Raw genomic sequence first — 72,089 nt, 5'->3', positions numbered from 1 at the left:
TACTTCCCTCCCCTGAAGCTAATGAGAAAACAACTGTGATTGGTTGCTGTGTTACACATTGCATATGCTGCTGTTTTTACTTTGTAAGTGTGTTATGCAAATAAAAACATCTTTTGCTTAAAAAAAATATACTCTCCTATAGCCATCTGGCCCGACCCTGTCACAGAAGATACAAAATAGACTAATCTTGAGGAAAATAATGGAAAGTCCCAAGATATTTTGCTATGGTTAAAACATGCTTTGACATTCAAAAGGGCAAAAATATGGACAGCTTATCCTTTTGTTTGTGTGCATTCCAATTATTTGAACTGGGGCCAGCTGCTACTTTATATCAGATCAGAATAAGCAATTATAATAATTATAATATCTAGATAGAATCATTTCATATCCTCTCAATGTCTCTCTACATTCTCAGCATGAAAATGAAATGGATTATGGCCCCCCACCCCCCACCCCTTAAGGCTCTGTTTTATTGCTTTCACTCTAACTCTGATAAAAATACTGTATGTTAACTTTTTTGTTGCTGCTAGAACCTGCAGGTAGGGATGTAATATCATAATATAAATGTAAATTAATTCTGTGTGTATGTTATGCACCACAGACATTTTATTTATTTAATCTTGCTAATATTGTAAAAATAAGCCTTGTCTCACCTTTTAGCAAAACTTGAAATATTTTGCAACCAGAGATGTTGGAGCAGGATCTAATCTCAGTTACATGGCTGCACATCCAGAGAAACTGCTTTGAAGTCAATGGAGTGTGATGCATGCAGCCTTTGGCATCACCTGATTTGAGAGTTTAAGCACAAACAGAGTCTTTCTCTCTCTTAAGAGGGATTTTTAAAAGGACTTTTACAGAGCATGTGCATCTAATGTAATGGTTATATGTCCAATTACAATGAAACAAAAGAACCCCAAAACAACAAAATATTAAAAAAATAAAGCAAACACCTCCAGAAAATAATCCTGGCACTCAACAGAGGGAGAGTAACCTTTAACCATACCCCTTTAGTATGTTTGTTCTGCTATTCATATAGGTCATGTTTCATAAGTAGTTATCACACACCATGGTGTCTGAGGTAACTGCAGTAGCTTACCTAACACCATATTTTCATAAATACTGAAGGAAAAATCCTGCCCTTATTGAAGTTAGTGGGAGATTCACTGATCTCCCTCACTGCCCTCCCCCATAATGCCAGGGGGAAAAACAATGAATACCCCCCCACACACATACACACAAAGGCAACTCATGCAGATGCTCTTCTGCCCCAACTACACTGCTCTCTTATATAGGCTGCCACCATACAATATAGTCTTTGACCCCAAAGAGCCACAGACATGGGCTCTAGACAAACTGAGGAAGGGAATGTAAAAAAGAAGACAACCTGGAGAGAAGGTAAGGAATGGGAAAGTAGTGGAAAGAACTCAATGGGGGAAGACTCCTTTTGCATATTACCTTCCTTTATCAATGTCCACCTATTTTTCTCTGCTTGTTTTCTGTTCTGTCTTTTCGTGTATATAACTTGTGATTAGCATCAATTAAATAATTGATGTTTTATTGTGCCGACAAACTGAAAAATCAGAAAAAATATTTTGTTTAATTCCAAATATATTCTTAATTTGTCAAAAAATCAGAAAAGTCTGTTTGAATCTCCACTCTGGAGAAGGGACTTGAACTCAGATCCCCATGTGAGCATACTGACCACAAGGCTAAGCTTAATCTGGGGTAGGTTGCTTTCAATCTTTCCTGTTGAAGCTGTTCCACTTTGCATAAAAACTTAAATATTCATTGGACCAAAGAAAGAGAGAGTGAAAATTACTTTATAGCCTCACGATTAAGGCTCTTATCTGGGAAGTAAAAGATGTGGATTCCAAGCTTCTCTCTTTCCGATTCAGAGGGTAGATTTCAGTCCACATCTCCTATCCTCCAGTAGAGTGTCTGAATCATAGAATCACAGAATTGAAAGGGACTGCAAGGGTCATCCAGTCTAACCCCCTACCAAGATGCAGGATTTGTGTCTAAACCATCCAAGAGAGATGGCTTTCCAGCCTCCTTTTGAAAGCCCCCAGTGAAGGAGCTTCCACAACCTCCCTTGGCAGTCTGTTCCATTGCTCTGCTGTTCTTACAGTGAGGAAGTTTTCCCTGAGATTTAATCTAAATCTGTTATGCTGCAGTTTGAATCCATTGTCTCTTGTCCTGACATCTGTGGCAAGAGAGAACAGCTTTTCACCATCTTTTTATGGCAGACTTTCAAGTATTTGAATACTGCTATCATGCCCCCTCCCCATTTAACCTCCTTTTTTCCAAACTAAACATACCCAGTTCCTTCAGCATTTGCTCATATGCCTTGTGTTCTATCCCACTGATCATCTTTGTTCCTCACCTTTGTCTGGATCCTTTCCAGTTTCTCTACATCCTTTCTATACATTTGTGACCAAAATTGGACACCGTATGCCAGCTGAGGCCTAACTGGAGCCAAGAAGAGTAGTACTATCACCTCCTGTGACTTGCATGCTCTGGATCTGTTAATGCAACCAAAAATTGCATTTGCTTTTTTCACAACAACATCACATTGCTGACTCATGTTGAGGTTATGATCCACCACAACTTCCAGATCCTTCTCAGCAGTGCTGCTGCCAAGCCAGTTATCCCCCATTCTGTATTCATGCATTTGGTTGTTCTTCCCTATGTGTATCCACTTAATGGTTGTTCCACAAAGCCCACATTTCTCCAGCTTACTTATCAGAATGTCATGTGAGATTGTGTCAAAAGCCTTGCTGAAGTTCAGGTATATTATGCCCACTGCATTCCGCCTATTCACCAAATCAGTTACCCTGTCAAAGAAGGAAATCAAGCTGGTTTGGCATGATTTGTTCTTCGTAAACCCATGCTGGCTGCCAGAGATTACCCTTCCTTCTCCAGGTATTCCTAAATAGAATGTTTTATATATTGCTTTAGTAGCTTCCCAGGTATCAAAGTCAGGCTGACTGGGTCTATATTTCCCTGGCTCCTCCTTTTCCCCCTTTCCTTAAGATGGGTGCTATGTTAGCCCTTCTCCAGTCTTTCAAGGCCTCTCCTGGCATCCACGAGTTTGCAAGTATTATTGTCTGTAGCTCTGAGATTTCTTCAGCTAATTCCTTCAGTACCCTTGGGTCAATAGCATCTGGCACCACTGATTTTAAGTCATTCAAATTGGTAAGAAGATCTCTACATATTCTTTACTTATACTGATCTATGGCAACTTCACTAGTTATTGGGCATATGTTATTTTTCGTGAGAAGACTGAAGCAAAGTAGGCACTGAGCAGCTCTGCCTTCCTATCATCTTCTGTAACCAGCTAACCTTCTCTATTGAACAGTGGACCCACACTATCCTTGATCTTTCTTTTCTGTCTAACATATTTGAAGAACACCTTCTTCTATTTCCATGTATACTTTCTTGGTGACATGTCCTGCGTTCCATTTCCTGTATGTATCCCTTTTGGTTTTTTAGGTAGCTAGAAGATAATCACAAGACTATGGAGTAATTCTCTTTCACTCTGTCTTTGGTCTAATGAATATTTATGTTTTTGTTCAAAGTGAAATAGCTTCAACTAGAGAGAATGAAAGTAGAAGATCCTGTAGCCTGGTGGTTAGTCTACTAACCTGGGATAGAGAGTTCCTTTTCTAAAGTGGGGATAGAAACCTGGATCTCCCACATCCCAGACAAATACCCTAACCACTGGGCTCAAGGTTATGAAGGATGCATACATGCACTATGTTTTTCATCTAAACATTATAAAGCACTGTCACTCTCTAACTTTTCTGTAGCTGGCTCCAAAAACTTTTTTGCCCAGTCAAAATTAGTTGGACCAAATTAATGAATAGTTTTGGGTTGACTGAAACTATTTTTCAGTAAATACACTATGGAGCCAAAAAAATTCACCCAGCCCTAATTTGATAGTGTGTGATAGGTAAAATTACACATCCTCAATTAAAAAGAAAGAAAAAGTGGGAGGAAACATAAGTGGTATTTCTTAGCTGAAGAAAACAAAGATACAGCCAGCAGCTATCAATTACAAAATGGCTAGTTAGTTTACAGGTACAGCTGTTCTGCATTGCCAAATTTAAAGCACAGACACTAGAATGGCTTGCTGGAGAGAATAATCAGTATAAAAAAGAAACCCTTTTCTAGTGAGGGTTAATAGGGAAACTGAAGTTTTGTTTGGGCAGTGGGTGCTTTTGTGTTAACTTAGAGGCTGCTCATATATACTGGGCTTGACAGTTTGACCCAAACTACTTGGTCTGTGGTCTACTTAGGAGACATTGTGGAGTAAAGAAAGAAGACTATAAAACATCACAAATACACACACAAATACGTCATATGTCAGGCATAGTGGAAAAATAAATTCAGAGAGTCCTTGATCAAAAAGAGGGAAAGAAAGTGGAGCGGGGTGGTTACCCCACTCCTGTCTTGAAGGGCTTAAAACAGCCCTGGGAGAGGGCTGTGGCAGGGGAAAAGCTGAGCTGATTGGGGGAAGCAACCACAACTATAGCCAGGGCAATCAGGGCCCAGCTGGCACTTATAAGAGGTCAGTGGGGCAGGAGCAGAGAGACTCTCTCTCTCTCCGCCTGTGCGTGCCTTTAGAAGGAGAGGGGCCTGGCCGCTGGGGAGTGTACCTGGGTAACTAAGGCGAAGTAGAGATGGGGGAAGGCCAGAAGAGCTGAGGAGCTCTGGCCTGGAAACCCCCCAGGCTGCAGGGCTAGGGGAAGGCTAAAGAACGGTATTGGGGTTGCAGAGGGCAGCCCAAGGGTAGGCAGAGGCAGCAGATCCAAATCCCCCTTGCCAGTGATGAGTGGCTTATGTACTGCAGTCTGCCCCAGTGAATGGGGGCTAGATGGTGACTAGCAGTAGCCCAAAGACCGAGGCAAGGTGGGGATAGAGGGTGGAGGTTCCCCTGTAAGGGGAAGATCCAGAGTGTGGAAGTTACTACAGGGGGCAGCACCCCAAGAGAAAGGGGCACCAGGAGCTAGCGGCAGCGAGACACTGGCCTGCAGAGGGTGATCCGGAGGCTGGAACCCTAATTCCCTGGACAACCAGCAGGAGGTGCTGCAGGGGGTGAGTCTCGCCCAGTCACAGACAAAGAGAGGAAAATAGCAAAATAGATATAGAGTTCAATAAATGATCTCCCCTCCTGCCAGTCTTGTTTTTGGGATGTTATGTTCTTAATATATAGTAAATTGTTTCTTTTAACCAAAATATACCTTAGCTGAATGCTTTATGTTAAAATAAGGATGGAAGTTAGTTGCTGGAAAAAAAATTCACAAAATTAAGCAATTTTTACCAACACTGTGAACCCTGCAAAATAGTTATCAGTTTTCAAAATATTGAACTTCATGAGATCCACAGCTTTGATGCTTGTCTCTCCTTACTATTAAACTGTGTGAGATTAAAAGAGGTGTTCGGAAGATGGATTACTGTGAAGACAGTTGGTTAATACCTCCTATCCTCACTGCAAAGATAATTACTATAATCTAAATCATCTGAAGAAAAAGAGTAGCCTGGTGTTATCAATTTGTCCATGAATCTGAAAATGTCAGCCCTAGTTATTAATAAAAAATTTACAGTAACAGAGTCCAGTTTCACAAAGGGATCTGAACTATTTCAACTACTAGAACATTTTTTTTTAAAGCACAGATTAAATTAGACGTTCAGAGTCAGATGAAGAAAGGAAGGGGCAGGCTGTGCAAGTAAGAGACTGTTTGTGAAAGGAAAACATTATTCTTGGATACACAGAAACTCGTTTTTACCAATTCCAGATTATACCCCTTTTTGTTGCAGGGATTCACAGTAGAACAGAATACATTCTATAATAAATTTCACTGGCATTTGATGTTGATAGAGATTTAAAGAATGTGCTGTCAAATCTGTGTTATTACCCACCTCTGTTTCTTGGGCAATAAGGAATAAAGTGAAGAAAGGATGGTCATGACACCATGAAAATATGTGTAAATGATGAAAACATATTGCATTTAGTATTTCTCCTTAAATGGGAGAGTAATTTTAGAAGGCATCTGCAATAAGCTTCCAGCCTCTCTGGAGCATATGGCTAAGATATGTTCCAATTTAAAGAATAAGACATTTGAAGTTGTAATTCCCCATGAAAAAAGAAACTTGAAAAAAAAGTTGGTCAAGAAGAAGCAGCAAGGGATGGAATAAGTGTATTCAAGACCAGATGAAGGTATATTGCAAAACTTAAATAATGCCTGTGTAGTCTAGGTTAAGACTCTCTTTTATAACCAGGTCATATTCTATGTTTGGGGAAAAAAAGCCATTTAAAAAATAAGCATGCTGTGTCTATTTAAATGCCTAATTGTGGGTTTAGTCATTCAAGTTTCTAGGTGCTCATGTTTTAAAACTATATGAAAGACAAATAAAATGAAAATAAATTATACAGGAGGTTAGATTACATAATCTTCTGCCCCAAACACCTATGAATCTGAAAAAAAGTTGGAAAATAAACTGGAAACAAACAGACAGCCCACGGACTACCAATCATTCCATTATTTCAGATCCCCTTCTTCCGTTCAATCAGTGAGAAAAGATCAACAAAGGAACAGATTTCCTGCAATTCAGTTATGATAGATGCTCAAAAAATGAGGGACATCATGACACTCTTGGGAATAGAAGAGATACACAGATAGTGGGTTCTGGCCTTCTTTTAGATACTCTTAACCAGGAAACACACAAGAAGTGGGAAAACATAGATTAGGTTATTTTGTGTCTTTGCTAATTGTCAGGTACCACATGTGAATCTTTTTAGCCCTTCATTATCTAAATCACCAGACAAAGAGAGGGCTTGTCTATTTCCAGGTCTCACTATGTCAGTTGTGGTCATCTTGCACTCTACATTTAATAGAGTCCTGCTATAGACTTATCAATAGCAGGCTAAAAACTCTTCAACGTTCTCTCAAAGGAAAGGGTCCATAGACATACCACTTTGTGCTGTGCTCTTGTCAGACCTAAGCAATATCAGAATTTGACTAGAAGACCAGAAGTAAATAGCTAGCTGCTGCATTAAATGGGGGTGTTGATCCTTTTGGTGGTGCTTCTCCTCTGGTTTAATATAATGTCACAGCATGATGTGCCAGCATACCATGCATCTAGTTCTGCTATGTGAGCAGGACTTTGGACTTCAAACTTGTGGAATAGGGAGGAGAGTTTGCCAAAAGTGATAGAAAAGGCTTGAGAGGAAAAAAAAAACAGACAATATCTATGAGCAAATTTGCATAAATAGATTCACTAATAAGTAAACAGAGTTTGATTTTTACAGCTTCACTCCCAGTAGCTAGAGGAGTTCTTTGCTATTCAGAAAGAAAGTTACCGTCAAAGTTCATTTCTTCATGTGCATCTAATCCATGGAGCAAATTGTAGTATGGGGGATTCTCGAGGCAGTAATGCTATTTCCTATGTAGTAAATTGATGTACCTCCTATTGGCTGCACACAGTGCTTTATCGAAATAGTAGAACAAGCTTGCTCAAAATGTGTGAAATATTTTTGCAGCTCCTGACTTGCAGGGGCTCGGTTTGTGTCTCACATACACTTGCTTTTTAAAATGTGCTTGGAGTATTTATTTTTTCTTGGAGAATTTTTGAGAGGCAGTTTATATTAGCATTCAGGGAGTCTTCTATCTATTTTTAATGAGTCACTCACAGGAACAGAACAGCTTGCATGAATTTTATTGCAAACATTGGTTGGTTTTCAATCAACAGAATTATAGATATTTTATATGAGAATACAGAATAGCCAAAGCCTTCCTAACTAAAGCATAAAATATTTTCTATAAAAAAAAGAAATAAACACATATTCGTTATAAAAATGGAGCCCATAGAATATAGAACTTTTTTGGACTACTTGAAGATGAATCATGCTTCCTACATAAGATAGTGTTAGGCAATAGAGGCTGGTAAAAAGAACTTGGGTGTGGGGGAAGAAAATACAAACACAAGAGAGATGAAAATGGGAATACAAATTTGCTGTAATTTAATTTTGAGGTTTAAAACAGCAAGTTAACATTGAGAAAATTCAGTTGCTTCTGAATGATTCTGAAATTTTCAGTTGAACCATATATATAAATTTAAAAATTCCCCTTGAGGTTTACTGATTTCCTTCATACCTTGTGAGAGACAGATGATCTATAGGCAAGATCCTCAGCTGCTGTAAATTTGACATAGCTCCATCCAATGTAGATCCAGTTGAGAATCTTGCTTTTTATGTTCAAGTCACCTTTTTTGGTACAGGGAGGGGAAAGAAATGTTAGCAGAACTGCAGAGTCCTGAGTACAAATGCAGTTGAGCAAATTCAAATACAAATGTGGGTTTTTTAATCACTTCGGTCAGATGGATGCAATGACACTGCTGACTGAAATGACATTGGTGAAGACATATTTTTAGGTTTGCATTTGTACTACAAAAAATGTTTGTAAAAGTAGTGTAATGTCCATTCAAGTAGCTTAGTGGAATAAGCAAAGCTTGCAATATATTAACTCTACTAATTCTTTATTGCAATGTAGCCACTTCATACTTATGTACAGAAGGGATTACAGCACACGCTTCCCAAATTAAACTTCCTTCCATTTTACAGTCTCTCACACAACCTAGTTATGTATCAATGAACTCTAAAGGAGCCAACATAATTCACCTGGCTACTTGATCCCAAAGGATCATCCGGAAACAGCAGATAAGGCACTATGTGGCTAAAGATTAAACACATACACCATAGTAAAGATGAAGAGACACGTAGACAATGTCTCAGTAGCTTCTCTAGCCCCCTTAACCGCTCAATCTATGGTCTTTTTGGAACTCCACCCCTGAGCCTCAGTCTACAGTGTCCCATAGGGCAGCTGGGCATCTTTATGACTTCTGTAATCATCATATCCTCTGTAACACCAGTTGAATGCAGAGAGAGGGTTGGGGATAAGCACAGACAAGATTAGGTAGAAAACATACGGAAATGAATTGCTCCCCATCTAAACAACCACCCCATACCAACTACACACAACTATCCACTTCCCTTGCACATCCAAATCAACTCCCCTTGGGATCTGTTGGCTCAGTGCGCAGTCAGTTTACAATTCCTGATGGAATTGGCTCATAGTATGGAAATGTATGATATTTTAGCTTTTTACGGTTAGTTCAATTTGGGGGGATAGTCAAACGGCACATATCAATATTGACAAAATCCACCATTTCTTGAGTTAGTTTGCTAAGGTCCATTTCAGAGTGTATAAACTTCCTAAAATAGGAGCTGATATATGATATCTGTCTTTATTAAGCTGCCTGCTAACAATATGAAGGAAAGGAGGGGGGAGAAATCTTGTCATTTATACTGACATATACAAGATATAATGGATCTTACTGACAAGCAGTGTTTGCAATTTTTATTTTTATTTTGCTGACAGTTGCCAGTAACAATACAGCTCTCAATGTCAGTATGACAAGGCCAATCAGATTACTGTGTTGGTTAGAATGAAGCAACATAAACTCTTGACAGGAGTAACATAACTTTAACGCATTCAATTTAGATCCCAAAATAAGTCAGTTCTATATTGTGTGGATAGATAGCTTTCATACACTATTTAGGTAATACACTAAATATTAGAGAAAGAGTAAGGCAATTTGGAATCTGACTGAAAACCCAAAGAAGTCACTGGAAAGGGTCTTATTCATTTCAATGGCCTTTGAATCAGGCTCTGGGTTTATATCTCTGTCAATTTCCTTACCTTTCCATTGTATTATTTATTTTGTTCTCCATCATACCATATCTTTTTTTCAACTTGAGACAAGATATGGGAAATAAAATAAACAGTTATGTTTCTGAAATGTATCCATCTTAGAGCAGCGTTAAAGACAATATCCAAATGCATCCAAAGTGTTGACAATGCAGGGTCAAATATAGGGAGTATTGGGTTTTGCTCTCTCCAAATTGTAAAACAAACCAAAGGAACCCACCTCTTTTCTTTGTATAAGACATATCTCATATCTGTATTCCTTGCACTGAAAGACAACACATTTACAGAAACTTGAATATTGCTGTTCCAAAGCCCCACTGCCAACCTTTTTAACCAGGATCTTGGACTTCTCCTCTTTCCTTTCAAGCCTCTCTTGCTTTTGGAAAATCTACCATCCTCCCTTTTCTACAATCTTGCAACGTTGGTGCCATTTTGAGTCTCTTCTGTCTTTTATACCACACTGTGAATACCACTGAATTCATCTATGTATTTTCCCCCCTCAATAACAGCTCCAAAATCCATCTTTTCCTCTCCATCTCCACTGATCTAACCCTTTGATCCCCACTTTCCTTGACTGCTTCTGCCTTCTGCTCTTGGACTCTTCTTGGCTCTCATCCTGTTCGTCTTCAACGTATCTGTCATAAATATAAAGGGAAGGGTAAGCACCTTTAAAATCCCTCCTGGCCAGAGGAAAAACCCTTTCACCTGTAAAGGGTTAAGAAGCTAGGATAGGTACTCGCTGGCACCTGACCAAAATGATCAATAAGGAGACAAGATACTTTCAAAGCTGGAGGGGGGGAGAAACAAAGGTTCTCTCTGTCTGTGTGATGTTTTTGCAGGGAACAGAAAAGGAATGGAGTCTTAGAACTTAGTAAGTAATCTAGCTAGATATGCGTTAGATTCTGTTTTATTTAAATGGCTGATAATATAAGCTGTGCTGAATGGAATGTATATTCCTGTTTTTGTGTCTTTTTGTAACTTAAGGTTTTGCCTAGAGGGATTCTCTATGTTTTGAATCTAATTACCCTGTAAGGTATTTGCCATCCTGATTTTACAGAGCTGATTCTTTTCCTTTTTTTCTTCAATTAAAATTCTTCTTTTAAGAACCTGATTGCTTTTTCATTGTTCTTAAGATCCAAGGGTTTGGGTCTGTGTTCACCTATGCAAATTAGTGAGGATTTTTATCAAGCCTTCCCCAGGAAAGGGGGTGTAGGGTTTGGGGAGGATTTTTGGGGAAAAGATGTTTCCAAGCGGGCTCTTTCCCTGTTATATATTGGTTAGACACTTGGTGGTGGCAGCAATAAAGACCAAGAGTAAAAGGTAAAATAGTCTGTACCTTGGGGAAGTTTTAACCTAATCTGGTAAAAATAAGCTTAGGGGGGTTTCATGCAGGTCCCCACATCTGTACCCTAGAGTTCAGAGTGGGGAAGGAACCATGATACAACTACTAAAATAATATACCATGCCTATCCTCTTTAAATCCATCATCACCTTCTGTCTTTAAGCTTCCTATCTCTTGCATTCAAGATCCTGCATAATTTTGTCCCTGCTTCCTCCATACTTTTCTCTTCTTGTTGCCCAATCACTGCCTTTGTTCCACCCATGCAAGACTAGCTACTGTGTCTTTTTCATGTTATTGTCTGTGTCTTTAACCATGCATCCCCTCCTCAGTCTGGAACCCCTTCCTTGTGTTGGTCTACCATACCTTCACCTAGAAACCCCTCCTTAAAACATACTTCCAGGAAGCCTAATACTAGCCCTCATCTCAAAATTGTTTTAACATCTAAAATGCAAGATTTTTTGTGTTTAAAAAAACTGGAATTACAGGAATACAATGGGCAATTAAATATTACTACTCAATGATTTTCTCAATCCTCCAACTATTTGTTGCTCTTCAGGGCAAGTTGTATCTTGGAATCTTCTTATGTTTCTGTAAAGTTCCTAGTAAACTTTGCATGGCATATAAATGTAAACAAATAAAATGAATAAGAAGATACAATAAATAATAAAGAAATGAAGGAATGTCAGTAGGAATTGGTGCATACAGAAGTGACATGAGATGGTTGTCCTCCTGCAACAAACAATCCTCCAAAAGAGAACAGCTCAAAAATTTAATGTTTTCTGACAGATGTTACCTCATTCTCTATTTAGTTTCAGTGCTAAATGAAAAAATAGAGCACACAGATTTTGGTTATGTTCAGCATCTTTAACACCATAACCAAGGACATCAAAGTAACTTTGTGAAGCTGGTAACCCTGTAATATACTCACCCTTATTTTCTGGAAGTCATTGGAACAGATGCTAAACTATAGGATACACAGCAATCACAGGAAGAAATGTGTAAGAAAAGCAACAAGACCATTATTATTTTCATTCAAAACTATTTGAAAAGACGTGCTTGTAAAATCTGAAGTAGAGAACATTGTGGTATTTTGTATCTCTGAAAACAGTAGTGCTTCAATATGTGAAAGCAGGTTTTCTATCCACTGTGTATTTTTTTTCATTAGGTCTCCTAAAGCATTAACGCGTGCGTGCGTGTGCGCACACACAAAGAGTATATTTCCTGAACTCTTTTGCATAACTGCCACAGAGGACAGCCAAAAGCAGAGTCATTGTAATTGTCTGTAATACAATCAGACATCTCCATTTCTGATTAAACAGCAATTTTAATGGACATTGGTAACAAGAATAAGCTTTTATTCAAACAAAGGTCAATTGTAATGACTGTGAATTATATGTCCAAAATCTCTTATTTGGTCTGATGAGTAGATCTCAGGGTGGGGGGTGGGGGAAAGTGCTATAACGGTTCCCCTTCTTGTTTCACATGATTACCCTGAAGAAACCTCAATAAATTCCATTGGGTCCTTATCCCACAGCTGTTGTACTAATCTGGAATTGAGATAGATAAAGCATCAGCATCCTATAGTTAAAATAATCCTTTTATTTCAGAACTTGCTAACCAATAACAAGGATAAGGATTTTACTCCAGTTACATTATATATGTCAATGTATCAGTACACTCTAGCATTGTCTATTTAGCACACAAGGAAATTAACAGGTTTCAGAGTAACAGCCGTATTAGTCTGTATTCGCAAAAAGAAAAGGAGTACTTGTGGCACCTTAGAGACTAACCAATTTATTTGAGCATGAGCTGTCGTGAGCTACAGCTCACTTCATCAGTATGCATCCGATGAAGTGAGCTGTAGCTCACGACAGCTCATGCTCAAATAAATTGGTTAGTCTCTAAGGTGCCACAAGTACTCCTTTTCTTTTTAAAGAAATTAACATTACCACTTTTACCCCTCCACACCACTTGATACTTCCTTATAGCTCACAGAGTCTCTCAAGTATGACATTTTGAAAAGTCCAAGTTGCAGTAGAGATCTGAAAATTCAGGCATCTATTTTCTCTATCTTATAGGTGTAGAAAATATTGTAATTTAATAGGATGCTGGAGCACATTCCTCTTATTTGTAGGCTGTAGCCCAGATTCAGATTCAACTTGCTGAATATGGTAACACCAGGAAGGTCAGAGATGTCAGAGATGTATTCTATGGAGAGTAATATGCCACTCTTTTTTTTTTTTTTAAATATGCACGTCTATAAAACTGCAACTTTTCTGACCCATCTAAAGTCCAACATAAGCTCTGGCTCACTAATATTTATCTCTGGAGATTGTTGAATGCAATGCTATATTATTTGCATCCTGAGCTCACAATCCATACTAGTCTATTCAAAGTTGAAAGTTGATGTAACTGAGCATGAAAATTGGTCAGTGCTCTATCTGGTTCTGGTCATGCTTGTGTAACGACAAATGCTTCAGGTGCTATGTTTGTGTGTGTGTGTGTGTGTGTGTGTGTATGTTTTTGTTTGTTTTTTTTTTTTTGAGAGAGAGAGAGAGAGAGAGTAATTCAAAACTATAAGGGCTTTCTCTAGGGTCTTGTTATCTCAGTGAGGTGTTTTCCTGAGCAATAAATCATAAGTATCTTTTACCTCCTCATCCATTCAGTTTAGCAACATTTAATATTATGATTTTGAACTTTCAATAGCAAGTGCATTTTATATTTTACCTACATTTCTCAATCTGCTTGTTTGTTTGTGCCATCACTGCAAAACTTTTGCATCCTCATGTGCATTAAATGCTGTTTATACAGGTAGTGCAAATATCATGTTGCTCTTAATTCTTTAACTCCATTAATCTATTTTATCTTATTGTAGTTTATTTTATTCTCTTTTAAATGTTTACATAATGTATTGCAGCTATATTCCTGTTTAGTTTTGCATACTTTTGTTCCTGAAATGCTATGAGATTGAGGATATGTACCCAGAACCACCCGCAACAATGTTTTAGCCCCATCAGGCATTGGGATCTCAACCCAGAATTCCAATGGGCAGCGGAGAATGCGGGAACTGTGGGATAGCTATCCACAGTGCAACTGTCCAGAAGTCGACTCTAGCCTCGGTACTGTGGAAGCACTCTGCTGAGTTAATGCACTTAATGCACTTAGAGCATTTTCTGTGGGGACACACACACTCGAATATATAAAACCGATTTCTAAAAAAATGACTTCTATAAATTCGACCTAATTTCGTAGTGTAGACATACCCTTATAGTTAGAAAGTTTTTCATAGTATCTCAACAGAATATCTCCTACTGAAAACTAAGCCTTTAACTTCTTGTCCCTCCGTGGACACAGAGAACAAGTGATCGCTGTCATCTTTATAACTGTCCTTTATATTTTCAAAGAGTGGTATCATGCCCCCTCCTCCCTCAGTCTACTCTTCTCTAAAGTAAACATCTGCCCATTCTTTCAGCCTTTCCTTATAAGTCTTGTTTTCCAAATCTCTTATTTTTGTTGCTGTCCTCTGGACTCTCTCCAATTTGTTTACTGCTTTCATTGATAAAGAGGGAAGGGTCAATTGTTCTCCACTTCCACAGAGGGACAAGAAGTAATCTGAAGAAGAAGAGCTCTTTGTAAACCCAAAAGCTTGTCTCTCTCTCCAACAGCAGTTCATCCACTAAAAAATATTACCTCACCCACCTTGTCTCTCTTTCATCCCAGAATGACAGCTGCAATAACATCACACAGTTGACTTATTCAATTTCTGATCAGCGATAACCCCCCATTTGATTTTTCATCTTGTTGATTTCAGAATAATTCTCCTATTTATTAAGATCATTCTGAATTCCAGTATTTTCTAATATTCTAATATTAAAGTGCCTGTAACTACTCCCGACTTAGTGTTTTCTGAAAATTTGATAAACATACTCTCCACTCCATCAGCCAAATCATTAATTAAATTATTGAATAGTACCAGACCCAAGATATACTCTACAGGACCCTAGCTAATTTACATCATCCTATCTTGATGATAATTAATCTTTTGGTACATCGACACTTATGGTAACATGTAGAGTACAGACACTGCATGCACAGCTAACATGGGTATAAATAGTTATGTAAACAATGAGGCATGGCTTAGACGAATAGAGGAGGGTAAAGTGTCCTAACACCTGAATCTCCATAGTATATACCCAACGCAGGCTAGCTACATGCCCAGGCAGCACCTCCCACATCTTTGCTGTTATTTTTAGCAAGATAGCCAAAGTCTTTCCCTTTCACTGTGAAAGGCTCTGGCAGGGGGAAGGCAGCAGGGAAAAGCTATGGCAGTGGGGAACTGCCTGAGTCTTTTCCCACTGTCCGAGCCCTTTACTGTGGTGTGTGGCTATGCGTTGCAGTGACAAGTGTGGATGCAGCCGCATACCTTTCACTATGGAGTGTAGCTATTGCATGTAGTGCCTCTACTCTAGACACCGCCAGAAGTGTAGACATAACCTTTGAATACAGTCTTTCAACCGGCTGTGCATCCATCCACCTTATGGTAATTTCTTCTCGACCGTATTTCCTCAGCTTGCTTATGAGAATGTCACGTAGGATTGTGTCAGAAGTCTTGCTAATGTCCAGATATATCACTTATACAACATCTGACCTATCCATTAGACTGGTTACACTGTCTACGCTGAAGGAAATGAGATTGGCTTGACATAATTTATTCTGACAATTCCATGTTATCTATTACTTATTATCCTCCAGGCTTGAACAATCTGATCGTTTAATAATTTGTTCAGTATCTTTCTTGGTGTTGAAGTTAGGATGACTGGTCTATAATTCCCTAGCTCCTAATTTTCCCACATTTTGAAAATAGCTACTATGTTTGCCTTTCTCTGGACTTCCAACCTCACCTGTCCTCTGAGTTCTCCTAGATTATTGCAAATAGTTCAGAGATTGCTTTGGCTAGTTCCTTAAGTATTTTAGGGTGAATTTCATCAGGCTGTGCTAACTTGGAAACTTTTAACTCTAAATAAACTTTAATCTGTTTTTCCCTATTTTGGCCTGAGCTCCTTATTCCTCATTTATATTAATTGTGTTAAGCATCTGGTCACAATTCATTTTTTTTAGAGAAGACTGATGTAAAAAAATATTAAACACTTCAGCTTTAACTATTGTTCCTCAATTGTTTTCCTTCCCTGTTAAATAATGGACTTACACTCTCCTTCATCATTCTCTCACTTCTAAGTTATTTATTGAACCTCAATTTATTGCATGTTATGTCTCTTACTAGTCAGAGCTCATTTTGAGCCTTAGCCTCTCTGATTTTGTCCTTACATGTTTGTATTATTCTTTTATATTAATTCTTAGCTATTTTTCTTTGTTTTCACTATTTGTACAATTCCTTTTTGATTTTTATATCCTTTCAGCCATATTGGTTTCTTGCTATTTTCTTATCTGTCTTCTTCATTGGGATAGTTTGCTGCTGCACCTTTAATATTGTCTCTTTTAGAAACTGCCAGGTCTCCTAAACTCTGATTTTTCCTAAGATTTCCTTCCCATGGAACCATATTTACTAGTTCCTTGACTTTGTTTAAACCATCTTTTTTGAAGTCCATTATCTTTATTTAGCTGCTCTCATTCCTTCATTTCCTTAGAACCATGAAGTATCATTTTGTGGTCACTTTCACCAAACTTGCCTTCCACCTTCTGATTCTCAACCAGATCCTCCCTATTAGTCAGAATTAAGTATCAGATAACTGTATCACTAGTTACAACTTCCACCTTCTGAAACTAAAAGTTGCTCCCAGCATATTCTAAAAAAATGTTGACGCTATGTGTCCTGCAGTATTGTTTTTCCAACAGATATGTGGGTAGTACATGACTACCAGGTCCTGTCGTCCGGATACTTCCATAATTGGGTCTAAAAATGCCATTCATCTCCTTCTTCTGATTTGGTGGCCTACAATAACATAGCCCTTATTCCTGCAACTTTGTCCTCCCCCTTCAGCAAACAGACATTAGAAAAAACAGACTCCGTTATATGTCTCCAAACACAATGTTAATTTCTCCACTATTATATGTCACTTTCTTTACAGGAGTCCCTGAAGCATTTACTAAATAGGTCAGAAAACTGCAGTGGAAACATGATTGTGGAACTTTCTTTTTTTTGCTTGCTAGAAAAGAGCCTTTAGCAGGAATACAAAAGCTTTTGCTTATCTTGTTGGAATTCTACTTTCTGGATTCATCTGGCATGTGCCACCTCTACAGGTGAATAGTTCAGTCATCAAATATCTTTCTATTTTTAATAAGTGATGGAATTTAGCCTGCTAGAACACACACTTTCTCTACGATAAGATGAAGTACAAGTAATAGCCTTTCATAAATTATTGCAGACTGATTTTCCTACTAATTGGTCTCTAAGCATTTTATTTGTCTTCAAGCCAAATTCACACACATGTATTAGATCGCAATGAGTTGCCATGTATTAGACTAAAAGTTTCATCAGGCCTTTGGTCACACTGTTAGAATCTCTTGCACACAGGAATTATACTTCTGTCTAAATGGTGCTTTGGATGTTATAACATCAGAGACGCGGGAAAATATATATGATCTATCATAAACCCAAGTAACATTAGCAAAACAGTCACTTCTGTGTGTGAGGCCCTGTGTCTGAGGTTTGCCCTGGAGCCTCACCTACAAATAATTCACTACTATTTTTATCTGTGTAGTAAAGAAAATTACTGAATCTCCTAGGAAAAGAACACAAACAAAACTAGGATTCCTGTGGCACAGAAATAATTAGCTTTGACTATGGGTAAACTTTTCAGAAGAACCTGGGGGCTAGATTTGCAAAGGTCTTTAGGTACCCAGTAGGATTTTCAAAAGTGCCTAGTTGCCTCACTTCCATTGATTTAAACAAAAATGACCTTATCAAAATGAAATTCTGGCAAAATCAATACAGTCCCATGAAACACTTTGATTTCTTCAAATCAGCATTTGAAGGAAAGGAAAAAACATTCTTTGAGGGGGGAAAAGAATAACAAACAAACAAATAGGTCAGGTCTATTGTATATGTTTACAAAAACTGTGGCAGCTGTGGCAATACAAACTTCTTTGTATTGGCCTGCCAATGAAGCTTAACCCATACCTAGAAGGACAACATCTAGGTTTCGAGGGTAAGTCTGCGTCAAATTGTAAACTTCAGTTTTGTAACTTTCACTTCAACTTCCTGTGTACTGTAACCTGCATGCTGGGTTAAGACTAGATCTGTGTGAGTAACTGATTCTTCTGTTGGGTCAACAAATAAAAATAAAATAGGAAAAATGTTTGGTTCAGTTCTGAAAATGTTCAGAATTTGTCATCAAATTAGAAAAGTCAGTCCAGTAAATTCTCTCTGTGTATGTGTTTATAACCTTTAGCCCAGTGGGCTTTACTGCCACATTATTTCTGAAGGGTGTAACTCAGAAACTAGAGCATCCACAGTTAGGTGGTCTCTGTGGGTCTGTAGGAACTCTCAGGAGCCTAAAAAAGGCAATCAGGAGCAAGGGTCAGAGCTGGGTCAAACCGGAGGCTGGGAGTAGAAGAGGCGTTTGTAGTAGGGTTCCAGGGCAGAGGCAACACAAAGAGTCTGAGCCCAAGTCAGGTTTCGAGATCTGGGTCAAGAGGCAAAGTCCAAATCAAGCCAAGTTTGAAGCCAGGAGTTCAGGAGCAGGAATGGTCATGACAGCTACAGGCATTCTGTATTGTTGCCTATCAGAACCTTTGAGGCAGGACTTTCCATGGGCTGTGTCCACACCAGGTAATGGGCAATGGAGCACAAGCTGGTTGGCTGCTGCCGGGTGGCAGCCTGGAGACATCAGATACCTAGCAGTTCTGCTGGCCCATGGTGTAGACCCACAGGGCCTTACAGGAACTTGTCTGAGCAACTCGGGGAGGGGGGGGGGCGAGGGAGGGTGTCAGGAAGGATGTTGTACTTGTTTTGGGATGTAAAGTAGCTAAAGTGCAGGGTATGAAGGGTGTCAGGGTGTTCTGCAACTGAGAGAGTACCCAAGAGACCCAGAGCTAGAAATGGTGCCCAGTCACTGTCAGACCCATGGGGGGTTATAAGCACAGGAGCTGGGTTCATTTATAACAAATTGGAGTCTGAATTGTTCTCAATGGTAGCAGATGACAGAACGAGGAGTAATGGTCTCAAGTTGCAGTGGGGGAGGTTTAGATTGGATATTAGGAAAAACTTTTTCACTAAGAGGGTGGTGAAACACTGGAATGCGTTACCTAGGGAGGTGGTAGAATCTCCTTCCTTAGAGGTTTTTAAGGTCAGGCTTGACAAAGCCCTGGCTGGGATGATTTAACTGGGAATTGGTCCTGCTTCGAGCAGGGGGTTGGACTAGATGACCTTCAGGGGTCCCTTCCAACCCTGATATTTTGTGATTCTATGAGTCTGCCCAGAGGGAAGACTGGGCCAGCGTGTAGATAAATCTCTCTGGATGATTCAATATTTGGCCTTTCTGCTGAGATTGTCAGTTATGATGATGTTGCTATCGAGAAACATATATCCACGCAAGGCAGATTATTACAGTAGTATTGGGGTGAGAAATGGAAGACTTTAATGACTTCAAAAACACTGTGTGGTTTTAGTTCTTTGTCAAAGTCCAATTTCTACAGGTTTTGGCAAGATGTAATCTTGATCACTTTGCTTTGGAATGTTTTTAGGGACTCAACCGAACAGCCTTGGAAGTGGTGTGCCATATTATATTCATTTAAGACAATTAATTTAATGTAATTATTGCACACAACTATAAAGTTACCAGCATCATAATATCTGAGCACAAAATGAACATATACATGACAGAACAGTACATTATATCTATGTATATAAACTCAGTTTGGAGAGGGCATAAATCATTTAGAGTCCTTAGTGGCAAATTCTTCTGTAGAATCTGCACTGCAGATCTCTAAAATGTAGCTTTATTTGTTTTTTTAATGTTTATTTAATGGAGTATCAGCAGCCTTTGCTGCTGGTATTCTCCCATCTTCCAAAAGGGACTGAACTCCAGAGCTCCAAATTTCTTGTGCTCTTCATGGTAAACTACACAAGAAGAAGGGTGGGAGGGTCAAAAGTTGTTGAAATCAGAACAAAATATTCATTGTTCTATCAGGTGAAATGTGAAGATATAGGGGATTATCGAGCTACATGTGATTTTGTAAATGAATTAACTAAATCAGAGAACATGCAAAATTCAACAAAGAAGAATACCCGCTGCATGTGTGATACCATCTGGAGGAATCAGGGACCATACAAAATAATGGATTCCAAGAGGTATTAATATAGTATTTCAATCTCTGGCACATATAATCTTGTTACAATATTGTTTATGTTACTTAAAGGAAAAAGAGTGCCCATTTTCCTCAGACCAGTACACTGATCTCCCTGCTTCCTCCTAGGTTCTCAGAAACTTGTGACCCCTTACAGCCCTGTTCTGAAAATGCCACGAATACCAGAGGGATAAAACCACTAAGGGCTTGGCTACACTTGCAGTAGAGTGCCTTGGGTTAAACCAGCCGTCGTACAGAGCAGTAGGGAAAGCGCTGCAGTCTGTCCACACTGACAGCATTTACTTTTCTAACACAAGGTCTAAGGCAGGGGTGGGGAACCTATGGGCCGTGGGTCGGATTCAGCCCATTGCTTAATTTCAGCTGTCCCGCAGCAAGTCTTGGCGCCCCGTACCCACCGCAGGACTGGAGCTCTGAGCGCTGGGGCACCCCACTGTTGGTGGGAAGCCCTGAGACTTGACACCCTCTAGCTGAGAGAGTTGAACATTTTATTCATAGATATTTAGGTCAGAAGGGACCATTATGATCATCTAGTCTGACCTCCTGCACAATGCAGGCCACAGAATTTCACCCACCACTCCTAAAAAAGACCTCACACCTATATCTGTGCTATTGAAGTCCTCAAATTGTAGTTTGAAGACCTCAAGGAGCAGAGAATCCTCCAGCAAGTGACCCGTGCCCCATGCTACAGAGGAAGGCGAAAAACCTCCAGGGCCTTCCAATCTGCCCTGGAGGAAAATTCCTTCCCGACCCCAAATATGGCGATCAGCTAAACCCTGAGCATATGGGCAAGATTCATCAGCCAGATACTACAGAAAATTCTTTCCCGGGTAACTTGGATCTTACCCCATCTAAAAACCCATTACAGGCCATTGGGCCTATTTACCATGAATATTTAATTACCAAAACCATGTTATCCCATCATACCATCTCCTCCATAAACTTATCGAGTTTAATCTTAAAGCAAGATAGATCTTTTGCCCCCACTACTTCCCTCGGAAGGCTATTCCAAAACTTCACTCCTCTGATGGTTAGAAACCTTCGTCTAATTTCTAATCTAAATTTCCTAGTGGCCAGTTTATATCCATTTGTTCTTGTGTCCACATTGGTATTGAGTTTAAATAATTCCTCTCCCTCTCTGGTATTTATCCCTCTGATATATTTATAGAGAGCAATCATATCTCCCCTCAACCTTCTTTTAGTTAGGCTAAACAAGCCAAGCTCCCTGAGTCTCCTTTCATAAGACAAGTTTTCCATTCCTCGGATCATCCTAGTAGCCCTTCTCTGTACCTGTTCCAGTTTGAATTCATCCTTCTTAAACATGGGAGACCAGAACTGCACACAGTATTCCAGGTGAGGTCTCACCAGTGCCTTATATAACGGTACTAAAACCTCCTTATCCCTACTGGAAATACCTCTCCTGATGCATCCCAAGACGACATTAGCTTTTTTCACAGCCATATCACATTGGCAGCTCATAGTCAACCTATGATCAACCAATACTCCAAGGTCCTTTTCCTCCTCCGTTACTTCTAGTTGATGCGTCCCTAGCTTATAACTAAAATTCTTGTTATTAATCCCTAAATGCATGACCTTACACTTCTCACTATTAAATTTCATCCTATTCCTATTACTCCAGTTTACAAGGTCATCCAGATCCTCCTGTAGGGTATCCCTGTCCTTCTCTAAATTAGCAATACCTCCCAGCTTTGTATCATCTGCAAACTTTATTAGCACACTCCCACTTTTTGTGCCCAGGTCAGTAATAAAAAGATTAAATAAGATTGGTCCCAAAACTGATCCTTGAGGAACTCCACTGGTAACCTCCCTCCAACTTGACAGTTCACCTTTCAGTAGGACCCGTTGTAGTCTCCCCTTTAACCAATTCCCTATCCACCTTTCAATTTTCCTATTGATGCCCATCTTATCCAATTTAACTAATAATTCCCCATGTGGCACAGTATCAAACGCCTTACTAAAATCTAAATAAATTAGATCCACTGCGTTTCCTTTATCTAAAAAATCTGTTACTCTCTCAAAGAAGGAAATCAGGTTGGTTTGGCACGATCTACCTTTTGTAAAACCATGTTGTATTTTGTCCCATTTACCATTGACTTCAATGTCCTTAACTACCTTCTCCTTCAAAATTTTTTCCAAGACCTTGCATACTACAGATGTCAAACTAACAGGCCTATAATTACTTGGATCACTTTTTTTCCCTTTCTTAAAAATAGGAACTATGTTAGCAATTCTCCAATCATATGGTACAACCCCTGAATTTACAGATTCATTAAAAATTCTTGCTAATGGGCTTGCAATTTCTTGTGCCAATTCTTTTAATATTCTTGGATGAAGATTATCTGGGCCCCCCGATTTAGCCCCATTAAGCTGTTTGAGTTTCGCTTCTACCTCAGATATGGTGATGTCTACCTCCATATCCTCATTCCCATTTATCATGCTACCATTATCCCTAAGATCCTCTTTAGTCTTATTAAAGACTGAGGCAAAGTATTTGTTTAGATATTGGGCCATGCCTAGATTATCCTTGACCTCCACTCCATCCTCAGTTTTTAGCGGTCCCACTTCTTCTTTCTTTGTTTTTTTCCTATTTATATGACTATAGAACCTTTTACTATTGGTTTTAATTCCCTTTGCAAGGTCCAACTCTACTTGACTTTTAGCCTGTCTCACTTTATCCCTACATATTCTGACCTCAATAAGGTAGCTTTCCTTACTGATCCCTCCCTTCTTCCACTCCCTATATGCTTTCTGCTTTTTCTTAATTACCTCTCTAAGATGCTTGCTCATCCAGCTTGGTCTACAACTCCTGCCTATGAATTTTTTCCCCTTTCTTGGGATGCAGGCTTCCGATAGCTTCTGCAGCTTTAATTTAAAATAATCCCAGGCCTCCTCTACCTTTAAACCCATAAATTCTTCAGTCCAATCCACTTCCCTAACTAATTTCCTTAATTTTTGAAAGTCAGCCCTTTTGAAATCAAAAACCCTAGTTGCAGATTTATTTTTGTTAATCCTTCCATTCAGTTTGAACTGAATTAGCTCATGATCACTTGAGCCAAGATTATCCCCTCCAACCATTTCCTCTATGAGATCCTCATTACTCGCCAAGACCAGATCTAAAATGGCATCCCCTCTAGTCGGTTCAGCAACTACTTGTTGAAGGAATCCATCAGCTATCGCATCTAGGAAAATCTGAGCCCTATTATTATTACTAGCACTCATCCTCCAGTCTATATCTGGGAAGTTAAAGTCTCCCATGATCACACAGTTTCCATTAGTATTTACTTTATTAAAAACATTAAAAAGGGCTCTATCCATATCCAAATTAGATCCCGGTGGTCTATAGCACACCCCAAGCACTATCCCAGGGGAGGCTCTAATAGTTTTCTTCCCCAATTTAATTATTGCCCAGACAGACTCAGTCATATCCATTTCATCGCTTCTTATTTCTTTACATTCTATCTCATTTTATATTTCTCTCTCTAAAAATAAACCTAAATTCAGTTGTTTTTTTACTTGTGCATGGCCTGCAATTTGATTTTTTTCTGTGGGTCAATGGCCCATGATAGAAAAAAGGTTCCCCGCCCCTGGTCTAGGAGTTAGCCCTAGACTTGCTCAGCAGTGATGTCATCTCTAGGAATCACCACGTAGAAAGAATAATTCTTAATTGAATCTAATAATCTCTCACTAAACACTGGAGAAGGAACAGTCAAATGGTGCCTAGAACATCTAAGCAGAATCCACACCACCTGTACCTTCACTGGGATTTGGCATCCCTACTTCCTGCTTAGCAACTGAGGGTCAGTTTAGGGTGACCCCTTCAATCAGGGCCTGCTAAGCACAGTTCTGTTGACCTTTACTCTTAAAATAAGGATAACAACAATGCATTACCCCTGCATTCCAATATTAGAGTTATTTGTAACCCAAACAAGCCAAAATTGATTGCTTTGGTCAAGCAGCTTCATCTGCTTTACATACACACACCTACTCAACCTAGATGTTTGCTCCTGAAGTCTTTTCCCCCAGCTCATCTCTAGATGTCGGGGAGAACTCATTCAGACCATGCTTACAAGAACAAAGAGCCAGATGAGGAGCACAGAGAGGAGATATGAATATCTAGAGAGGAAGAAGGTGTACAGACAACAAAAGGCTTTCTGGAGCTGGCAGATGAATGATCCAGAGATACATGTTCGCCATATAATCCGTAATCTGTGTGAAGGGTCAATGGGGGCCTGGAAAGTCAGATGTAGCATCACCATGCAAAACTGGTCACAGTTAAGGTAAGGACTGCCTCACAGTTTCTGGTAATGGAATTGTTATACTGGTGGAAAATCAGAGACACTGTTATCAGCCACCTCACAGTGTATTGATCAGTTTCTCACTGCTGTCCTCAGGAGAGCTAGTTAGCGTGTTAGTTTTCCAATGGGATGACAGCACAAAGAAGAGATCATAAAACAAGTTTTATGACACCCTGTGTATTCTAGACTGCACAAACATCCCCCTGAGGCCACACAGAAAAAACAGACAGTTTACGAGCCATAAATCCACATAGATCATGAATATTATGGCAACATGCATTTTGATAAGCAGCATCACAGATCTAGTCACAGAGTACCCAGGGACATATCATGACTTCTACATACTTATCTCAGACAATCTAGTCTAGCTAATCTCTTTGGCATTGATCAAAAGATTGAGTGAGGTTGGCTATAGGGCTATTATCAGTAGCTGCATCTTACATGTTCAGTAGGAGCCAATCAATTTAAAATGGTAGAATCAATTGCAATTCCAGGGCACAGTTCTTTCTCCCTAAAGCCCTGGCTAATAAGTCAGGTTCAACCTCCCTGGAGTTCATAAGAAGAAAAATATAATGAAGCCTTATTTTTTCACAAAGCATGTCATAGGTTCTTGGTATATCAGGTAATACCTCATTACACTGCCCTTGTAAAATCAATTGTTTGTTTCTGGCTTCTTGCACATATTGCCATACAACATGCAGCACCTTAAAGGAAGGAGACTGATACAGAGCAAGAAGATGATCAGATTTTCTGTCTCATTTGTGTCCTGATCACAGTGATCTGTGTCAGGATGCTAAAGATATGGAGAGTAAAATTTAAATAAATAAACTGGGTCAGAGAGAACTGATGCTTATTTATTTCTATCAGACAAGGCAATGAGTATTAGTAGATCTGGTTAGAAATTTTTTGTTGAATTTTTTTTTGATGAAAGATGCCATTTTTTTCTACATTGAAAAGTTTTGTTGAGACAAAATATCATTTTAGAAAATAAAATGAAACTTTTTGATGTCATAACATCCTGCTTTGATGTTTTCCAAATGGAATTATTTTATTTTTTCTTTAAAGTGACTTTTGGAAAAAATATTAATTGTTTTTTTTTATTTTAAAAGAGTAAAAAAATGTTAAAGGTCAAAATTGGAACAAAATGTTTTGATTTGATCAGCTGCTCCGAAACACTTTTTTTTTTAATTTCATTTGCAGAAAAAATTGAAAAGATTTGTTCTAGTTCCATTTCAGAATGGAGGGGAAAAAAATTGCAGAATTTCCTGTGAAAGAGAGAATCGAGTTCCCACCCAGCTCTAGTTTTTAGTCTGGGTTTACACACTTTCATTCTGTTTTGTATTTCCCCCTTAAGGGGCAAGGGAAAGTTGAGATGTATCAGGTGCACCAAAGAATAAAGTGACCTCTTTCTAATGGTTAGGGTATACAAGATACAGTACGATAGCAAGAGAAGCTTGACAGATGCTGTTTAATATGCCTGTCCATCAAGTTGACCACATGTGTATCCAGCAGGTCAGCCTGCAGGACTGCTACAGTGCAGGAGCCTCTGCAACTGCATTCCCAGCCACAGGTCCCAGGCTATTTCATTTATTTCTAAATCTGGTGCAGAAGTCTATATAATGATGCAGAATATATGGTGGGAAAAGAGCACTCCCGCAGGAAGGGCTGAGGCAGCTGTCTTGGCAGAGGGAGAGAGAGGAGGACTGACAGAGTTCAAGAACAGCAGAAATCATGGGAATGTGGTATGTGTTACATCAATGGCTGAAAGGATATGTGATTTTTATGGTCTACTTGCACTGGGTTATAAATGGACTATGTTTTGGAATATTTGCACAATGTTTTTGGTAATAAACTTGTCTCCAGGAAGGGTATTAGTGAATAAAGAGAGTGTAACATGGAGTTCTTGGGTTACCTGTGAGAGGAAACTGAGGCAGGTGTGCTGTAGCCTGCTGCAGGAATGGACACCCTCTGACGGGGTCATAGGACTAATTACCAGATGAACAAAAGGTCGTACAGATCCAGAATGTTGCTAGGACAGTGGCAAAGTCTAGGTCCATGTATTCAGCTAGACCAACACAATTTTTTCTGACTCAACAAAGTGCTAGACAAGAAAATATTAGTGATCACTTGTGATAAAGAACCCAACAACATATACCTTCCATCATTCTAAGCCTCAGACAGAAGGCTTGGGAGCAAAATTTTAGGCAAGGAAGGAAGTGAGGAAAAGTTGTCAAGAAAGCATTGGGCACAATCACAAAGAAAGGGAGAAGTAATGAAAAAGCACACTGACAGATGTTACAGGACAAAACTCAGAAAGAGAAAATAAATTGAAATAGAAGCTGGTGGCCCTGTAATTACTGTCAAGTAAGGAAAATAACTGACTTTTACAGGCTTGAAAACATAAATGAAAATGTTATGCTAGAAAGTTAATCTCAAAGGGGAGATGAGGAATGGGAGGAGAAACAAGTGCCAAATGTCCTCTTGACAAGTATCCTCCTCCTCAGCATAAATGCAGACACCCACACTGCTAGACTTAGTTTTGAAATAAATTAAAGGGGAGGAAAGTGGTGCATGTGGTGATGAAGCTGTGATGACTTGGTTTTCTGTATGATTCACCTCTATGGTTTAAGCACTGTACGTGGTGTGCGTATGTACAGCTCAACAGCAGTCATGTTCTCAGAGTTCAGTTCAGAAAGTGAGAGAATAAGCACTTTCCATGCTTTTTCATAAATATTTGTTTGTTCTTTCACATTTTGTTCTCTTAATATAACATAAAGACCTATCTTGCGAAAAATACCTATATGTTCTTTGTGTCTGAAAAAAACATAGCACAACCTAATACTAACAAACAATGAGATCAATATTAAGCAGACTATGAAGTCTAAGATATGGGCAGAGCATAAAAGGCCTGCCTTATACAAGGACAAATGGATATAAACTGGTCATTGGGAAGTTTAGACTTGAAATTAGAGGAAGGTTTCTAACCATCAGAACAGTGATGTTTTGGAATAGCCTTCCAAGGGAAGCATTGGGGGCAAAAGACCTATCTGGCTTTAAGATTAGACTCAATAAGTTTGTGGAGGAGATGGTATGATGGGATAAGATGATTTTGGCAATTAATTGATCTTTAAATATTCATGGTAAATAGGCCCAATGGCCTGTGATGGGATGTTAGATGGTGTGTCATCTGAGTTACTACAGAGAATTCTTTCCTGGGTGTCTGGCTGGTGAGGCTTGCCCACATGCTTAGGGTTTAGCTGATCACCATATTTGGGGTCGGGAAGGAATTTTCCTCCAGGGCAGATTGGCAGAGGCCCTGGGGTTTTTTTGCCTTCCTCTGCAGCATGAGGCACAGGTCACTTGCTGGAGGATTCTCTGCACCTTGAAGTCTTTAAACCACGATTTGAGGACTTCAATAGCTCAGACATAGGTGAGAGGTTTTTCGCAGGAGTCGGTGGGTGAGATTCTGTGGCCTGCGTTGTGCAGGAGGTCGGACTAGATGATCATAATGGTCCCTTCTGACCTTAATATCTATGAATCTGTAAGTCCTGGATCCTGCAAGCATATAGGTATTTTACCCAAGTGAGAAGTCCCATAAGGCACTGGGAAAGACAAGAGAAACATAGAACAGTGTACGAGGTAGCACTTATGTAGAGAGACAGTACAGGGATTACTGATAATGAAATATTAAGTACTATTGCTGATTGGATTTTAATGAGAGATCTGAAAGAGAAAAGAGGGCTCCAGGCACAAAAGAACAGGGAGACCCTTCCGTGTACTTTTAGACAGCACACTGGGGATCTGAAGCTCAGAGTGGGGATATAAGACAAAGGGGGCAATAAGGCAAAAGAGTTGGTTATAATGAATAGCACCTAGTCATTCATAGAAGATAAGGACATATTTTAGCACCAGTAGTTAGGGCTACACAGGATAATCCCATTTCCTGGGTTTACCTGGTACTGTAGGTTGATCCTTATCAGTTATATTCTATTACACTACATCATCCAAAATTATACAACTTAAAACCAATCCTCATACATGAGCCCCAACATAACAATGAGCTCCATGGGTGCCAATCCACACAGAACCACACTAAAACGAATGCAACACTATGCGAGTGTAATACCGAGAGACCCCAGTCATCAGCAGGCAGGATTGAACCTTTGAAGCTTAGTGCATGAGCCTCTACTGCATGAACTAAAAAGCCAACTTCCTCTTATCTAAGGCTGTAGAACAGACTCATTTAACTCTCTAAGTGGTCTTGGTGCCACTAGATGAGACAGAATACCACACCCAGAAGGTATGTGGGTTACATAAGCACAGAATCTACTCGCAAAGACCTCTTATTGAACAATCAGGGGTATAAATTCTAATGATCAGTCTTTCGTCTGTCCCTTATCAACATTTTGATACCTGATACAATCAGGTGCTTTATGTAATGACTAGTTAGAAGTCAGGACAGTGATTAAATCAACTGGACTTCCTTACTGTGTTAAATAAACCCTTTTGAATTAATCCAAGTATCAAATCATCTAATTTAAAACACCTCCGTGAAGATTAGAAAACAACGTTTAACAAGTGAAATAATTTAAGAGCTGTAGACTCATGTGCATATATAACATTGTGACAAAATTGTTCAAATATATATATACACACACACACAATGCAGTGAACAACTCTTATTAGGCAACTGATTATTAAGGTGTCCAGAAACAACTCTCAGAAAGTCAGTTATTAAAAAATCAATAAATGTGCAGTGAAAACCATCAATTTTCCAATCCAGAAATACATATTAATACTTTTTTGTTAAAGAAAAGGAAATTATAATTTTACCAATTGTGCTTTTCTTTGATTGGCTGAAGTGTTTGTCATAAGAGAAATCAAAGTGTCACTGATCTTATTTTGTCCATGTGTGGATAGAATCTCAATGGCCATTTTAGAATATTTAAAAGGTTCATCTACAATTCTTCAAAAAGCAGGTTTCCTTTTTCAGGACCTTCACATTGAGTTGCTATGCTTAGTCCTGTTAGACCTCCATCCTCATCTTATCCATGAGGTTATCCTAGATTTCTATTGGATATAAAACAGTATCTGAACTTTTCTTAGACAGGGATAAATCCTGTCTTGTAAAAGCCAAAGCAAATGGGTCTTGCACAGTGATTCTCTGTCAAGATTTGTGGGGTATAAATATTGCTGTTAGAGATATGAAGCATCATAGATGTTGCATCCTCAAGGCTTTGCTAGTATCTTTTGCCCTGTGATAATTTGTCATTAGGATTAACCAGAGCATCTGCAGCTTTCTGTGTTCCACTGTTTCTTAATGCCCAGATAATAATCCTTAATTAATAATGTATGCCGTACTTTTTCTTTCTCTCCCCCACCGTCATCTGTTCTCTATGAATACAGCTGCAGTGATACCCAAAAGTTGCAACTGCATTAGGGATGCATTGTGCTAAGATATGTAGAAAAACATGAAAATATTCTAGGTGTGGGTGAAAATCCAAATTTCCTTCCCATGGGAAATTCTTATGTTTCAACATTGTTGTGGACCCAAACAATGAGATCATAACAGGGTTAAATGCAGAGGCCCCAGTTTTATTTAAAACTTTACCTAACTATGGTAAGCACCCCAAATTACCTACACAAAGACAAATGTTTCCACACTTTAAAAAAGAACACTCATTACAAAAGAAGATGAGGATGATGTTGGCCATGACAAGCATTGTATCACGGTTCATAAATGCATCCAAAATTTAGGTGAGGGCAACGAAAATTCTTGGATCCTTATAAATATTTTGCTTTGACTTGAATATATTAAAATTAATGTAGGGCAAGATTTTGATACTCCTGCTCACAATTAATAGTTCTTAGCATCATAAGCAGCCTCACTGAAGTCAACGGGACTGCTCATGTAGTATCAGATTCTAAATTATTTCTTTTTTGGGGGGGAAAGAGTGGTGATTATAAATTAGCCTGATAGAGCTGATGGAAGAGAAGATCCGAGGATTGGAGATGCAGGTGGAGACTCTGGTTGAGTTTAGAAGGTGGTTCAAGTGGAAGATGGAGCAAAGACATGAAGAGGCTGAATGGAAAAGCTCAGACTTGCAGTTGGAAGCAGGACCAAAGAACTCTGAGGGGAGACTGCTGGGAGAGGAAAGTCGACAGTGGAAGCATGTGATTAAGAGAACCAGGCAGAGGAAAAGACAGGCTAGTGAAGGAGAAACAGAGCTCAGGAACTGGTTTGCAGAGTTGGAAAATGAAGAAGGGGCACAGCAGGTGGTCACTGAAGGTGAGAGGGCAAGGAAGAAGAGAAGAGAAGATAGTCCTATAAGAAGAGGGGAAGAGTCAAAGGAGATAACATCAAATACGAGCCCCAGGAGGATATGGGATGGGTTGCAGAGGATTGCAAGGGACAATAGAAATTGAGAGGACTTGCAGCCAGAGGAAACAAGGGATATCAAGAGAATCACACCATCGTCAGGAAAAGACAGGTCTATGTGATTGGGGACTCATTACTGAGAAGAATAGACAGGCCTGTAACAAAAGCTGATCCAGAAAACAGAAGGATGTGCTGTCTGCCGGGTGCTAAGATAAGGTATGTGGACCTGAGGCTGAAGAGGATCCTAAAGGGAGTGGGAAAGACTCCATTGATTATCCTTCATGTGGGAACGAATGATACTGCTAGATTCTCACTGGAACATACCAAGGGAGACTATGCAAGGCCGGGGAAGACAGTTAAGGAAATCGAGGCTCAGGTGATCTTCAGTGGGATTCTGCCTGTTCCAAGAGAAGGGCAACAAAGGTGTGACAAGATTATGATGCTCAACAGATGGCTCAGGCAGTGGAGCTATAAGAAGGGCTTTGGGATGCATGGCCACTGGGAAGCATTCATGGAGAGAGGACTGTTCTCTTGGGATGGACTTCAGCTGAGTAAGGAGGCAAATAGACTTCTAGGATGGAGGATGGCACAACTGATCAAGAGTGCTATAAACTAGGAATTCGGGGGAGATGGTTGGGAGATGTAAAGGTAATCTCCATGCCAGATTTTCTCTGTGAGAGGGAAGAAAATGAAGTAAGAAAGGATACAGCCATGGGTAGGAGAATGGACATAAGGCGGGAGGGCAGTGTACATACCAACCTAATAGGTAATATTGGCACTAGAATGTCTGTGCCCAATTGGGTAAAGAATGGGAGCGAAGCCAAACAGTAAAAATTAAGATATTTGTACACTAATGCGAGGAGCCTCGGTAACAAAATGGAGGAACTAGAGCTACTGGTGCAGGAGGTGAAACCAGATATTATAGGGATAACAGAAACATGGTGGAATATTAGTCATGACTGGACTACAGGTATTGAAGGGTATGTGCTGTTTAGGAAAGACTGAAATAAAGGCAAAGGTGATGGAGTAGCATTGTATATCAATGATGAGGTAGACTGTAAAGAAATAAGAAGTGATGGAATGGATAAAACAGAGTCTGTCTGGGCAAAAATCACATTGCGGAAGAAAGCTACTAGAGCCTCCTCTGGGAGAGTGCTCGGGGTGTGCAATAGACCGCCGGGATCCGATTTGCATATGGATAGAGACCTCTTTAATGCTTTTAAAGAAGTAAATACTAATGGGAATTGTGTGATCATAGGAGACTTTAACTTCCCAGATATAGACTGGAGGACGAGTGCTAGTAATAATAGGGCTCAGATTTTCCTGGACACAATAGCTTACAGATTCCTTCACCAAGTAGTTGCTGAACCGACAAGAGGGGATGCCATTTTAGAGTTGGTTTTGGTGAGCAGTGAGGTCCTCATAGAAGACCTTGGTTTGAGTGATCATGAGCTAATTCAGTTCAAACTAAATGGAAGGATAAACAAAAACAGATCTATGACTAGAGTTTTAATTTCAAAAAGGCTAACTTTTTTAAAAAATTAAGGAAATTGGTTAGGGAAGTGGATTGGACTGAAAAACTTGTGGATCTAAAGGTGGAGGAGGTCTGGAATTCCTTCAAGTCAAAGATGCAGAAACTATCAGAAGCCTGCATCCCAAGAAAGGGGAAAAAATCATAGGCAGGAGTTGTAGACCAAGTTGGATGAGCAAGCATCTCAGAGAGGTGATTAAGAAAAAGCAGAAAGCATACAAGGAGTGGAAGATGGGAGGGATCAGCAAGGAAAGCTACCTTACTGAGGTCAGAACATGTAGGGATAAAGTGAGAAAGGCCAAAAGCTATGAAGAGTTGGACCTTGCAAAGGGAATTAAAAGCAATAGTAAAAGGTTCTATAGCCATATAAATAAGAAGGTAACAAAGAAAGAAGTGGGACCGCTAAACAGTGAGGATGGAGTGGAAGTTAAGGATAATCTAGGCATGGCCCAATATCTAAACAAATACTTGCCGGAGTCTTTAATGAGGCTAATGAGGAGCTTAGGGATAATGGTAGGACAACACATTGGAATGAGGATATGGAGGTAGATATTACCACATCTGATCTAGAAGCCAAACTTGAACAGTTTAATGGGATTAAATCGGGGGGGGGGCAGATAATCTTAATCCAAGAATATTAAAGGAACTGGCACATGAAATTGCAAGTCCATTAGCAAAGAATTTGTAATCAATCAATCAGGAGTTGTACCGTATGACTGGAGAATTGCTAACATAATTCCTATTTTTAAGAAAGATTAAAAAAAGTGATCCGGGTAACTACAGGCCTGTTAGTTTGACATCTGTAGTGTGCAAGGTCTTGGAAAAATTTTGAAGGAGAAAGTAGTTAAGGACATTGAGGTCAATGGTAATTGGGACAAAATACAACACAGTTTTACAGAAGGTAGATCATGTCAAACCAACCTGATCTCCTTCTTTGAGAAGGTAACAGATTTTTTTAGACAAAGGGAACAGAGTGGATCTAATTTACCTCTATTTCAGTAAGGCATTTGATATGGTTCCACATGGGGAATTATTAGCTAAATTGGAAATGATGGGGATCAACATGAAAACTGAAAGGTGGATAAGGAACTGGTTAAGGGGAGACTACAGTGGGTCACACTGAAAGGTGAACTGTCAGGCTGTAGAAGGTTACTTGTGGAGTTCCCCATGGATCGGTTTTGGGACCAATCTTATTTAATCTTTTTATTACTGACCTTGGCACAAAAAGCAGGAATGTGCTAATAAAGTTGGCAGATGACACAAAGCTGGGAGGTATTGCCAATACAGAGAAGGACCGGGATATCATACAGGAAGATCTGGATGACCTTGTAAACTGGAGTAATAGTAATAGGATGGAAATTAATAGTGAAAAGTGCAAGGTCATGCATTTAGGGGTTAATAAGAATTTCAGTTATAAACTGGGGAAGCATCACTTGGAAGTAACAGAGGAGGAGAAGGACCTCTGAGTATTGGTTGATCATAGGATGACTATGAGCCGCCAATGTGATATGGCCATGAAAAAAGCTAATGCGGTCTTGGGATGCATTTGGTGAGGTATTTCCAGTAGAGATAAGGAGGTGTAGTACAGTTTTATACAAGGCACTGGTGAGACCTCATCTGGAATACTGTGTGCAGTTCTGGTCTCCCATGTTTAAGAAGGATGAATTCAAACTGGAACAGGTACAGAGAAGGGCTACTAGGATGATCCGAGGAATGGAAAACCTGTCTTATGAAAGGAGACACGAAGAGCTTGGCTTGTTTAGCCTAACCAAAAGAAGGCTGAGAGGAGATATGATTGCTCTGTATAAATATATCAGAGGGATAAATACCATGGAGGGAGAAAAATTATTTAAGCTCAGTACCAATTCGGACACAAGAACAAATGGATATAAACTGGCCATCAAGAAGTTTAGACTTGAAATTAGATGAAGGTTTATAACCATCAGAGGAGTGAACTTTTGGAATAGCCTGACAAGGGAAGCAGTGGGGGCAAAAGACATATCTGGCTTTAAGATTAGACTCAATAAGTTTGTGGAGGAGATGGTATGATGGGATAAGATGATTTTGGCAATTAATTGATCTTTAAATATTCATGGTAAATAGGCCCAATGGCCTGTGATGGGATGTTAGATGGTGTGTCATCTGAGTTACTACAGAGAATTCTTTCCTGGGTGTCTGGCTGGTGAGGCTTGCCCACATGCTTAGGGTTTAGCTGATCACCATATTTGGGGTCGGGAAGAAATTTTCCTCCAGGGCAGATTGGCAGAGGCCCTGGGGTTTTTTTGCCTTCCTCTGCAGCATGAGGCACAGGTCACTTGCTGGAGGATTCTCTGCACCTTGAAGTCTTTAAACTATGATTTGAGGACTTCAATAGCTCAGACATAAGATAGGGGTTTGTTACAGGAGTTGGTGGGTGAGATTCTGTGACCTATGTTGTGCAGGAGGTCAGACTAGATGATCATAATGGTCCCTTCTGACTTAAAAATCTATGATTCTATGAGCTCCTTTTTTGTCAGTGACAGGAAAATCCTACCAGGGGAATGAAACCTAATGATCTGGGCTGATATAACAAGTTTTCCTTCTTCCTAGTTCCGAAGAATCTTAGACTGTCAGTTTTCCTTTTACTGACTCCCTGGCATAGCCAAAAGGACTCCAGCTTGTCTCTGACTTTGATATTTTCTGAAAAATAATTTGAGAGTTTTTCTTATTTAATGCCACAGATATGTGCTGGCTTTTATCGAAAGGCATCATTTTATGTGGTAGGAGTGTGAATCATTCCTGCTCATTCTGTTTTTAATTTCTTTCTTTCAAAATCAACACATTATGCTTTTAAATTAGTACTCTAATCTCTCCTAAGATTCTCTTGCTATATTTACAGACAAATTACAACCAATTTTGTATACAAATAAACCGAAAAATGCAGGAAAGAATACATCCTCATCAACACACACCTAATGAAAAATACAGGTAAGTAACTGTCAATCAAGCAGACAGTAAAGTTGATTATTTCAGAAATTACCAATAATTGGCATCAGCTGGAAATGTAAAATGTTAGGAGCTGGAGAATATATGAAAATATAAGAAATATTCTACATTGTCTGGAGCACTGAGTGAGGAGATGAATGTTTACACTGACAACAAGCCTAATAAATATATGGAGAAATTGCAGCATAATCAAAAGTTATATAAGAACATAAGAACAGCCATACTGGGTCATACCAAAGGTCCATGAAGACCAGTATCCTGTCCTCTGACCATGGCCAATGTCAGGTGCCCCAAAGGGAATGAACAGACAGGTTATCATCAAGTGATCCATGTTCTGTCACCCAATCCCAGCTTCTGGCAAACAGAGGCTAGGGACACCATTCCTGCCCATCCTGACTAATAGCCATTGATGGCCCTATCTTCCAAGAAACTATTGAGCTCTCTTTTGAACTCTGTTATAGTATTGGCCTTCACAACATGCTCTGGCAGGGAATTCCAGAGGTTGACAGTGTGTTGCTAAATCTGCTACCTATTAATTTCATTTGGTGGCCCCTTGTTCTTGTATTATGAGAAGGAGTAAATAACACTTCCTTATTTACTTTCTCTATACCACTCATGATTTTATAGACCTCTATCATATCCACCTTTAGCTGCCTCTTTTCCAAGCTGAAAAGTCCCAATCTTATTAAACTCTCCTCATATGGAAGCCGTTCTATACCCCTAATCTCTTTGTGGCCCTTTTCTGAACCTTTTCCAATTCCAATATACCTTTTTTTTTTTTTTTTTTAGATTGGGTGACCACATCGGCACGCAATATTCAAGGTGTGGGCGTACCCTGGATTTATATAGAGGCAATATGATATTTTGTCTTATTATATATCCCTTTCTTGATGATTCCCAACATTCTGTTGGCTTTCTTGACTGCCGCTGCACATTGTGTGCATGATTTCAGAGAACTATCATCAATGACTCCAAGATCTTTCTTGAGTGGTAACAGCTAATTTAGACCCCATCATTGTGTGTATATATATAGCTGGGATTATGTTTTCCAATGTGCATTACTTTGCATTTGTCAACATTATATTTCATCTGCCATTTTGTTGCCCAGTCACCCAGTTTTTTGAGATACTTTTGTAGCTCTTCGCAGTCTGCCTGGGACTTAACTATCTTGAGTAGTTTTGTATCATCTGCAAATTTTGCCACCTCACTGTTTACCCCTTTTTCCATATCATTTATGAATGTTAAATAGGACTGTGCCCAGTACAGATCTCTGGGGAACACCGCTATTTACCTCTCTCCATTCTGAAAACTGACCATTTATTCCTACCCTTTGTTTCCTATCTTTCAACCAGTTACCAATTCATGAGAGAACCTTCCCTCTTATCCCATGACTGCTTATTTTGCTTAAAAACCTTTGGTGAGGGGCCCTGTCAAAGATTTTCTGAAAATCTAAATACACTATATCCACTGGATCTCCTTTGTCTGCATGCTTGTTGACCCCCACCCCTCAAAGAATTCTAGTAGACTGGTAAGGCATGATTTCCCTTTACAAAAACCATGTTGACTATTTCTGAGCAAATTATGTTAATCTACGTCATGACAATTTTGTTCTTTACGATAGTTTCAACCAATTTGCCCAGTAATGAAGTGAGGCTTACTGGCCTGTAGTTGTCAGGGTCACCTCTGGAGCCCTTTTTAAAAATCCGCGTCATATTAGCTATCCTCCAGTCATTTGGTACAGAAGCTGATTTAAATGATAGGTTACAAACCACAGTTAATAGTTCTGCAATTTCACATTTGAGTTCCTTCAGAACTCTTGGGTGAATACCATCAGGACATCGAGACTTATTACTGTTTAGTTTATCAATTTGTTCCAAAACCGCCTCTAATGACAAATCAATTTGGGACAGTTCCTCAGATCTGCCACCCAAAAAGAATGGCTCAGGTTTGGGAATCTCCCTCACATCCTCAACAGTGAAGACCGATGCAAAGTATTCATTTAGTTTCTCTGCACTGGCCTTATCATCTTTGAGTGCTCCTTTAGCATCTCGATCATCCAGTGGCCCCACTGGTTGTTTATCAGGCTTTCTGCTTCTGATGTATTAAAAAAAATGTTATTACTTTTGGAGTCTTTGGCTAGCTGTTCTTCAAATCCTTTGTTGGTGTATTTTTACACTTTGTTTGCCAGAGTTTATGTTCTTTTCTATTTTCCTCATTAGGATTTATCTTCCACTTTTTGAAAGGATGCCTTTTTGCCTCTCACTGCTTCTTCTACTTTGTTGTTTAACCACCGTGGCTCTTTTTTGGTTCTCTTACTATATTTTTTAAATTGCGGTATACATTTAAGTTGAGTCTCTATTATGATGTCTTTAAAAAGTTTCCACGCAGCTTGCACCGATTTTACTTTTGGTACTGTACCTTTTTAATGTGACAAACTTAGTACTACATGCTCCTCTTCACCACATTGTATATGCAGGAATGGAGAAGAAAAGTCCTAGATCTGTACCAGAGAATGTCCATGTCTTCATGTCCTGCCATATCTTTTTTTTTTTACTAAACACAATGGAATTCCCTCCTTGTTAAATCTGGATAGCCTGCAGCTAGATGGGCATTCTGGGGACAAGGAATAGGAAACTGAGAGCCCACATTGGACATCACATGCTTCTCTCTTCAGAGCATAGATTTCTCTGTGGACTTTCTCTGTTCTTGCAAGTCCACTCAGAATGAAAATTCATGATGCAGGTGTGCGATGAGAAATAAAGGCAACACAGCTACATAAACAATGAGACTGTTATATAGAAAAAGAATAAAGGACTCATGGGATGGGGATAGGTCCCTGTGAAGCTAGTCTAAGGTCCACACTGTTATACGCAGACTTCTCAGCAGACCCACAGTTCATACTGGCTGTGCCTTTCCACAGTCTTACCTTCTCCCACAAGAAGGTGTACTGTATACTTCCATTCTGGAAAGGAGGTGATACACTTAAAATAAAATGAACCCTTGGATTTTAACCTAACCTCACTTGACTGGTAGTTATAAATCTAGCAATGACTATCAGTAGAAAGGATATAGTATTTGTTGTTGTTCACTGCAGTACAGCTGAGTAAAATTCAAGTTTCATTTCACAGTGATTCATGTGTACATTCTTTTGTTTGTGATCAATATGTTTTGAGTTTAAGGTTTGACCAAACCAAAAAAATCACATTTGGAACTCAGGCAAAACCATGGAGAATCATCAGGTCTAGTGTCAAAACCAGCCAGTTTCAACTGAAACTGTGCCCAATTTTTCTCCCTAACTAATTCATGTTTGCTTCAAACTATCTAAGCTCAGTTGAAAGCATGGAAATACTTAAATATACAAAGTTCTTGGGTTGGCTTTTTTTAATTATTATTTTAACTGGATAGTTTCCTGTGGCTTGGAATTTTACTTTGAATATTTTGTACTTCTTTACAGTATAATAAATTAACTGAAATTTTGGAGGCACACTTTATTATTTTTTCATTTTTCAGGCATTATTGGTACACTACGTTTGCCAGCACAGCAACCATGATCAGTCTAAGCAAATAACATTGATTTGGTAATGTATGGAAAAATCTTTTAATTTGGGAAAATTGAGATTTTTCTCTTTAACTGCAAGAGAAGTTTTCATGAAATTATTTCCTATTAAAATACTGATTACAAAAAAAGAGGATTGTTTTGTATGTTAGCTTTTATTTCAATTAAATGTTCAATTGGATGTTTTCTATAAATGTCAGGTTTCAGAGTAGCAGCCGTGTTAGTCTGTATTTGCAAAAAGAAAAGGAGTACTTGTGGCACCTTAGAGACTAACCAATTTATTGAGCATAAGCTTTTGTGAGCTACAGCTCACTTCATCAGATGCATCCGATGAAGTGAGCTGTAGCTCACAAAAGCTTATGCTCAAATAAATTGGTTAGTCTCTAAGGTGCCACAAGTACTCCTTTTCCTTTCTATAAATGTGTTACTTAACAATATGGTATTACAGACCATTCAAATTTTGTTATTGAAATACAAGAATTAATAAAACTAACACAAATCACAACACTTAAAAAAGCTTTCAAAAACAGATAGTGCAGCATGTTTAAAGCACCAGAAGTTTAGCTTCTAAAGATCTGGATTCATAACACATCAATGAAAAGTAGTTTGGTAGCCTCATTCTAATTTGTGGTGGGTTATTTTTGGCCACTTCACTAAAATGCCTCACAAACTTGGGCTGACTCTCTTCTAGGTCTGTCAGATTTTTTTAACCCCATTAACCATGATTTTCTCTTGAGATACATGAGGGTGGAGGGGCCTTATTCCCCTATGCCATTCACATGATGCAACCACAGTCTGCCCTCTTGATATTGTATTATCGTAACACTCTCTACATGAAACTCCAGTCTGTTTATCTATGTACATATGACTTCCATCATCCTGATCTCTGAGCATTTAAAAATTTAAAAACAGCAGCAGTCTCTCTCTCTCGCTCTATCTCCTTTCCCAGCCTGTGGGGAAAATAGCTTGACTACTTTATAATTTTTTGTGGTATGTTTGCTTTCTGTATATTTGTTTATATATGTGAGTAACTGCATGTGGTTTGTGTGTGAAGAATTTACTGAGGAAGAGCTAAGCCAAAAATATTTTCAAAAACGCAAAAAGGAGTTAGGTGCCCTTGACACCTTTAGTCTTGAATATCATAAAATACATAGTCATTCTTATATCTTCTGGAAATGAGTTTTATAGTCTTCTTGAGCACCTGGAAAAGTTCTGTTTCCTCAGCTGATAAACTATCTCCTGGTGGGCAACATATTTATGGCTCTGCTCAGCCCTTCCCACTCTCTTTCCCTCCCATTTTTCCCCACCTGCTTTGCAATAGCTAGCACTGGAAACTGGGGTAGCCCTGAAGAATAATTGCACTCTCAATTCTCCTTTATGTTCACATAGAAGATATAGGGACTCTTTGCACCTTCTCCTTGGTTGGTGCACCTATGCAAGGGCCGGACATGATATTTATCTAAATATTTTTTTAAAGATATCAAAAGTACTAGTCCTTATTCAGGAAAACTAAACAAGCTAATACCTTTGACGTTTTAAAACAAACCACAATTTGAGTTATCTGAATGCACAAATAGGGAGGACAAGTCATCAATGATTTGTTTTCATTCCTGGATAACTCAAATAGCTGGACCAATTTTTTAATTAAACTGCCAAAAGAAGTTACTTTAGGGCTCAGACCGAACATGAGAAAATTCAGAAGATTTTTTTTTTAAAAGAATGTACAGTTTTGTAAGGGTATAACTGACTGAAAATAGGGAGTTATAGATGAAGTGCCATCTCAGACTTATTCAACTATGGTGTGTTTTTGGTTGAGGTTCATAACCATGCAGTAAAAGATACATAAAAGTTGTATATATTTTATAGTTGGACACGGACATTGTTTTCAGTTTTATTCACCTAAACCTTCAGAAACTGAATCAATGGCAAAATTCTTATTAATAATTTCTTTATATAGCAGTCCTTTCCAAAGCAGGGATTAAGTAGAATATTAAACAAAATAAGAATACAATAAAATAACTTTAAAAAACCACAGTATTAAAATTAAATTAATTGAAAGCATATGGAGGAAGCCAATGTGAACATTTCAATTGAGCAGACATATAACAAGATCCATTGGTTGAAAGTTGAAGCTAGAGAAATTCAGATTGGAAATAAAGAGTAAATGTTTAACAGAGAGAGTAGGTAGTCATTACAACAACTTACTAAGTGTCGTGGTGGATTCTTTATCACTGGCAACTTTTTAAATCAAGATTGGATTTTTGTTTCTAAAATATGCTGTAGTTCAAACAGGAGTTATTTAGGGGAAGTTGCTTGTCATGTACAGAGGTATCTTCTGACCTTGAAATCTATGAATATGAAAGAAGAGGAAAAAAAGAGAAGCAGGTAGCTGAATTGTAACACACATAAATCCAATAATGGTCTTAATGAAAACACACTCCCTTGCAATAAGACATAAGTCTTGTGGCTTTTTTTATAACTGGACAGAGATGATGTTACCAAAGAGCAAACGGTGCCACAAGTACTCCTTTTCTTTTTTCATACATTAGGTTTCAATGTACTAAATGGTAATCACCTGTCATATTGAGGGGTGATGATGAGATCCCTAAATAGTATGCCTTGTCTGTGCAAGTGTTCTTGGAAGGACAAGACTTTGAGAGGAGGTATCTTACCGTAACCAGCATCCACACCACTCAGGGCTTTAAAAATCAAGAGTACAAACTAAAAATGATCCACCCCTTCATTGGCTGTCGATAGCAAGACTGCAGGGTAAGTTTAACCTGATCATGATTGCTTAAGACAAAGAAAGTACATTCTGAATTAGTTACAGTGCTGCCTGCTGTAAACCTGTGTGGAGGCCATTCTAGTTATTAAGCCTGATACTTCCCTATTAGCGTTAAGAGGTCATCATGGGATAAACTAGGTTGCTGTTTGTGCAGTGTGGAAATGAAATGAATAAACAAACATTTTCATACTATATCTAATACATGGCTTAAAGGGATAGGAACATTCACAGCCTAATTCACTGCTTCTGAATGAATCCCTTCAGCAAGCTTGCACATGAAGAACTGTGCATTTTCACATCAATAGCATGTACAAAACAGAGAGACTTCCATTATGGTAAGGTTGAGAATAAGGCAGTTCCACAACAGGTAATATTGTGTAAGCATTGTTCTAGATCAGAGACTGAAATGGCAGAATCCACAATGAAGAGATATGCAGCTGTGTGTCCTCAAAATACTGTTCAAACTCTGTCTTGTGTTTAGAAATGATCTTATGAAGAAGTCTCATTAAATATATTAAATAACATGGGAAATAGCCAGCAAAGTTCCTTTCAGACTCCTCAGTGATTAAAGCAATTGTTAATCAGCACCATTTAACTCATGATCTAGTGATGACTGAACCACTGGAGAGTCGCTTGAGGTATGCCAGCAAAGTCTCTCAATATCTGAACTAACAACAAACACGTATCTAAACCTACTAGGTGGTCCAACATGATCATTTAGTCTACTTGGATCATTTCTAAACCAGCAGGAGATATTTAATGAATGACAAATACATTCTCATCTCAAAGGGAAGAATGGAGCCTAGGATGTGGTTGATGTCCAAGTGCCCCTGAAATCCCACCAACTACTGATTTTGCAGTCTTCCTACAAAAATGGGATGTTTGAGAAGAGGAGGTAATTGGCAACACTTCAGCATCAAAAATTGGTTTCATGAGGATCTCTGCTTAAGGATGGCTAGCAGAAGAGTGTCAACCTTTTACAGAAAGATCTCAGATTACAAAATTAAGCACTCATGGAGGAAGAATCTAAGCAAGATTCCACATTCAGAATATAAGTGTTTGGAAAGCCAAGGGATCCTAAAACAAGGAATCCTATTGAGTGTCACCAGAAATAAATAAATTGTCCTAAACCCTGAAGAGAAACACCAGTTTCCCCTTAAGCTTAAGGGAAACTAAAATCAGATACAGATTCAAATTTGGCTCTGGTCCAGTATCATCAAAATTTTTGTAGTGTGAACCACATCTTATTAGGAAGATTATTAAAAGAACTATCTCCCCCATACCCTATTAATGATTGTACAACATCCTCATGTCAATCACAGCAACAGAACTTATGGAAAATAATATTAATCTTTACACTAGTAACTCCAGTCTAAGACTCCTTTGTCAAACAGCCACTATTGGAGACACTAAGTGTTGCTCATCCAAATTATTTCCAACTGCTTTGAAAGTTATTATAATGAAGAGCTGGGCATCTATAGTAGAAGATGGAAACAAAAACAACTGAATGAAAAACCAGTAATTTTTAAATGAAAATATAATAAAAAAATCTAGAATTTTGACTAGCATCTGTTTCTGAATGTGAACTCAGGACCATGTTTAATGCTAAGGATATCATCAAACTTCCTAAATCAGGTTCCCTTACCTCTTGGTTCACATGTCCCATAACTCTGGGATTCTCCATAAATAATGTAACACATATTTGCTGATTTTCAAGACTGACCCACTCTCTGTAATACTGTGTAACACTGAAACAAACCTGCAAAATTAAAGCCCACCCACTCCGTACTGTGTTACATAAGTTATGGACAGACCCTTCTCATGTTGCATTCACACCAACAGAGGGCAACACAGACCTAACACAAAAAGAACTGTAACCTTCACTCACTCCATTCAATACACTTAAGGGAGAGAGAGGAAAATTCTCAGTAGCTTCCCCACAATCAATTCACCCTCATAAATGCACAAAGTAAAAACAAATGACTAAAAGAGAACACAAAGTAAGCAGATGTATTTCTACTTTTGTTAAGAAAGTTGCATTTTTGGCTTGAGGGGGCAGAGGTATTATTTACTATAATATCCTTTTATTGTATCACAAGTTACATTTAAGTACTAAGTGAAAGCTACCTATAACAGTCATGTAACCACCTCAGCACCTTTTCATTTCAATTCTTCACACATTTGATTTTAGGTTTCTTTATATTCTATACAACAATGCAGTTTCATCTCTTCAGTTCATTGCCCCAGGCTCTGTACACATAAAAAAAACCTCAGTTTTTGTATAATGCGTAATAAAAGAAATGAAGAACCACAATGCAGGTTTCAACTATTATTATGATTCTAATAATAATAAACAAAAATAATGAATATTTGTCTATTCTAGTTAAGCACTTATTCTACATCTGTCACTGCTGTATCTGAATGCCTGAGTGAGATTTATACTAAAATGCTTCACAAACTGCAGATGGTAGTATAGTCAAGATCCAAATGGACAACTAGCATGCAGTGTCCTGAATACAAGAAAGCAAAAGAAGATTACCAGGACACAAGGGCAAATCACCAATCTTATGAAAAATACAGACGAGTTTTTAAGGGCTCATATGAAAAGCCTGGAAGCCCTGGGATCCCCAACTCTCAGCATCCCACGAGGCAGGCTGCTAGACTCTGAAACCTTAGGAGCTCACCTGGTGGTCTGCCATGGAACCTAGATGTTTGGGATTCCCAGCACCTGCCAAATAGAGCCAGAGAGGTGAGCAGGTGAGAAGAAACTAGACAGATTGTCAGAAAACACCCTGGCTTCTACTGAAAATTTGTCATAATCAGAGCAGGGGGGCAGAAGTTTGCCCAAGAAGAGAGGCTGCTAGGGAACCCAGTAGCCAGGGGATCCCAGGCCAGCCCAAGGCAGTGACTAGCCTTTCCCACCACCCCAACCTAGTTTAGGGTAGACAGACACTGCAGCCCTAAGGGGGGCTCTGGACATCTGACCTCTGTCAGTGCCTTGTAGCTGTACCTGGGAAACAGTGCCAGCGACTGGAGATAGTTAGTTAGTTAGTTAGACTCAAAAGTACACCGGGTGTGAGCTTAACACACCCACAGGAAACAGTGAGTTCTAGGGGAGACCCAGGAACAAAATGTAAAGACCTGATGGCTGAGATCTGGCCAACTTCACCTAGTTAACTCCCTTTACTTCTGGCAATACATGGTCTAATTTGCAATATTGTTATTAGCTATTTTTCCACCCTTCATTTCTCTATCCCTCTGCAATGGTACAACTGGCAAAACTTTCTCTCTCTCTCTGCTACTTTTTTTAATATGGCCTCACCACTTTAATATCTGAGTGCCTTCTAAAAATATGGAGATCACACAAAGATATATTTATCTCTCAGGCATGAAGGTCCATGCTCACACTGATCTCTTCCTGTAGTGAGTTCTACATGTATGGGCTAAACTACATTCATGTCTATACAGATGTTGAACAGGATGGGGGAAGAGGATGGATTTCTGGGGACTACACAGATGAGAGCTTTGGGGGTGCAGAAGCAGGTACCCATCAAGAGAAATGACTGGAGATATCTCACTATGATCCTGCTAACTCCTGATGCATATCTGAAAAAAGACAGCAACATTTCATGATAAATTGTATCAAATGCATACCAGTTCACCAGTCTGTATATGGATGTATGACTTCCATCTATGACTAAAGGGTGATTTCTATTCCCCTCATGTACCCAGCCAGCTCTGAAAGCTGACAAGTAAGGGGTCATGAACATGGACCCATACCTCTTTGCCCACCCTGCTTTCTTTGGGGTGACTCTGTCACCTTTGAGAGCAGTAGGAAAGAGTAGTACCTTTTGTCCTTTCAGCACAGGGACTGCTATTGTGTCATACCCTTCTATATAAATGAAGGTAATTCCCTTGTGTCCTCCACATTGCAAATCACATAAGGCCTATCACAGATCTAGCCAGGAATTCCCTTCCAGCTGTCCATCAGACAAGCCTCTGTGTCCCTTGGTCTTCTAGTGTTTTAAGCCCCTAGCTTCTCAGCAGGGGCTGTTTCCTCTCTTGGCCTCTCTGGGACATTTCCTTGGCACTGACTCTTCACAGACCCGAGTCCTGCAGCCCACCTGCCCTAGGCCCTCAGGACCAATTCTGAGCCCCAAAATATCTCTTATGTAAACACATCCTTTTCCAGAACTCCACCCCAAAGGTGTGAAGCTTCTGGTTTATGATGTAATGCTCTCAGGGACATACAGTAATTTTAAGGTATGGAGAGACACTTTGCCCAAAGTCTAACACTTTAATGAGTGCTTTTTCTTAATATCTTAAAGGATCAGAGATAGTATAGATCATATAAAAATTAACACTATTTGCATGTCCTTTGCTAGCTCATCCATTTCTTGTGAGGCCTTATGGAACATTGGTGCCTAAGAAGGCAGGCAGGCAGGCATGGTGTCCCCTGCCTAATGCAGGCTGTTATCTTGTTGGTTCAGCTCCTCCTCCTCATGCAGTCTCTTTCCCAGATTGTGTGGACTTTTTCTCTCCTGCCCCACATTTCTGATTGCTGTCTGGCTCCACTGTTCCTGTATGTTATCTTATTTAAACTCATCCTGGTTACCTGCTGTTCTACTCCTGGAAAATTTCCACTGCTCCAACCTTCCCTCCAGAGGGGTAATGTAGCAGTGTTTATTTTTTTAAAATATGTAATTGCTTTTTATCATAGGACCAAAGAATTTTTATTAACCTCAAATATTCCTCATTGTCCCTCTCTGGTGTATATCCATTTTCAATGGTGGATCCAAATACATACAGGCATTCAAGATACGGTAGTTTTTCAGAATACAGCTTCACAGTACCAACCAGAATTCACAATTAACACAGACATAGACCCATGTCATCACAAGGCCATATTCATTTTCTTTTTCAGCTAGAAACAAAATAGATGTTGAGGGAAGATCTCTTTCCTCAAGGCATTTTTAAGACCCAACATCGCTATTCCTAAATAAATTTTAGAAGACACTGGTGAAATACACAACCTCACTGCTTCTTATCAATAATGGATTCCTGTTTTTATTTCTCTTCAGGATTTCTTGTTTGGGAAACAATACCATTGGTTCAACATATAAATATATATTTAGAATGTGTTGCAGGAAGAAAAGATAATGGGAGCTTCACTCTTTCTTGATCAGCTACTGCCAATAGTTTCTCACAGATTTCATGATCCACACATCCCTGGTATCTTCCTCTAAGGTCCTCATGACATGAGCCCCTTAATCTAAGCTTTACCTACTGTCAGTCATTCAAGATGCCCTACATTTCTGAATACAGAACCACCAACAAGAGGGTGAAAGAAAAATAGGCAAATAAAAAGAAAACTATGTGATAAATAATATAATATCAACACCAAAACAGCAACAACAATCTCCTGTAATAAAAGAGTGATTTTCACCAAGGGAATTTCCTGAAGTCTCTGAAGAATGTAAGGAACTATTGCTAGCAATTGAAATGCAGAGATCATATGGAAATAGATTTTTTTGAAAGATCTAAGAAATGTTTTCTGTTAAAACGTTACATTTGATCATTATAAATGTCTTTATAAGTGGAAATTTTACTAATCTTCTTGGATCAGGATATCCATTTATAATGGTTAAGCACTGTAATAATAGTTTGCTAGCAAAACTATCATTCTTACTGTGCTAACATGATGTCATTTGTCATTACACAAATACAAGTTTTGAGGTAATTATCAGATTGCAGCTATATTTTTGTGTTTGTTGTTAATGGATATTTATTTTAATGGTAATTAAAATGTCAATAATTGGCAATAAGGACATTTTGTTTTAGTGTTGTCTCAAAGGTTTTGAAGGAATAGCAGTATTTATAAAATTGATCTTTTGCACAAAAGGAAAGCACTAAATTTAACAAAAAGCCTCTTGAGTGGGTTTAGCAGGTATTATGGATCAAATAATTAATGTTCCCCTTTCAATTTCTTTTTAATGTTCCTCTTACTGTCAAGTGATTTAATAGAACTCTACTCTCACTTGCTCCAGATAATTGCCCAGGTTACCTGTCCTTGAGTCTCTAATCTATTTCTTGTCACATAATATTGTAGGTAGCTGTGGTTAAACAGTTCATCTTGAAACATGCACAAGTTGTGGTGCCATTATCTGGAGTGAACGTGGCTATATATCAAGGTGATCATTAGCCAGCAGATGGAGGGGAAGAGATGGCTGACTTATGACTTGGTGCTGGCTGACAGCATGCAGTAGAACAAAGTTAGTTTTAACACAGGTAAGATGTTGTATTTAAAAACAAGTAACCTTTTCTGTTGTTCCTTAAAGTCTCTCACAGCTATTCCATTTTATTAACTCTATGCATTACATATACAAAAAATCCATTCATATGCTAGTAGCAAAGCTGGTAATATTATCCATTAGACTAATATCCATTGTAAATATGATCTTTTTTTCTGATCATTCATTAACCAATCCAGATTTATATTAATGTATTTTGTTATATTAATGTATGCTTTACACAAGCAATCTTCAATCTATGAGTTATTTGCTAGTTGTTCACTCCATGTAAAATTTTCAAAAAACTAATCATGGTAGACCATAACATTAAGGTGCTTAAGTTAACAATTAAGCATATACTAAAGAAATAAGGTGATGTTTATAACAGGGGTGTGGCCCATCAGGGAAATCTGCTGGTGGGCCGGACTGGTTTGTTTACCTGCAGCGCTGCAGTGTTGGCCGATTGCAGCTCCCACTGGCCGTGGTTCACCATTCCAGGCCAATGGGGGCTGCGGGAAGTGGCATGGGCTGAGAGAGAGTCTGGTAATTGTAAGTGTGTGTACAATGTTGGCACACAGACAAGGACAGTAACTTAGTAGTTCCAAGCAGTTCATTTTATAGCTGCTGTCTTGCTGGGCTGGGTGTGGATTGAGATCAGGTAAAGGTCACTCCAAAACTGCAGAGATGGGTCAGTCAGGTATGCTCACTAGGTGAAGGTCACCGTCCCATAATAGTCAACATCACATAATACTAAGACTTGTTGTGTAACAACTTTGATAGTTAGATTTAGCAGTTATGATTGGTCTATAAGTATGGATCAATTAGAGAGGGGCTGAATGTGATTGGAGGGTAGGTATGCTAATGTTAATATTGAAAAATAAGCCAATCAGAACAGGCCAAAAACTGTATATAAGGCAGAGAGCAGGAAGGTAAAAGTTAGTTGAGTTAGGAGAAGAAGAAGGAGAACCAGAAAAAAATAATAAAAAAAAACTAAAAAAGGAAAGGAATCAGAAGAACCAGCAGAAGCAACCTCAGGGTGGCAAGACCCTCCAAAACGGAACATGACTATAAACTGTAAGGGCTGGGACAAAGACCATACACTACAGGTATAATTATGCCTGCTAAGGGAGGGGAGGGGCACATGGGAAAGTCTCTGTGTTGTATAAAACTGTGGAGAGACTTGCTTGATTAACCCTAATAAACATCACGTTGCCTGCGTTTTGGGCTTCTGGGCTTCTGCTTTCTGTCTGCATGACAAGAAGTAGGGGTGGGCAAAGGGAAAGCCCTTAACAAGCCATTCTAACTGTATGACATTAATCTTGGGTACTTTAGCTTGTATACCTGTGCTAAGAGATTTATGTTTATTTTAATTTAGGTTTAGATTAATTGTATTAGGAATGTTTGGTTACACTAAATAAAGAAAACACTTTGTTTTGGAAAAATACTACCTAAGAATACTGCCTAGGAGTCCATCCTTTGAGCAGAGGCCTGTATTTGTATCCTCTCAAAGGAGAACAGATTTAGTCTGTTCTGGAAGGTTTCCTGAAGGTCATAGGGAGATCCTTGGTAAACCATGGCAATTCTACTTGGGTGAGCCCCCTCCTTTCATCTTGCAGGAGTAGATGAATAGGTCAACATCTTGGGAACTCAGAAGTAAACAATAGGAGGGCTACCCTGTGGTCCCTGAGTCTGTTCTTGAGATAGCAGGATGTGATAAGGTAATTTTTGTTAAGTACTGACTTTTATTACAGTGATCTCTGTATATAATACATTCCAATTTTGGTACAATTATTGGCACCAAATTTCTCCCTATGTGCTTTTTATGTGATCTGGGCGTACATTTGTGTATACAAAACCTTTATAAATTAGTTTGCCACTATACTAAACCTGTGGTTTAGAGACAATTTGTCTTAAGTTACCTGAATCTAGGAATATTAAGTTTCAGGCAATGTCTTTAGCTGTTAAAATAGGTAATGCCCAAATAAAACTACTTGCCCAGTTCACTGGCTTTTCCCTTCATTTACTGGAAACTGGAAAATCTACTTCAAGGGGTACATTCAAGTTAAGGTTAGTATATTTTGCAATGATTGCTACCTATTTATGAGGCTTATGATATTGCACAGTACACAAACTGCAGGGCTTAAATTTAGGACTTTCTTTGATTGACAGAGGGCCATCATTATGTACTGAGTTGTGCAAGGAACAAGGTACATCAAATTCACCTTCAATTGACTGATATAACCACAGGCACAGGTCAGGAGTGCACGAAATAGCATATTCTTCTCACAGCATTTCAATCAAATACAGTTCTTTTGTCCACCCCTGAACAAGTAATCAAGATGAAGAAATTCAGGCCTGGGAAACATTGTAACTGACATTTCAGTTAGAATGAAACAAAATATCTTAAGTTTGGCTAATGGTGAGAGAAGCTACCATACTCTCATATGCCATTTTTCATGATCTACTAGCTAACCTTCATAGTTTCAAGAAAGTTTAAGTTGTAGGGCAATGGGTCACCAGGGTGTGTAAAAAATCAGTATGAAAGCAGCTCTCAGTTTTGACAATAGGACACTGTACTAAGATATGGCAAGGGAAATATAGTCTAGATGGATCTACTATAAAGTGGGTGCATAACTGGTTGGAAAACCATTCCCAGAGAGTAGTTATCAGTGGTTCTCAGTCAAGTTGGAAGAGCATATTTAATGGGGTCCCACAGGGGTCAGTTCTGGGTCTGGTTCTATTCAATATCTTAATAAATTATTTAGATAGTGGCATAGAGAATACACTTGTGAAGCTTGCGGTTGATGCCAAGATGGGAGGGGTTGCAAGTGCTTTGGAAGATAGGATTAAAATTCAAAATGATCTGAACAAACCTGAGAAATAATCTGAAGTAAATAGGATGAAATTTAATAAAGACAAATGCAAAGCACTCCACTTAGGAAGGAACAATCAATTGCGCACATACAAAATGGGACATGAATGCCTAGGAAGGAATACTGTGGAAAGGTATCTGGCAGTTATAGAGGATCACGAGCTAAATATGAATCAGTGTAACGCTATTGCAAAAAAAAAAAAAAGATGAAATGCACCAGGATTAGTTTTCTTAACAAAATCCTTACACGGTACTAATTTCTGTTTCTATGCCTGGTAATTATTTCATTTTTCACACAACTTCACGACAACAGCCATGTGCTATACTGATGCACCTAAAATATGCATATATTTTGAAAATCGCTATCCAAGGAAGACACATTTTCCCCCTCATGCATAAAATACACAGAGAAAACTATTGATAGTGATTTCCCACTCAGGATCATTCTTTTTTGGGTTGGGCTCATCTATATAACAAAATGGTATAGCTAGGAGCCAGAGACCTAACATACCTTCAGTGCTTCTAGGTGCCCCTACCCCAAGTTCATAGCTGCATGGTTCCCTTAGGCCATGCTGATACTACCGTTCTGTTTGCTACAACTCCTGAATTTTGCCCCCTTATAGGGAGTTCACTTAACAAAAACAGCTCAGAAACTTAAAATAGTGATGACAATGTCAGCATTGTTTGCTTAAGTATTCTTATTTTGCATGGCTTTTGTTAAGTCTATGTACTTTGTAAAGAACCAAGTGAAGAAGCGTTTATGTAACTGATCTGCTTTTTTCATTTATTCCTGTTTCTTTGTGTTTAAAAGATTATGCTATCTTACTTGAATAATTCCAGGAGGTTTTCAGGGGGTGGTATGACAGGAATCAGCTATCACTATAAACTCACCATATCCATACTGAGACTGGTGGCAACTATGAATATTCTTTTGGAAAGCTTATGCTGTGGAGCTAACACTTTGTTGTATCCTTTTGTCCATTCCTAGAATAGTTATCAAAACGAAAGAAAAAAAAAACAGTCCTGTGAAATGTAGTAACTGGCATTCCCATTAGTTTGTCACTAGAGATGTTCAAAAAATTTCTGACAATTTTCTTGCATTGGAAAATGGTCTTTCATTGAAACTGAAACTGTCCACAGGAATGTGTCAATTTGGAGGAAATTTTGTTTAGAAAAAAATCATAATGAGGCATTCTGAAAATGTCAAAATGGAATATTGGGGGGGGCTTAAAATTACCTTTGTTTCAAAAAATATTTTATATTATAAAAAATGTAAAAAAGTCAAAATAAATAAATACATTCCAGTTTTGATTGACTTTTTTTACATTACTATAATATAAAATATTTTTTTTGAAACAAAGGTAATTTTAAGCCCCCCAAACTATTAGAAAACATTATTTCATTAAGTGGATGGTGAAGCACTGGAATGGGTTACCTAGAGAGGTGGTGGAATCTCCTTCCTCAGAGGTTTTTAAGGTCAGGCTTGACAAAGCCCTGGCTGGATGATTCAGTTGGGGTTGGTCCTGCTTTGAGCAGGGAGTTGGACTAGATGACCTCCTGAGGTTTCTTCCAACTCTAATCTTCTGTGATTCATGATAAAAAGGAATAATTCTTGCTTAACAATATCTCATATGGTATTAAATGTCTTTTCTGGGAATAGAGTGATTTGGAGGTGGCAGATTTCAGGTCCTATTAAAATCCTATCTTGGTTTCTTTTCTTTTCTTTTTTTTCTTTAGATAAATGCATCTACTCTGTCTTACAGGTATTTAATGTAATTCAAAAAAGAAAAAAAAAGCTTGAACCTTAGTGAGTAACAAGGATGTTAATTTATTCAGAGAAACTTATATAGTGACACTTGACTGTGGATTCATTTCATTCTGCTTCTGGCTGTGGCTTATGTGTCTGTGCATCATAGAAAGATGAGATCATCAGGGTGGACCGTCCTTGTGGTATTTCTGGACAGTGAGTTTTAAAGTATTTATTATTTTTTCTTACAGTTTATCTTGCTAAAAACGTAAACCAGTTCCTTATTTCCTCAGTGAATGTTTATTCCATCTACCTATGGCTGCAGCACAAACTGCAGAGAATAGAGTGATGCCTTGTACCATAGAAGTCATAAAGACAAAAATAACTAAAAGAAGCCTACAAGATACATCTTCAGTTATTTCCCCCCAATTTCTATACTTGTTGAAATAATTAACACTACACATTTACCCTAATTGTAAGATCAATTTTGTAAAAAGTAAGTAAAAGTTCATAAAATGCCACAATAAACGTTACTAGGAAAAGGTGCAAAAGGGAGAAAAAAAAGATTTAATTAATGTAAATGAAAAGGCCAACTAATATAATTCAAGGACTTTGTTAACATTATGCCTGGTAGACAAGAGAATGTGGGACTGGAAATGACTGAACCAAAATTGGAGTGTTGGAAATTAGGCATAATTGGTGGGTAAAATAATGAGGGGATAGACTAATTACTCCATAACTCCCTTTTGGGGTCCTTAAAAGAAAAAAACTTGGAGAGGACAACTGCATGTGGACGCTGGTTGACTGAAAGAGGGAAGGAGTAAGTTTTCCCATCATGGCTGCTATGCTGCTTTCTCCTGGGACTCTGGGATCTACCCTAACACCACTGGAACTTTTTTGTCCTGATCATGATGAATGTTCTGACCAGACAGAGACAGAAATAGGGAACCAAATGACATCACCACCTCCACCAGCTCTGGTTACATTCCAAATATCAGCAGGGTTGCAAGTCGTTTTTTTTTTTTTTTGCCCACCACCCACTTTTCCCTTTCTCGCCTTATTTCTTCTCTTTCCCACCCCTCTCCTTTTGCCTGCTCTTTAATCAGAGTTTGGCTTAGATAAACAAGACTATAGATTTTGGAACACTGTTGTAAGCCTGTGACCTAAGAAGCAGCTAAAGTGATGTCATAAATAAACTCAACAATGGTACAAGTTTGCCAAGTCTTGGAGTGGAACAGTGCTTCAGAACTGGACTTCAGAAAAGCAGACTTTGACAACTTCAGAGAACTGATGAGCAGGATCCCCTGGGAGAATAACATGAGGGGAAAGGAATGCAGGAGAGCTGGCTGTATTTTAAAGAATCCTTTCTGAGGGTACAGGGACAAACCATCCCGATTTGTAGAAAGAATAGTAAATACGGCAGGCAACCAGCTTGGCTTCACAGTGAAATCCTTGCTGATCTTAAACACAAAAAAGAAGCTTACAAGAAGTGGAAGATTGGACAAATGACCAGAGAAGAGTATAAAAATATTCCTCGGGCATGGAGGAGTGAAATTAAGAAGGCCAAATCACACCTGGAATTGCAGCTAGCAAGAGATGTTAAGAGTAACAAGAAGGGTTTCTTCAGGTATGTTAGCAACAAGAAGAAAGTCAAGGAAAGTGTGGGCCCGTTACTGAACGAGGGAGGCAACCTAGTGACAGAGGATGTGGAAAAAGCTAATGTACTCAATGCTGTTTTTGCCTCTGTCTTCATGAACAAGGTCAGCTCCCAGACTACTGCACTGGGCAGCACAGCATGGGGAGGAGGTGACCAGCCCTCTGTGGAGAAAGAAGTGTTTCGGGACTATTTAGAAAAGCTGGACAAGCACAAGTCCATGGGTCTGGATGTGCTGCATCTGAGAGTGCTAAAGGAGTTGGCGGATGTGATTGCAGAGCCATTGGCCATTATCTTTGAAGACTCATGTCAATGGGAGGAAGTCCCGGATGACTGGAAAAAGGCTAATGTAGTGCCCATCTTTAAAAAAGGGAAGAAGGAGGATCTGGGGAACTACAGGCCAGTCAGCCTCACCTCAGTCCCTGGAAAAATCATGGTGTAGGTCCTCAAGGAATCAATTCTGAAGCACTTAGAGGAGAAGAAAGTGATCAGGAACAGTCAGCATGGATTCATCAAGGGCAAGTTATGCCTGACTAATCTAATTGCCTTCTATGATGAGATAACTGGCTCTGTGGATGAGGGGAAAGCAGTGGACGTGTTGTTCCTTGAGTTTAGCAAAGCTTTTGACACGGTCTCCCACAGTATTCTTGCCAGCAAGTTAAAGTAGCATGGACTGGATGAATGGACTATAAGGTGGATAGAAAGTTGGCTAGATTGTCGGGCTCAATGGGTAATGATCAATGGCTCCATGTCTAGCTGACAGCCGGTATCAAGTGGAGTGCCCCAAGGGTCGGTCCTGGGGCCTGTTTTGTTCAATATCTTTATTAATGATCTGGAGGATGGTGTGAATGCACCCTCAGCAAGCTTTCAGATGACACTAAACTGTGAGGAGAGGTAGATACGCTGGAGGGTAGGGATAGGATACAGAGGGCCCTAGACAAATTAGAGGATTGGGCCAAAAGAAATATGATGAGATTCAACAAGGACAAGTGCAGAGTCCTGCATTAGGACGGAAGAATCCCATACACCGCTACAGACTAGGGACCGAATGGCTAGGCAGCAGTTCTGCAGAAAAGGACCTAGGGGTTACAGTGGACGAGAAGATGGATATGAGTCAGCAGTGTGCCCTTGTTGCCAAGAAGGCCAATGGCATATTGAGATGTATATGTAGGGGCATTGCCAGCAGATCGAGGGACGTGATCGTTCCCCTCTATTTGACATTGGTGAGGCCTCATCTGGAGTACTGTGTCCAGTTTTGGGCCCCACACTACAAAAAGGATGTGAAAAAATTGGAAAGCGTTCAGCGGAGGGCAACAAAAATGATTGGGGACTGGAACACATGACTTATGAGGAGAGGCTGAGGGAACTGGGGATGTTTAGTCTGCGGAAGAGAAGAATGAGGGGGGATTTGATAGCTGCTTTCAACTACCTAAAAGGGGGTTTCAAAGAGGATGGATGTAGACTGTTCTCAGTGGTAGCAGATGACAGAACAAGGAGTAATGGTCTCAAGTTGCATTGGGGGAGGTTTAGGTTGGATATTAGGAAAAAACTTTTTCACTAGGAGGGTGATGAAACACTGGAATGGGTTACCTAGGGAGGTCGTGGAATCTCCTTTTTTAGAAGTTTTTAAGGTCAGGCTTGACAAAGCATCCCTGTCTGGGATGATATAGTTGGGGATTGGTCCTGCTTTGAGCAGGGGGTTGGACAAGATGACCTTCTGAGGTCCCTTCCAACCCTGATATTCTATGATTCTATGATTTTCAAGCAGTGAGGTTGCAAGAAAAAGCCAACACGAGAGACAGAAGCTGCATTTTCTATCTTTGCTTTACTTTTCTCTCCCATCTTGGTTTCTATTCTAGTAAACAAGCTCAAACTTTATCAGCAATAACAAGAGCCTTAGTCCACTTCAATGAACTTTCTCCCACTCCTCCCCCCCCCCAAAAAAAGGAATCAACATTTTTAATAGCATCTAAAAAAACCTGTCAAATAGGGGGTTCCTTTTAAAATCTCTCTAAAAATCAGATTATTTCTTGTGTGTACATTAAAATTACTTTTATTTAGAGTAATTTAATGTCCTAGTTTTGGGTTGTATGTTCAAAATCCATACCTTCAACAGCCTTTTAAATATGGATAGAGGTATGGCCAAAAGATGTAGGGGAAAAAAAATCCTTGCTGAAAGATTAATTGCATGAAAACTGACAAAACTGGAAAGATGACCAAAGAATAATAGTTTATAGAAAGGAACTAGGGTCCCAGTGAGAAGGAGAGAGAATTTTTTGGGCATCAGCATCCTTTCTTAATGAATGAAATAAATGTTTTGGCTGTGCAAATGGAGTTTATTTTTGCATAACAGAGTGCATTGTGTGTAAGCACTCACAGACAGAACAAAATACAGTTCCTTTCGGAAAGGAGAACTGCCACATAGAAACCTGTTGCCTGGCAACAGGAAACTAACTCACACCTGTCTTCTCTAAACCAGCCAATGCTTAACTATTGGCCTTTTGGGAACTGAATTATCAGCGGGGGCAACTTTACTGTTTTCAGCCTCAGCTTTAAGAGCTGTCAACTATATGCGATTGAACTAAGATGTTTAAAACTTATTTCTTCCATGAGACCTACAAACTATAGACTTTGCCACTAAAACTGCTGTTGCCAACCCATTAAAAAAAAAAATAGACAGAGATGCTCTAAGCTAGCACTTAACATAGTGATTTTGTTTCCAAACTTGTCTGTCTGTTTCTATGGAATGTCTCTCTGTGTCAGGTACTACATGCTCCATGGTGTCATATTCAGCACTGAATATGCTGTTGGCAAGTAATAAAAAAATCAAAATAATGCCTGAATTATACTTTAACTTATCCCTAAATATGCAGTAGCTGGAGTACTCGTGGGAGCTATGGTTAAAGGCTGCCTACACGTTTTCATCGTAACTCTCCCTCTTGCACTCTCTGTCTTAAAGAGTCATTTTGACCAGAGACAAAGAGAGTTCTCCAGTATGGTTTTAGCCTCAGATGGTGGGTCTGAAGGAGACATTGTTCCTCCAGTAAGTTCTTTGAAATGTGACGATAGAAGAGTCTTTTTGTTTGGAGATGGATACAGAAGATACTGTCTACAGACTGGTGGATCCTGTGGCACTAACTGTTGACATTATGATCTGGTACCTGTGGGGAAGCTGACTTGGGAACTGCACTGCGGGGATGGGAAAGGATTTGGAGTGAAGGGAAAGGTAATGCAGTATGTGTTCAAAAAGGAGCACATACTGTTGGGGAGCAGCTGCCGGAGAGAGCCCCTGGTATGGAGGAAGTGGAACTTAGGTCCTCTTACTTTGGGAAATGGCTTAAGGGCATATCTTCTATATCCTCTTTTGCATGGGGTCTGGAAGAGGGTCAGGAATAAAGCAGAGTTTTGCCACAGTTGGGCTGTATTGGAAATGTAATGGTAAAGGTCAGTTCAGTAGCCAGGCCTGTTGTGCCCCCTTCCCTTACGAGTGGAGAGGGGTGTCGTACTGGGATTCCCTCTGTAATATGAATCGACCAGAGAGAAAAGTGGCCAAAAAGAAACATTTTTGCTTTTTGTCTAGAATCTTCAGAGATTTAGAATCTGTTTTTTCTTGGCTGAGAGATTCCCAGCAACACAAAGGGAAGTCCCAATGCTGATGAGGGAGCACAAAGGCATCTCATGATGGAGGAACAGTGACAATAAGGAAGGACCTTTCCAGCCATGGGTCCCATGAGGGGCTGCCTAGGAAGAAATCCTATGTGGCAGGCACAGCCAGTGAGGATCAGGTTTCTGAGATCACATCCTCAAAATGGCAGCATTATCCCAAGATGCCATGGCAGCAGTATCTGATTCGATTACACTACACAGGGGATATGAACAAATGTCCCACTTGGGATTTTCCTGTTGGAACTCCTGTTAAAATCCCAAAATTCTTTCCTGCACAGCTGACAGCTGTGGTATAGCTGGAAAGCAGCAGAAAATTCAATGTGAGCTTTTACTGACATTCTGAAGTGAAATTTTTCTGGGAACAGTTTGGAATTAGGAAGGGGACTAGGAATTGGGATGATACAGTGGTCATTTCTTTACTTCAACCTCCTATTCTTTCTGTGACTATTTTCTTCCACAATGAAAATAACACAGAAAATAGATGTTTTCAGTTGGTCTCATGCTATATTAAAGTATTGCAGCCTCCAGATGAAGTTTATGATTGATTTAGGGTTTGGAATGATGAATTTAAAGGCAACATTGAATTTTTCAAAGTAAATACAGTATGTACTCCCCAATTTGTTTAATTTAGGTTCTGAGAGGGGTTACTGTAGGTATCACAGGCAGTGAAGCATTTGTTTTACCTTTTACATTTGTTCACCACAGCAAGAGCTGTGGTGGGAGGAAGTGCATGTGCTGTCATTCCAATGCACATAAGACTGAGGATTGTAGGGACTTCATTAAATGCAGCATAGGTGGGAAAAGTGGACATGTTTATAGGAAGTGCCCAGAGGCATGCCCCAGTAAAGAAAAGTACCCAGCCTTGTAAGGGCACTTCCTCCTTCCCTCTGTCAGGGAGTCAGAGTATTCCAAGCAGTCCTGAAAAGACTGATGCAAGCCTGAGTTTGTATGGCAAGGCCTCCCTACTTTGAGTGGAAGGTCAGACCTTCATAATGTCTCGGTATACATCCATGGTATGCCCACATCTTGAATGTGTATATATCTGGTTGCCTCAAAAAAGATATATGGGAATTGGAAAAGATACAGAGAAGGCCAACAACAATGATTAGGGGTAGGAACAGCTGCCATATGAGGAGAGATTAAAAAGACTGGGACTTTCCTGTTTGAAAAAGAGACAGCTAAGGGGGGATATGATAAGGGCCTATAAAATCATGACTGGCAAGGAGAAAGCGAATAAGGAAGTGTTATGTACTCCTTCACATAACACACAAAGAAGGGGTCACCCTATGAAATTAATAGGCAGCAGGTTTAAAACAAGCAAAAGGAAGTATTTCTTCACACAATGCACAGTCTATCTGTGGAACTCTTTGCCGGGGGATGTTGTGAAGACCAAAACTATAACAGGGTTCGAAAAAGAACTAGATATGTTCCTGGAGGCTATTGCATCAATGGCTCTTATGCAGGATGGGCAGGGATGCAATTCCATGCTCTGAGTGTCCCTAGCCTCTATTTGACAGAAGATGGGAGTGGATGACAGGGGATGGATCATTTGAGTGCCTGTTCTGTTCATTCCCTCTGAAGCATCTGGCATTGGCCCCATTGGAAGACAGAATACTGGGCTAGATGGACCATTATTCTGACCCAGTATGGCTGTTCTTATTTTCCTGTGACCTTGCCCTTTACTAATAGATTCGAGAAGCAGTCAGGTGAGGGAGTGGGGACCCACTGAAAGTCAAGGTGATACAGTTGAGAATATAAGCAATGATAAAATGGGGGAGATTAGTGGGGGGAAAGAGAAACTGGGAGAGGAACATCTACAGGCACAATTAATTATGTAGCAATCCCAGTCAAAAAGGAGGGATTGAAAAGCTATGGCTATGGCAGCCCCTATAGCTAGGAATCAGTTTTTGATATACTCAATGTCAGGAACAGAAGAGTTTCTTGAAATCAGACAGGGAAAGAAATGATCCAAGGAGACTGCTAGGGTTATTGTAACTGAGGGTGGCCTACAATATTCCAAAACACACTGCATTTTTACAATTCAAATATATAACAGCTTTTCTGTATTAGTTGCTGTTACGGATGAGGGAAAGCAGGGACTTGAGACTGTGCATTCATTGGGGAAAGGGACCACGGGGTTATTAGGTTTGAGCAACTTCAGAAAAATCTGTCAGCGTTGGGATCACCATCTTGGAACTCAGAAGGCCTCCCACCTGAGAGTCAACAAAGAAAAAGTGGCTAAAAGAAAGGAAATAATAAGAGAGATGGGTAAGGCAGAGGGTTTAGTATCAGCAAGAAGGCAACTACAAAGGGATTACAAGTGTCATTGTTTCAGGGTATCTGCACCTAGATTTCCCCTCCATGGCACCCACTGAAAGGTTTCTGGCTCTCAGCCATCACCTCTCTGTGTCAAGCTCCCTCCTGACCAGGGTTTTTTAAGACTGCAAAGTTCCTTGCTTACACTGTGAAACTTCCAGCAAGCCAGACTGCGTGAACAGGCAAATATCTTTGCTTTGCTTTCTCTCAGAATGTTATGAACAGCACAATTCCCTGCAGCTATAAACTATCACACAGCTGTTTCTAAGCAAGCACATTCATTCTTAAGGTGAAAGCATTACAGTGAAAAAATATTAAAAGCAATAAAAGAACCTGCACACATGCTAAAAAAAAAAAAACTTATCAGGTATCACACAAACTCCAGTCTTGGGCTCTGGTAGGTGTCAGTCCTTTAAATCCCAGAACTGGGTTTTCCCTATGGTTACAAGTTCATAATTGTCTCTGAGTCAGAACCAGAACAGAGAGTGAGCAGTGCACCCATTTCTTTTTAGACCTTGGGCATCTGATCTCTGGTCTCTAGGAACAGGTAATCAGCAGACAGTGACCCATTCCTCACAGCATAGTCTTTAGAAGGCTGGGTTTTTACATAACCAGAGGTGGGTTGTTCATATTAACCTCTCCCTAGGTACTCCCCAGGAAATCCACTCAACATTTATTGTCCCCAAATGTCCATTTTTGTCCAGCACATTTTAAACATAGTCCTTTGAACTCCCAAGTCTCCATTCTGTTACATCTCCCCCCTAGAGAGGTTACACTCTGTCCTGTCCCACAGTCACACAAACCATTCATTTAATACAATGAGCCCCAAAGATATTATACTTAATTCAGTAAGGTCTTCAGGGATGTGGCAGGATATTGCTATGTGTGTCACATCTTCCCCCTAAAAAGGTTGATATAACTAGGGTGCTTGATCAGCATCCTAGGGGAGCCCATTAAATTACTTCCTGAGAGGTTTATTCCCTGGATGGTATTTCTTTGTCACATTTCATCTATTCAGATAATAAATATTCTGCTAGCAAGCCTGCATACATCCTTCAAAAATCCATGCAAAGTTATTTGACAACCATACTATGTAATTTCGTCCATTACAACCAATTAAATGAAGCTCTTGCACCCCTCCTCCCCTCACTATAAGGACTTGGCCCTGAGTCTTTATCAGATGGGACTAAAATTGAAGTGTGGAATGCTCATTCCATCCTGAGCATGTGCCCGAGGCAAATGATTTTTTCTGTTATTGGTGGGGTAAGATTTAGATCTAATGGGGATCCAGGAAACAAGACAATGTTGTAGGCATAAAGTTTTGGGAGCTCAGAGGGATTGGAGAAAGAGCAACTCATTTTCGGTCACAGGGCTTGATATGTATGGTGGTGTAGGGGCAGAGGTTTATACTTAAGCAGTGTCAGTGCAGAAGGTAACAGTATTACAGCTGGGAAGGGGTTTATTAGTTGATTTCTCTTATTTGAGTGTGAGGTATTATTCTGTCACCATCTGTGAACCAGTGTCACAAGCTGAGGGAAGACCTTTTTTTGTAGAGGTTGTTCCCTTTTTATTGATGTCTTGACAGGTTTTTTTCTTAATTGGGGGATTTTAATTCTTTAGCTTCAGTAACTGACGGAGCGAAGCAACCAAAAGGGTTACAAGCTGCTAAAACTTACTTATAAGTAGTGTGTGATGTTGCTGTGTTAAAGGATGTTTTTGATGTCCTTCCTAATTTAAGGAAGGAAGGGGACATTTACATTTTCTAAAGGGGAATCAGATAGTTGATTGGACAGAGTGTATGTGAAATCTACCTCGGTGATCAGATGACGTAGTGGAGTCTACAGAGTTTTCTAACTACTGCTTCATCTGAGTTGAACTCAGGGATTACAGAACAGGGAGTTTTGGCCATGGTTATTGCAAACTATATCCTTGTTTACTTAATAATGCAGTTGCAGTTAGAAAGGTTGAATGCATCTTTAAGGAATGAAAAAAAAATAAAAGGTTTTATGCATCCTAGATGTCATGGTGGGAATTGATAAAGAGGACTCAAGTGACCTCACTACTCTGCTTTCCAGGACATCTATATACATTTGATTACAAATATTATTTAGCACTGCAGGGTCAGTTAAGAGATCTTCATAGTCTGCAAACTGGGGAACACATAGAAATAAGTGTCTCGGATGATGTTAAGAAGGAAATTGGTTCAGTACCCAAGGGGAAAGCTAAAATCAACTAAAGTTTCAAAGGATTCCAAGCCAAAAGATGGGACAGCCTCCTCTGATATATTTGCAGGATGTCAGGAAAACAGATTGCAGCAGGATATGCTGAGGTTATGGGATTTTAGCACTGGGAACTGGAGTATGTACATGTATGCATATCATAGACTATCTTGCAACTAAGTGTCTGACTGTGAAATGAAGATGCACAGCAACAAATATCTGCCATTTTCTCTGTGCTAATGTCCCATACAGATTTTCATTCTTTCTACTTCATTCAAGAAATAGTGGCTAGAAGACTACAGGTTTCAGAGTAGCAGCCGTGTTAGTCTGTATTTGCAAAAAGAAAAGGAGTACTTGTGGCACCTTAGAGACTAACAAATTTATTAGAGCATAAGCTTTCGTGAGCTCCAGCTCACTTGCATCCAATGAAGTGAGCTGTAGCTCACGAAAGCTTATGCTCAAATAAATTGGTTAGTCTCTAAGGTGCCACAAGTACTCATTTTCTTTTTAGAAGACTACAGTTATTTTTAAAAGCAGAAAATATGAGTTGCCTTGGCAGCTCAAAGTTTATGAATGTAAGCTATTGCCTCTAAGGTCATCATTATTAACCAGAGTCTAGTGTTTACAATATATGTCTTGACCTTGTATCACCTACTTATGGGAGTATTTCAACTGAGTTTACCAAATATGACCACACCCTCCCCAAGTACACATTTCCATTAGTAAGGGTGGTTGAATAAGACCATTACCATTAGATAGCGGAGGAAAATGAAACAGATAGCCTGGTTTCTTTTTGTTTTTAAGGTTTGAGCATTTTAATTGCTTAACACATTGAGAAATTCTCTGAGCTATGTCATACAAGGTGAAATTGTTTTTCAGCCCTTGAGTATTTCAAGCTGAATCAATTTTATTAGGACACATGCACACATACACAAAGATAGACATTTCAAGGCTATGGTTTAGTTTGTAAACTTCAATGACTATCTTGAAGACAACTGTAACTGTTAAGTATGATATGGTTTTGTAAATAAAATGTTTGATAAGGTTTTGTAACTATTAAAGATGTGAGGAACTTATACTATAACCTCTTATACTAAATGATCATTACACTTGATTCTTCTTCATGGCCATATGTTATACTCCATGTTTTACATCAGTTGCAGCCAAGGTAGGGTTACCATATATTTGGGTTTTCCCAGACATTTCCTCTTTTTTTGATCCTATGTCCTCTGTCCGGGCAGATTTTTTCAAATAAGAGGAAATGTCTGGGATTTTTTTGTAGAAAAGATGTTGCAGCTCAGAAAGAGCTGGCTCCAGTTCCAATTGGTCCCTCTGCTGCCGCCACAGCTGCCAGATTCTTCCCACCCAGGACCTGGCTCCCTGCACTGGGAGGGGGGATAGTAGGGAGGTGCTGATGGATGGATGGCTCTATGTCCTGGGCCTGCACCAGCTACCCTGCCAGCATGACAGGAAGCAATACTATCCCTCCACCTCAAGAGTGAGGATGCAGGTACCCTCTCCAACACCCACCAAATATTCCTCCAGTACACACACACCTCCAGCAATGCCCCCCACCCCTTCCTAAACGTTTAGGTAATCCTAAACCTAGGGTATAGTGCATCTTCTTCCCTTTTTACTGTGTGCTGTGTAACCAAGAATTTCCAACATGTATTTATGTTTCTCAAGACAGGCTTCATGATGTTCCTGAATAACAGTCTGTCAGAAGGATGATTTACTTTTAAAAAGAGAAAAAAACCATAAAATAAACAGTATCAAACATAACCGATCATAATTTGGTAATCAGTTTAAATGGGCATTAAAGGCAAGAAATCAGAAAATGTGTCTGCTAAAATCTTTAGCAGCTTGTGCTACTCTGTCATGGAATGCCCAAGTATGAATTCACTCTCTAGTACACTCTGGGGGCCAAACAGTCACAAGCTAGATCTAACTATGAACACACTGGAAAGTTACAATCTAGCCATCAACTTTCTTTTTCTGCTAAATGTGCAATAACAAAATCATGAGCGTAAACTAGCCAAGACAATATTGTTTCCCCTTCATCTTTGATTGTTTATTTTTAGAATAAATATATGTATACATTGACAGATTCAGTTTGAGCCTGTCAAGGTTCCTCCCCCACTCTGAACTCTAGGGTACAGATGTGGGGACCTGCATGAAAAACCTCCTAAGCTTATCTTTACCAGCTTAGGTCAAAACTTCCCCAAGGTACAAAATATTACCCCCGTTATCCTTGGAATGGCCGCTACCACCACCAAACTAATACTGGTTACTGGGGAAGAGCTGTTTGGACGCGTCCTTCCCCCCAAAATACTTCCCAAAACCTTGCACCCTACTTCCTGGACAAGGTTTGGTAAAAAGCCTCACCAATTCGCCTAGGTGACTACAGACCCAGACCCTTGGATCTTAAGAACAATGAACAATCCTCCCAACACTTGCACTCCCCCTTTCCTGGGAAATGTTGGATAAAAAGCCTCACCAATTTGCATAGGTGACCACAGACCCAAACCCTTGGATCTGAGAACAATGAAAAAGCATTCAGTGTTTTACAAGAAGACTTTTAATAAAAAATAGAAGTAAATAGAAATAAAGAAATCCCCCCTGTAAAATCAGAATGGTAGATATCTTACAGGGTAATTAGATTCAAAAACATAGAGAACCCCTCTAGGCAAAACCTTAAGTTACAAAAAAGATACACAGACAGAAATAGTTATTCTATTCAGCACAATTCTTTTCTCAGCCATTTAAAGAAATCATAATCTAACACATACCTAGCTAGATTACTTACTAAAAGTTCTAAGGCTCCATTCCTGTTCTGTCCCTGGCCAAGACGACTACAGACAGACACACAAACCCTTTGTTTCTCTCCCTCCTCCCAGCTTTTGAAAGTATCTTGTCTCCTCATTGGTCATTTTGGTCAGGTGCCAGCGAGGTTACCTTTAGCTTCTTAACCCTTTACAGGTGAGAGGAGCTTTCCCCTGGCCAGGAGGGATTTCAAAGGGGTTTACCCTTCCCTTTATATTTATGACACGCCCCCCAAATCTCAGCTAGGGTGAAACACTGGCTGGGATTTCTTCCTGGAGCTCTAGGAAAACAGAGTTAATAAGACACATGCATCTCTAAATATACTACCAAGTACATAAAGACTAACAATATTTTCCACATCTCAAGGACGATTTTAACCAGTTGATTCTGGGAAACTTTCACGGGAGAGTGCATCAGCCACTTTGTTAGAAGCTCCTGAGATGTGTTGGATGTCGAAATCAAAATCTTGGAGAGCTAAACTCCACCGAAGAAGTTTTCTGTTAGTTTCTTTGACGGTGTGAAGCCACTTTAGTGCAGCATGGTCGGTTTGCAGGTGGAAACGCCGTCCCCAAACATATGGGCGTAGCTTTTCCAGAGCGTAGACAATGGCATAACATTCTTTTTCAGTGACTGACCAGTTGCTTTCCCTCTCAGACAGTTTTTTGCTGAGAAACACTACAGGGTGGAATTCTTGATCAGGTTCTTTCTGCATTAAAACTGCTCCCACACCACGCTCGGATGCATCTGTGGTTACTAGGAACGGTTTGTCAAAGTCTGGGGCCCTTAGTACAGGGTCAGACATGAGTGTCGCTTTAAGCTTGTTAAAGGCCTTCTGACACCTTCCGGTCCACTGAACAGCATTTGGCTGTTTCTTTTTGGTTAGGTCTGTCAGTGGGGCAGCGATTTGGCTGTAGTGCGGTACAAATCGTCTGTAATAACCGGCCAAGCCTAAGAAGGATTGAACCTGTTTCTTTGACTTTGGGACAGGCCACTTTTGGATAGCATCCACTTTGGCCTGTAGGGGGCTGATAGTTCCTTGACCCACCTGGTGTCCAAGGTAAGTCACTCTGTTTAGGCCTATTTGACACTTCTTAGCCTTAACAGTTAGTCCTGCCTCCCTTATGCGCTCAAGGACTTTTTGTAAATGTTCCAGGTGGTCTGCCCAGGAATCCGAAAATATGGCCACATCGTCAAGGTAGGCGACTGCATATTCTCCTAATCCCGCTAGGAGACCATCTACAAGTCTTTGGAAAGTGGCGGGTGCATTTCGCAGCCCGAAAGGGAGTACATTAAATTCATACAGCCCGAGATGTGTGATGAAGGCTGACCTTTCCTTGGCAGATTCATCTAGCGGTACCTGCCAGTACCCCTTGGTTAAGTCCAAGGTAGAGATGAACTGGGCCCTTCCCAGTTTCTCTAATAGTTCATCTGTGCGTGGCATGGGATAGTTGTCTGGGCGAGTTACAGCATTTAGCTTACGGTAGTCCACGCAAAAACGTATTTCCCCATCTGGTTTGGGAACTAGAACCACTGGAGATGCCCATGCACTTTCAGAGGGGCGGATTACACCCATCTGTAACATATCCTGGATCTCCCGTTCTATAGCAGTTTTAGCTTGAGGAGACACCCGGTAAGGGTGGACCCTAATTGGGTGAGCATTACCTGTGTCAATGGAGTGGTATGCCCGTTCAGTCAGTCCTGGGGTGGCTGAGAACGTTGGCGCGTAGCTAGTGCACAGCTCCTGGATCTGCTGTCGCTGCATACGCCCAAGGGTCATGGAGAGGTTCACCTCTTCCACACCACCAGCACATTTCCCTTCGTAGTAAACACCTTCAGGCCACTCAGCGTCGTCTCCTCCCTGGGCTGTAAACTGACAAACCTTTAATTCTCTGGAATAAAAGGGCTTTAGAGAATTAATATGGTACACCTTAGGCTTTCGGTTGGAGGTGGGGAATGCTATGAGATAATTAACAGCTCCCAGGCGCTCCTGGACCACGAATGGCCCTTCCCACGATGCTTCCATTTTATGGGCCTGGAGCGCCTTTAAGACCATGACCTGGTCTCCTACTTTGAAGGAACGCTCTCTGGCATGTTTATCATACCAGGCTTTTTGCTCTTTTTGAGCATCCTGTAAGTTTTCTCTAGCAAGGGCTAAAGAGGTTCGGAGGGTGTTTTGTAGGTTGGTTACAAAGTCCAGAATGTTAGTTCCTGGAGAAGGTGTAAATCCCTCCCATTGCTGCTTCACCAACTGCAATGGCCCCTTAACCTCACGGCCATATACAAGTTCAAATGGGGAAAACCCTAAACTGGGATGTGGTACAGCTCTGTAGGCAAAGAGCAACTGCTGCAATACTAGGTCCCAATCATTGGAGTGCTCATTTACGAATTTACGTATCATGGCCCCCAAAGTTCCATTAAACTTCTCCACCATGCCATTTGTTTGATGATGGTAAGGAGTGGCAACCAAGTGATTTACCCCATGAGCTTCCCAAAGGTTTTTCATAGTTCCTGCCAGGAAATTAGTCCCTGCATCTGTGAGGATGTCGGAGGGCCAACCTACCCTGGCAAAAATGTCTGCTAGTGCCTGGCACACACTTTTAGCCCTGGTGTTGCTTAGAGCTACTGCTTCCGGCCATCGGGTGGCAAAATCCATGAAAGTCAGTATGTACTGCTTTCCTCTGGGTGTCTTTTTCGGAAAAGGACCCAGAATATCCACAGCTACTCGCTGAAATGGAACTTCAATGATGGGGAGTGGCTGGAGAGGAGCTTTGACCTGGTCTTGGGGTTTTCCCACTCTTTGGCACACCTCACAAGACTGGACATAGGTAGAAACATCCTTGCCCATTCCCTCCCAGTGGAATGACCCCCCCAAACGGTCTTTGGTCCTGTTCACCCCAGCATGGCCACTAGGGTGATCATGGGCTAAGCTCAAGAGCTTGGCCCGGTATTTAGTTGGAACTACCAACTGTCTCTGAGGATGCCAGTCTTCCTGGTGTCCCCCAGAAAGAGTTTCCTTGTATAAAAGTCCTCTTTCTACAACAAACCTGGATCGATTAGAAGATCTGAGAGGCGGTGGGTTGCTCCGTGCCGCCGTCCAAGCTCTCTGGAGGCTTTCATCTGCTTCCTGTTCGGTCTGGAACTGTTCCCTTGATCCTGGAGACATCAGTTCCTCATGGGATTGTGGACCTAGGCTTGGTCCCTCTGGAAGCGATATAGGGGATGGAGCTGTTTCTGTTGACTGTGAACCGCTCTCCGCTGGTGCACTATGTTGGGATTCAGGCTCCGGCTGAGCCTCTTGTGTAGGGTTATCGGCTGCTGCCAGTTCAGGTTCGGTGGGGCCCTCTGGTGTTGAGGTTGCAAGTACTGGATTCAGTGCTGACACGGGGTCTGGTGTTGGTTGTTCGGCTGGTTCCGGTTCTGGGACTGGTTCCGTCTGGGTCTCTGGGACTGGATCCACTACTGCTGTTGCAGACATTGGCCTGGGGTCCAGGTCCATCACCTCTGACTGGGTCCTGATAGAAGTTTCCGGAACAGAGCTAGGCCTCACGGCTTGTTTAGCCTGGTTGCGGGTGACCATTCCCACCCTCTTGGCCTGCTTCACATGATTGGCCAAGTCTTCCCCCAACAGCATGGGGATGGGATAATCATCATAGACTGCAAAAGTCCACATTCCTGACCAGCCCTTGTACTGGACAGGCAACTTGGCTGTAGGCAAATTGAAAGAGTTGGACTTGAAGGGTTGAATCGTCACTTGGATCTCTGGGTTGATTAAATTGGGGTCCACTAAGGAAGCATGGATAGCTGACACTTGTGCTCCGGTGTCCCTCCACGCGGTGACCTTCTTCCCGCCCACACTCACAGTTTCCCTCCGCTCCAAGGGTATCTGGGAGGTATCTGGGCCTGTGGACCTCTGGTGTGATTCCGGTGCAATGAACTGTAATCTGTTGGGGTTCTTGGGGCAGTTGGCCTTTACATGCCCCAGCTCGTTACACTTAAAACATCGTCCAGCTGACGGGTCACTGGGACGAGGAGGGTTGCTGGAGAATGGGGTGGTGGGACGATAAGGGGTCTGGAGGGTTTTTTGGGAGGTAGGTGGGGCTTTGGGCGGCCCCCGGTAATAGGGTGTGGTCTGTGGTGGTCCCTTCTGGTCTCCGCTCCAACTGCGACCAGTTTTCTTCTTCTCTGCCACCTCCACCCATCTGGCTCCAATCTCTCCTGCCTCGATTACAGTTTTGGGTTTCCCATCTAGGATGTATCTTTCTATTTCCTCAGGAACACCCTCTAAGAATTGTTCCATTTGCATTAGGAAGGGCAAATTTACTGGAGATTCAACACTTGCTCCTGATATCCAGGCATCCCAATGTTTCACAATGTGGTAGGCGGGTGCATTTCGCAGCCCGAAAGGGAGTACATTAAATTCATACAGCCCGAGATGTGTGATGAAGGCTGACCTTTCCTTGGCAGATTCATCTAGCGGTACCTGCCAGTACCCCTTGGTTAAGTCCAAGGTAGAGATGAACTGGGCCCTTCCCAGTTTCTCTAATAGTTCATCTGTGCGTGGCATGGGATAGTTGTCTGGGCGAGTTACAGCATTTAGCTTACGGTAGTCCACGCAAAAACGTATTTCCCCATCTGGTTTGGGAACTAGAACCACTGGAGATGCCCATGCACTTTCAGAGGGGCGGATTACACCCATCTGTAACATATCCTGGATCTCCCGTTCTATAGCAGTTTTAGCTTGAGGAGACACCCGGTAAGGGTGGACCCTAATTGGGTGAGCATTACCTGTGTCAATGGAGTGGTATGCCCGTTCAGTCAGTCCTGGGGTGGCTGAGAACGTTGGCGCGTAGCTAGTGCACAGCTCCTGGATCTGCTGTCGCTGCATACGCCCAAGGGTCATGGAGAGGTTCACCTCTTCCACACCACCAGCACATTTCCCTTCGTAGTAAACACCTTCAGGCCACTCAGCGTCGTCTCCTCCCTGGGCTGTAAACTGACAAACCTTTAATTCTCTGGAATAAAAGGGCTTTAGAGAATTAATATGGTACACCTTAGGCTTTCGGTTGGAGGTGGGGAATGCTATGAGATAATTAACAGCTCCCAGGCGCTCCTGGACCACGAATGGCCCTTCCCACGATGCTTCCATTTTATGGGCCTGGAGCGCCTTTAAGACCATGACCTGGTCTCCTACTTTGAAGGAACGCTCTCTGGCATGTTTATCATACCAGGCTTTTTGCTCTTTTTGAGCATCCTGTAAGTTTTCTCTAGCAAGGGCTAAAGAGGTTCGGAGGGTGTTTTGTAGGTTGGTTACAAAGTCCAGAATGTTAGTTCCTGGAGAAGGTGTAAATCCCTCCCATTGCTGCTTCACCAACTGCAATGGCCCCTTAACCTCACGGCCATATACAAGTTCAAATGGGGAAAACCCTAAACTGGGATGTGGTACAGCTCTGTAGGCAAAGAGCAACTGCTGCAATACTAGGTCCCAATCATTGGAGTGCTCATTTACGAATTTACGTATCATGGCCCCCAAAGTTCCATTAAACTTCTCCACCATGCCATTTGTTTGATGATGGTAAGGAGTGGCAACCAAGTGATTTACCCCATGAGCTTCCCAAAGGTTTTTCATAGTTCCTGCCAGGAAATTAGTCCCTGCATCTGTGAGGATGTCGGAGGGCCAACCTACCCTGGCAAAAATGTCTGCTAGTGCCTGGCACACACTTTTAGCCCTGGTGTTGCTTAGAGCTACTGCTTCCGGCCATCGGGTGGCAAAATCCATGAAAGTCAGTATGTACTGCTTTCCTCTGGGTGTCTTTTTCGGAAAAGGACCCAGAATATCCACAGCTACTCGCTGAAATGGAACTTCAATGATGGGGAGTGGCTGGAGAGGAGCTTTGACCTGGTCTTGGGGTTTTCCCACTCTTTGGCACACCTCACAAGACTGGACATAGGTAGAAACATCCTTGCCCATTCCCTCCCAGTGGAATGACCCCCCCAAACGGTCTTTGGTCCTGTTCACCCCAGCATGGCCACTAGGGTGATCATGGGCTAAGCTCAAGAGCTTGGCCCGGTATTTAGTTGGAACTACCAACTGTCTCTGAGGATGCCAGTCTTCCTGGTGTCCCCCAGAAAGAGTTTCCTTGTATAAAAGTCCTCTTTCTACAACAAACCTGGATCGATTAGAAGATCTGAGAGGCGGTGGGTTGCTCCGTGCCGCCGTCCAAGCTCTCTGGAGGCTTTCATCTGCTTCCTGTTCGGTCTGGAACTGTTCCCTTGATCCTGGAGACATCAGTTCCTCATGGGATTGTGGACCTAGGCTTGGTCCCTCTGGAAGCGATATAGGGGATGGAGCTGTTTCTGTTGACTGTGAACCGCTCTCCGCTGGTGCACTATGTTGGGATTCAGGCTCCGGCTGAGCCTCTTGTGTAGGGTTATCGGCTGCTGCCAGTTCAGGTTCGGTGGGGCCCTCTGGTGTTGAGGTTGCAAGTACTGGATTCAGTGCTGACACGGGGTCTGG

The sequence above is a fragment of the Lepidochelys kempii genome, chromosome 1 (assembly GCF_965140265.1).
Source record: "Lepidochelys kempii isolate rLepKem1 chromosome 1, rLepKem1.hap2, whole genome shotgun sequence".
NCBI classification, from domain to species: Eukaryota; Metazoa; Chordata; order Testudines; family Cheloniidae; genus Lepidochelys; species Lepidochelys kempii.
The sequence above is the reverse complement of the archived record's forward strand: the minus strand, read 5'-3'. Positions refer to the sequence as shown.